General features: G+C 42.5%; 4 protein-coding genes across 6 annotated transcripts in view; 3 read left to right on the forward strand and 1 right to left on the reverse strand.

Annotated features, from left to right (window-relative positions):
• LOC115150626 (F-actin-capping protein subunit beta isoforms 1 and 2) overlaps window positions 1–11,292 on the reverse strand; it is a 30,501-nt gene extending 19,209 nt beyond the window's left edge. The window contains exons 1-2 of one of the 2 annotated variants that reach the window (XM_029694103.1): window positions 11,091–11,292; window positions 5,143–5,232 (exon numbers count right to left, since the gene is read on the reverse strand). In XM_029694103.1, coding sequence (XP_029549963.1) covers window positions 5,143–5,232; window positions 11,091–11,093 — 93 coding nt within the window. In that variant the 5' untranslated portion in view covers window positions 11,094–11,292. The remainder of the gene's footprint in view (window positions 1–5,142; window positions 5,233–11,090) is intronic. The other variant, XM_029694104.1, reaches the window with a different exon arrangement.
• A 10,297-nt stretch (window positions 11,293–21,589) lies between these two features.
• Window positions 21,590–25,258, forward strand: LOC115150627 (MICOS complex subunit Mic10). Its single transcript, XM_029694105.1, has 4 exons — window positions 21,590–21,771; window positions 24,684–24,731; window positions 24,860–24,969; window positions 25,091–25,258. The coding sequence occupies exons 1-4, from the start codon at window positions 21,711–21,713 to the stop codon at window positions 25,097–25,099; spliced, it is 228 nt and encodes a 75-aa protein (XP_029549965.1). The 5' UTR covers window positions 21,590–21,710; the 3' UTR covers window positions 25,100–25,258.
• Window positions 25,259–29,588: 4,330 nt separating this feature from the next.
• On the forward strand, window positions 29,589–38,193 carry LOC115150629 (neuroblastoma suppressor of tumorigenicity 1). 2 transcript variants are annotated; one of them, XM_029694107.1, is made up of 4 exons: window positions 29,589–30,063; window positions 33,001–33,181; window positions 33,545–33,656; window positions 35,159–35,720. In XM_029694107.1, exons 2-4 carry the CDS (start codon window positions 33,009–33,011, stop codon window positions 35,636–35,638), a joined length of 765 nt encoding a protein of 254 aa, XP_029549967.1. In that variant the 5' UTR covers window positions 29,589–30,063; window positions 33,001–33,008; the 3' UTR covers window positions 35,639–35,720. The 2 variants fall into 2 exon arrangements, with proteins under 2 accessions (XP_029549967.1, XP_029549968.1); XM_029694108.1 differs by lacking the exon at window positions 35,159–35,720 and adding an exon at window positions 37,358–38,193 and having other exon boundaries at window positions 29,619–30,063.
• An 8,870-nt stretch (window positions 38,194–47,063) lies between these two features.
• Window positions 47,064–55,545, forward strand: LOC115150630 (transmembrane protein 88B). The gene is made up of 3 exons (XM_029694109.1): window positions 47,064–47,298; window positions 51,782–52,076; window positions 54,922–55,545. Exons 2-3 carry the CDS (start codon window positions 51,783–51,785, stop codon window positions 55,147–55,149), a joined length of 522 nt encoding a protein of 173 aa, XP_029549969.1. The 5' UTR covers window positions 47,064–47,298; window position 51,782; the 3' UTR covers window positions 55,150–55,545.
• The last annotated feature ends 16,544 nt before the right edge of the window (window positions 55,546–72,089 follow it).

The following is a 72,089-nucleotide window of genomic DNA, read 5'->3' on the forward strand; positions in this document are numbered from 1 at the left end:
TATACTTGTGTATTGATTTTAAGAAAGGCATTTATTGTTAGGTACATTGGTGCAACGACAGTGCTTTTTTCGAGAATGCGCTCTTGTTAACCATCACCCATTTGGCGAAGTTGTAGTAGGCTGTGATTCGATGATAAATTAACAGGCACCGCATTGATTATATGCAACGCAGGACAAGCTAGTTAAACTAGTAATATCATCAACCATGTGTAGTTAACATAATCACTAGTTAAGATTGATTGTTTATAAGATAAGTTTAATGCTAGCTAGCAACTTACCTTGGCTCCTTGCAGCTACAAGGTCATTTTGATGCAGCACTCGCCTAACAGGTGGTCAGCCAGTCACGCAGTCTTCTCGTGGATTGCAATGTAAAGCGTCCATAACCGGCACCCAAAAATGCAATTACCGATTATGAAAACGTGAAAATCTGCCCTAATTAAAATTGTAAAAAAAAATCTGCCATGCCGATTAATCGGTTGACCTCCAGTGCAAAGACAGCACCGCTGTCTTGAAAGACTACAACTTGTCCTGACACTTCCTGATGAGGCATGCAGAGAAATATTGGAATATGGCTTCTGAGCAGAGGGCAAGTGCATCAAGAGAGTTGCTTTCTCAGTAGCAAAAGCAGCAAGGACTTTTCACAAAATTGCATTCAGTAAACAACGGAATTGCGAGAACTAGCTATGTACTGTCCCAAAATTGCTAAACATAGCAACCCATTCGCCGAGGGCGAATTCGTTAAAGAATGTTTAAATTGACTCTGCAGCAATACTTTGCCCTGACAAGAGCTGTTTGAAAATGTTCCCCTGTCGAGACGAAGAGTGACACGGAGTGTTGAAGACATCACAGAGAATATGGAACAGTTAAAAGACAAGGATTTCACTTATTTCTCCTTGGCCCTGAATGAGAGCAGTGATGCACGTGACACGACGCAGTTGTTGATATTCTTATGAGGCATAAGCTCAGACTTTCAAATTACAGAGGAGCTTGCTTCAGTGCAGTCAATGAAGAGCACAACCACAGGGAAAGATACAGGATATTAATAAGTGTGTGGCAAAGCTGGGACGGAGTTTTGAAAAGTTATCCAGTGTGACCACTGATGGGTGCCCAAACTTGACAGGAAAACATGTTGGCCTTTTGAAAAGGACGTAAGATCAAGTAGCTGAGTTGAACCCAGATCAGAAAATGATTTTCCTGCATTGCATTATTCTTCAGGAGGTGCTCTGTAAATGTGTTCTGAAAATGAGCCATGTTGTGGATACAGTCACTAAAGTTGTAAACTTCATAAGAGCAAAATCTTTAAACCACAAGCAGTTTGTCTCACTGTTGGAAGACAGTCGGGTCATGCAGATCTCCCCTACCACACAAACATGAGATGGCTGAGTTTTGGGAAGGTGCTTAAAAAAGGTCTGGGACCTGAAGTCGGCGATTGCTGAGTTTTTGCAAATGAAAGGAAAATGTGGATTTCCCTCAACTGCAAGATAAAGAATGGTTGGCTGATTTTGCCTTCACCGTGGACATCATGGCCCTCATGAATGAACTGAATTTCAAACTACAAGGGAAGGGCCTTTTTGCACATCAGATATACAGCCTTGTCAAAGCCTTCAAGGGAAAATTACTCTTCCTGACCCACCAAGTAGAAGCCAACAAACTCACACCTTCCATCCCCTACTAGTCTGTTCCCTATCAGACAACCAGTGGGAGAAGTATACAATCGCGGCTGCGTGCTTTAAACTGAGTTCTTGTCGTTGAGGCTTTCAAAGTGTTGGAAAATATCATGTTGCTGGTTTCCTCTCCTTTCACCTTCAATGTGGATAACGCTCCCACTGACCTGCAACTCGAGCTTCTCCATCTTCACTCTTTTCCCTCTGTGTAGTTCATTGCATGTTTAATAAAGAAAATACCTACCAAAAGTAGAACATGGATGTGGTTTATTTCTGTACATGTTAAGTAAAATAAGTAGCATATCTGGATGTGATTTACAGTAGATATATCGGTCAACACAGTCATACACATGATGTATAATCCTGTAATATGATTCTGGCCCCGCGAAGGCAAAAATATTTTCTAATGTGGCCCTCCATGGAACATAATTGCCCAGGCCTGGATTAAGGCCTAATGAATTTATGTAAATTAACTGATTCCCTTATATGAACTTTAACTCAGTAAAAATGCTTGTGTTAATATTTTTGTTCAGTATACATTTGTAATGTAGACAGATTATTTGTTTCTCTGTGGAGCACTCAGATTTGCATGGGTGAGGTCATGTCGGTGTGTATATGACTGAGTGGTTTTTATTGTTGTTTATTAAGGATGCCCATTAGCTGCTGCCAAGGCAACAGGCTACTCGTCATGGGGTCCAAACAAGAATAAGGAAATTATATCAAAAATTTTAAAATTTAAATAAATTGTTAATCTACAATACAAAATGTTTAATACCACAATAAAACAATATTACAACAATAAAGTGTTTGTGTGTGTGTTAGCGTCTCTTCACAGTCAGCGTTGTTCCATAAGGTGTTTGGTTTGTTTTTTTACTGCTTGCTTGAGTTACTTGATGCGGAATTGAGTTCCATGTAGTACTGCGAGTTTCGCAGTGTCTGTTGTGGACTGCGAAGAGACCCCTGGAGGCATGTCTTGTGGGGTATGCATGGGTGTCGGAGCAGTGAGCTAGTCGTTTGAACAGACAGCTCCGTGCTTTCAACATGCTAGCTCTCTGTGTACATTTAAGGGCCAGCCGTGCTTCTCTGTTCTGGGCCAACTGTAGTTAGCCGGTGTCCCTCTGTGACACTTGACCATAAGACTGGGCAGTAGTCCAGTTTTATTGCAACTAAGGCTGAGCGATTTTACGATTGGATCGTCTATCGACGATGTTTAACAGCCATTATTGATGGTGATGACATCAGCAAATGGCCTACTCCTTATTTGCCATACCCTAAGTTTTAAATACATACAGTACCAGTCAAATTGACACACCTACTCATTTCAGGGTATTTCTTTATATTTACTATTCTCTACATTCTCATATATATATATTCTTCAAAGTAGCCACCCTTTGCCTTGATGATAGCTTTGCATACTCTTGGCATTCTTATAAACTAATATTTATAAAATGTTCCAAGTGTTTATTAATGTCCTTGAATTGCATAACAGGCAATCAGGCATAAGCTCCCGCAGCAGCACTTTCATTAAACAAATGATGAATCAAACAACTTCATCTTGATTGCTTACAAATGGTGCATTTATATAGATGGAGTACACCAAACATTAGGAACACTGGCACCTACTACCATACCCCGTTCAAAGGCAATCTTTTGTCTTGCCCATTTACCTTATGAATGGCACACATACACAATCCATGACTCAATTGTCTCAAGCCTTAAAAATGGTTCTTTAACGTGTTGATGTGGTTGTTACTGACGAGGAGCGCATGGCCGAGCTCTTTAATCACCACTTCATTAAGTCAGGATTCCTATTTGACTCAGCCATGCCTCCTTGACCATCCAACATTTCCTCACCTCCCAGCCCTTCTAATGCGACAAAGTGACCGCCTACTCGGAAAAACTGAGTCGGAGGTGCTAAAGGAGCTCCTTAACCTGACCCCAAAAAAACATCTAGGTCAGATCCTTTCTTCTTTAAAGTTGCAGCCCCTATCGTTGCCGAGCCCCTCTCCTCTCTGGGGAGGTTCCAATTGCTTGGAAGGCAGCCACGGTTCGTCCTTTATTTCAAATGGGGGAGATTAATCTGATCCTAACTGTTATAGGCCAATTTTAATTTTGCCCCATTTATCAAAAAGTGTTGGAAAAACTTGTCAATCAGCTGACTGGCTTTCTTGAGGTCCATAGTATTCTCGCTGGTATGCAATCTGCTTTCCGCTCAGGTTATGGATGTGTCACCTCAACCTAAAGGTCCTAAATGATGAAACCATTGCCCTTGATTCTAAGCAATGTTGTGCGGCTATTTTTATTGACTTGGCCAAAGCTTTTAATACGGTAGATAATTCCATTATTGTGGGCTGGCTAAGGAGTATTGGTGTCGCAGAGGTCTTTGGCTTGGTTTGCTGACTACCTCTCTCAGAGTGCAGTGTATAAAGTCAGAACCTCTGCTGTCTCAGCCCATGACTATCACTAAGGGAGTACCCCAAGATTCAACCCTAGGCCCCATGCTCTTATCAATTTACATCAACAACATAGCTCAGGCAGTAGGAAGCTCTCTCATCCATTTATATGCAGCTGATACAGTCTTATACTCAGCTGGCACCTCCCCAGATTGTGTTAAACGCTCTAGAACAAAGCTTTCTTAATGTCCAACAAGCTTTCTCTGCCCTTAACCTTGTTCTGAACACCTTTAAAACAAAGGTCATGTGGTTTGGTAAGAAGAACGCCCCTCTCCCCACCGGTGTGACTACTACCTCTGAGGGTTTAGAGCTTGAGGTAGTCACCTCATACAAGTACTTTGGAGTATAGACTTGGTTTCCTCTATCATAATCGCTCCTCTCTCACCTCAGCTGCCAAACGTACCCTGATTCAGATGACCATCCTACCCATGCTAGATTACGGAGACGTAATTTATAGATCGGCAGGTAAGGGTGCTCTCGTGTGGCTAGATGTTCTTCACCAGATTTGCCACCAATGCTCCTTATAGGACACATCACTGCACTCTATACTCCTCTGTAAACTGGTTGACTGTGTACCCATCGCAAGACCCACTGGTTGATGCTTATTTATAAACCCTCTTAGGGCTCACCCCCCCTATCTGAGATACCTACTGCAGCCCTCATCCTCCACATACAACACCCATTCTGCCAGTCACTTTCTGTTAAAAGGTCCCCAAAGCACACACATCCCTGGGTCGCTCCCCTTTTCAGTTCGCTTCAGCTACAGACTTGATTATGTTGGAGGCGCTTCCATTAGACAGATCTCTGCTATATCATGGATCAAGAGTTGACAAAGCCAAATAAACAGGTTGTTTTTCCAGCAGCAGACTATGATCGATAATGTCAAAAGCTGCACTGAAGTCTAATAAAACAGCTCCCACAATTGTCTTATTATCAATTTTTTCCCGCCAATCATCAGGTCATTTGTAAGTGCCGTACATGTTGAGTGTCCCTCCCTATAAGGTTGTCCTCTGCTGGAGACTCACCAGGTCGATGAGGTCACTGAGATTCTTCTCGATCTGCTGGGGAGGAAGACGCCTCATCAGGTCCAGAGCACAGTCCAGCTGCTGGTCATTCTGAAACACACAAAATAAGAGTCAGCTTTTGATACACATTCCAACACACAAAATGTATAGTTCTGCAAAAGAAAGTCTAAAAGCAAGTTGCACTTGCCTTTTGTCCATTTTTTTATTTTACAAGAGAAAATGTATGTTTCACTGTTCATTTTACATGACCTTGATCCTTGCCAAGTTCAACCCTGCAGAAAGAGTCTCAGTTTAAGCTGGTCTTGGAACATAAGAAGCTAGCCGTTTTAACAGTTATTTTCATTAATCTTTTAAAAGGAGATTAAATTAACTTTAAAATGTTTTAGTCTAAATGCATCCATCACTGTCTGCATTTAATCAACCAAAATAGATTGAATTGACAACAGAGCCAAAAAAGTTCCCGGCCTCCCACACAGCCCCAGCAGAATGAGGCAGCCAGTGATGGATGCATGTTACATTCTTACGGTAGATACGACAGGGCCGAGCCAGGCCGTGACTAGGCTATGTAGAGAACATTCACACCCTGACAACAATAGCCATACACTCACTCACTGCATCCTAAGATTACAACTGGGCCCTGGCTAAAAACTCAAAGCTTTAGACAGGGTCAAACGTGAAAAACACTGTATAACCATGGTAGTTAGAAGACAGATTGGCTGGTTACTATATAAGGCAATGCTGTGGAGCCTCCAGTTATTGATACAGGCCCGTCATTTTATGGCATCTAGAAAGGTCAACATTATTTTAAGTCTATGTAAATTATTTGATTGCTTGAGAGCTCATAAATGAAGACAACAGTTCATCAACTGAAAATGTGACTAAACCTATACCAAAAGGATGTGAACGATTCACCCCACTGCCTCCCCTACTTCCTTTGCTATAAAACTGAGTACAAACCTTTGTGAGGAAAGATAAGTGTTATTAAAATAAAAAAAAGACTAATTTGTGGAGAATGAGTATCCATTACAATACTCTGCTCTTACTGGCACAATTACCATAGAACCGACAGTTATGGATGAAGCCTCATGAAAATAAAATAAGTCATAGCATTTTTTTTTAAGTTTAAAAGAATGCGCTTGGAAACTCTAACCCTGGCAATTTGACTGGTAATGGGTACACTCACAATTACTGCCTGGTATTGTGATGCAATCATTTCCACGGTAACGTAGAATGTTCATTAAAAATTATGTTAAAGGTAAAATATGAACAGCATAGTGGGTAAATTTCCACAACTATGAGTTGAAGCGTGAGGCTCAACTTCTCCGCCGTTTTGATCCCCTGGCTACCACGCTGTGAACAGCGTGAAGCAATCGCATGCACATTTTTATTTATTTATTTTACCTTTATAGGCAGCCAGGTAGGCAAGTTGAGAACAAGCTCTCATTTACAATTGCGACCTGGCCAAGATAAAGCAAAGCAGTTCGACACATACAACAGAGTTACACATGGAGTAAAACAAACATACAGTCAATAATACAGTAGAAAAATAAGTCTATATACAATGTGAGCAAATGAGGTGAGATAAGGGAGGTAAAGGCAACAAAAAGGCCATGGTGGCAAAGTAAATACAATATAGCAAGTAAAAAACTGGAATGGTAGATTTGTAGTGGAAGAAACTGCAAAGTAGAAATAATGGGGTGCAAAGGAGCAAAATAAGTGAATAAATAAAATACAGTAGGGGAAGAGGTAGTTGTTTGGGCTAAATTATAGATGGGCTATGTACAGGTGCAGTGATCTGTGAGCTGCTCTGACAGCTGGTGCTTAAAGCTAGTATGCCAAGATACCCAGATACTGTGTGCAACTGTGTGTTGCATCTCGCTCATCTCAATATCTGCGGTGCTGCCCATGGCAACGGCAATTCACTGAGTCTACCTTTAACTGTGGCTCATGCAATGTTTTTTTTCCAATGCAGTGGAGTTGAATCAACAAATCACAGCATGGATGGGTACACTTCCTGCTTTTACTTCCTACTTTGCTCCTATGGGTACACTCGCAAAGGCCGCCAGTCCACCAATTATGCCATCATTGACTTGAATGGGGACGTCCATTTTATTTATTCTATTTCTATGGCAGCACATGCAGTCAGGAGCGGAGGAGAGGAGAAAATGTGCCTCTTTTTTTATTGTTAAAGTTTTTAATGGTGACTGCTGTCATTTGGCTAGCCAAATACCATGATCCAAAATTCCATGGGCTCAGGCTTGCCTTTTTGAATACAGGCCCATTTGTGAAGTGTTATATTAAAGACAACTCTGTCAAACAAGCACATATAAATAAATGTGATAAACTGAACTTCAGAAAGAAGGATGAATGAATACAGATTGATTCATGGCGTCAGTCCTTCCACAAGCTCTCTGCATGTTCAATTACGGAGGAGATCTAGCAGCGGAACAGAGAGGATTGTTGTTAATGGGAGAAGGTAAGCTAGCGGACCACCTAGCAGAGACTTCCCTGAGGGTGATCCCTCTCTGAACTATGGTGAGCAGGATATCAGCATGCAGGGAAGGACAGGCCAGCCACAACATGAAACCCCTGAGAAATGTACAGGACTGAGATATCTGGAGTAGAGGTCGACCAATTAAATCGGCATGGCCAATTTATTAGGGCCGTTTTCAAGGTGTCACAAGAATCGGTAATCAGCATTTTTGGACACCGATTATATTGCACTCCACGAGGAGACTGTGTGGCAGGCTGACCACATGTTAAAAGGAACCACCAGCTTTCATATGTTTTCATGTTCTGAGCAAGGAACTTTAAACATTAGCTTTTTTACATGGCACATATTGTACTTTTACCTTCTCAAAAACTGTTTATGCATTATTTACACCAAATTGAACATGTTTCATTATTTATTTGAGACTAAATAGATTTTATTTATGCATTATATTAAGTTAAAACAAAACAAAAAAGTGTTCATTGAGCATTGTTGTAATTATCATATATATACACACATACATACAAATTGGCATCGTCTGTTTTGTTACTCCAATAATCGGTATCGGCGTTGAAAAATCATAAAAATCGGTCAACCTCTAATCTGGAGCAACTCAAGTCAAGTTTGTATTCATCCAATTTGAACTTAATGCAGTTCCGACAGTAGTCCTATTCTAATTAAATAAACAAAAGTAAAATAATTTTAGTAAGTACTGATAAATAGTGCAGCAACACACTCATCTTGAGAGATGCAAAGACTACAATTAAGCAAATTGAGATATAGCCTAGAGACCTAAAAGTCTAGAAACAACACAAACTGAACACCTGTCAAAACACATGGTGGTTCTCATAAACAACATCTGATTCACAAACAAAAAAAACACACCAATTCCAATATACAAATTCACAGGAATACCAGTAATCAACTCAATGTCTTTCAATTTATACGCATCAGCAACCACAGCTAATTAAGTCACGGAAACCCTTAACAAAGAGTTGGTCTGTTTTGGAATGGGTGGCCAGTAATAAACTGGTCCTAAACATCTCTAAAACTAAGAGCATTGTATTTGGTACAAATCATTCTTTAAGTGCTAGACCTCAGCTAAATCTGGTAATGAATGGTGTGGCTGTTGAACAAGTTTAGGAGACTAAATTACTTGGTGTTACCTTGGATTGCAAACTGTCATGGTCAAAACGTATAGATTCAATGGTTGTAAAGATAGGGAGAGGTATGACCGCTTTTTTGACACCACTCCACAGATCAAGTCCCGAAGGTTCTAGTTTTATCTTATCTTGAATATTGTCCAGTCAAGGGCAGCAAAGAAAGACCTAGTTAAGCTGCAGCTGGCCCAGAACAGAGCGGCACATCTTGCTCTTCATTGTAATCAGAGGGCTAATATTAATACTACACATGCCAGCCTCTCTTGGCTAAGAGTTGAGGAAAGACTGACTGCGTCACTTCTTGTTTTTATAAGAAAGAATGTGAGGGAAATTCCAAATTGTTTGCGTTGTCAACTTACACACAGCACACACACTTACCCCACCAGACATGCCACCAGGGGTCTTTTCAGTCCCCAGGTCCAGAACAAATTCAAGGAACCGTACAGTATTATACAGAGCCATGAGTGCATGGAACTCCTTTCCATCTTACATAGCACTAGCGCAGCAAACCTGGTTTCAAAAACCAAAATCTCCCGGCACAACGCCTCTCCCCCATTTGACCTACTTGTTGTGTGTATGTACTGACATGTATGTGTAACTGATAGATACATTTAAAAACATTAACATGTGTATGTGAATTGTAAAGTCTTGCCGAAAGTCTTTGTTATACATGTCGGACCCCAGTTAAACTAGCTGTCACCATTGGCGTCGGCTAATGGGGATCCTAATAAATCAAAAATCAAATGCCAAGTCATCAGATGAAACCAAGGTAGAGACTACAAGCCAGAGAAGAGCAGCTGGCTATAGGAGAATCACACAGCCAAAATCATTCCTTCCTTAAAACAAACTTCAGTCGGCTTTCTCCTGAACACAGCCAAGGTTTTCAGATCATGTACTGCATGCCCTCTCTCACACTTTTGGGTTGTTTCTAGGCAGATGAATCAGTCTTGTTCAGCCGACACCTGCACTCCATGACACTGTTTACCAACGCCCTAGTCTCGGTGTAAACACTGCCGGACCAAATGCCCCGGGGGCCGAGAAGAGCAGCGAGGATGGACCAACATGATGGATGAGGTCAGCGGGTGGCTGGGGAGACAAGCCATCTGCTCTCCATTATATTGTATCAGACCTTCATTCCAAGTGTGCGACATTCATAAAAGGAGTAGAGTGGAGTTTGAGGTGTGAATGTAGCTAGTTAGATTTGTTGGTGACAAGGCAGTCACACATTACTTCAAGTGTTAAAAGGAATTTAGGAATTTCAAAATAATAATAAACAAGTGTGTAATGGTAATGTTTTTTTGCATATCCCAACTCCCCTGCAGGAAGTGGGGTCATGGCTAGGGTCGCCATTGTACAGCGTCCCTGGAGTAATTTGAGCACGGGCACAGTGAAAGATTTGTTCAAATGTTTTCAACTTGTCAGCTCTGGTATTCAAACAATCAACCTTTCGTTTACTGGCTCAATGCTCTAACCTCGAGGCTACCTGCCCCATCATATAGGCCTATATCTGAAAATGATTACTACTGTTATTTTTCACTGTTTATTTCTTTACCTACCCATTGTTCACATAATACATTTTTTGCACTATTGGTTAGAGCCTGTAAGTAAGCATTTCACTGTAAGGTCTACGTATCCGCGCACGTGACAAATACACTTTGATTTGAATTGCCATGCACGCGACAATGGTGGTTGAATATATTTTGTCAGGTGCACCACAATGTGCCTAACATTGAAAGGATGTTAGTGAATTATTTCATAAAACAATTTCACAGTTACATTATTAAACGTGTTCTACAAAAAGTTACACTGACAGTAAAGCCAACAAAAGCTACTGAACACGTAATCCATATTGTTGAAGTCAATGAAAAGTTGAGAGTTGTGGTTTACACGTCGCCTCAAATCCACCGGAGGGAAGGGGCGGAGCAGGCCGATTTTAGCGACAGGCAACCCAGCGCTTGTACTATTTTAACCATGGGGTGTGTGTCTGCAAGAAGAGGGGGTAGCGAGAGCGAGACCCCTTTAATCCCCGAACTAGTTTCTCAATCCAAAACATCCTGTAACTTTATTCTGCGCGCGGAACATCAAGCTGGCTAGTTAGTTAATGTAAATCGGAGTAACATTCATAGCTAGGTCGTTTAGCTAACTGTGGGTAGATAATTTATATGAATGTATATGCCACTGTCGAAACGCAACACAGCACTTCCTATAAAAGGACAGATAGCATGCTAGCTGGCTAATATCCCTTAGCAGCCCCACCAAAAACGACCCAATCCTCCAGCTCGTCTCCGCGGCCTTACCATGTCTGCGGCGCTCAGTGACGATCTCGGAGAGGAAATATGCTTTACACGTACGTTTTATTGTGCTTGCACAACTTGTTCTTCTATACTGTTGTTGTTTTTATCCCCACCAGGTAAATTATGTTTCTTTTCGCCTCCCTCACGGAACCCAGCCCTGTCAGCGAATTCACTTCCTCAACCGGGTACAGGAAGGTGGGTCGTCACTACTTACCACAGCCACAAAGTCATAAACCCCACCCATTTCTATAATTTATATATTTTTTAATCTGATTTTAAACATAAACATAACCCTAACCTTAACCACACTGATAACCTTATGAATAACCATAATCTTAAATTAATTTTTACGATGTGGCTGTGGAAACACAGGAAGGGGGACGGTGAAAAAAGCGGAGATTGCATATCCGGGTCACTCCACTCCTTCTCTGAAACAGCCAATCGGAGAGGAGTAAGTAAGGTATTGCCAAGTATGGGAAGGAGAGGAGTGGTGAATGGTAAAAAGTAGATGATCAGAGGGACGAGAGAGGGCGATAGAGGGGGGTAATCAATGATGTATACAAACCCTGGATTACAGAGCTATGAATTGGCCATTGAGAGGTTTTTGAAGACACCGTTCGGCCATATTGGCACTCCCCTGTAGGAGCAGTCCATGGGCTCCCCAGTGGCGCAACGGTCTAAGGCACTGCATCTCAGTGTTAGTGGCGTCACTACAGACACTGGTTCTATTCCAGTCTGTATTACAACCGGCCGTGATTGGGAGTCCCATAGGCCGGTGCACAATTGGCCCAGTGTTGTCTGGGCTAGGCTGTCTTTGTAAATAAGAATTTGTTCTTAACTGACTTGCCTAGTTAAATAAATAGGGATGAATGGAATTCTACAGTATTTCAATTAAATGTTTCAAGGACAAAATGACATGTATTTAATTATTTTTGTTGTTGTAGTGGGGACAGTAACATTAGTACTCTAAAAAAAGACGAAGGAAAATGTTTTATACATTTGTTCATGTTTTATTTGTAGGTTTAGCTCACATAATATGATGTTAAAGTATACATTACCATGCCTGTAATACAATAAACGTGTCAAAACGAATCTAGACATTAATAAATACAATTCTTTAGCTTCCAAAATCTTTTTTACAATGGAGGAGTACCAAGATGTGTATATACACATCACTGGGTGATACAACATTTCCTCAAACTTGTCATAATAATACCGTTTTCCTTCAACCATTTACCAGCATTACTTGAAACATTGATACACATTTTATAGCAATTCAAACATGTTTTACTGAATAAAACAATAGATCTGCTCAATTCTAAAATCCACAAGCATTATAGAGGCCAAATTACTGTATTTTTTATTGTATTATTTGTACAATATCCTAATGTAGTCTGTATCAGAGCATACCAGGGCCAAGGGGTCTGACTCATATACAGTGGAGGAAAAAAGTATTTGATCCCCTGCTGATTTTGTACGTTTGCCCACTGACAAAGAAAGGGTCAGTCTATAATTTTAATGGTAGGTTTATTTGAACAGTGAGAGACAGAATAACAACAAAAGAATCCAGAAAAACGCATGTCAAAAATGTTATAAAGTGATTTGCATTTTAATGAGGGAAATAAGTATTTGACCCCTCTGCAAAACATGACTTAATACTTGGTGGCAAAACCTTTGTTGGCAATCACAGAGGTCAGACGTTTCCAGTGAAATATGCCTGCTGGACCGCGTGCTACGGGTGGGTATTGCTATTGTGACCAGTGAGCTGAGATAAGGTGGGGCATTACCTAGCATAGAATCCCACACATTGGCTAACCGGGCAATCTGCATTGTGTTCCACCCACCAACCGCCAAGCCCTCTTTTACGCTACTGCTACTCTCTGTTCATCATATATGCATAGTCACTTTAACCATATCTACATGTACATACTACCTCAATCAGCCTGACTAACCGGTGTCTGTATGTAGCCTCGCTACTTTTATATGGTTAGAGCCTGTAAGTAAGCCACTATTGGTTAGAGCCTGTAAGTAAGCATTTCACTGTAAGATCTACACCTGTTGTATTCGGCGCACATGACAAATAAACTTTCATTTGATTTGTATGTTTGGCAGCATGAGTGAAGGAGGCTTTGTTGCGAAATAGGAAGCCGATTCTGGATTTAATTTTGGATTGGAGATTTTTAATGTGAGTCTGGAAGGAGAGTTTACAGTCTAACCAGACACCTAGGTATTTGTAGTTGTCCACATATTCTAAGTCAGAACCGTCCAGAGTAGTGATGCTAGTCGGGCGGGCGGGTGCGGGCAGCAATCGGTTGAAGAGCATGCACTTAGTTTTACTAGCATTTAAATGCAGTTGGAGGCCACGGAAGGAGTGTTGTATGGCATTGAAGCTCGTTTGGAGGTTTGTTAGCACAGTGTCCAAAGAAGGACCAGATGTATACAGAATGGTGTCGTCTGCGTAGAGGTGGATCAGAGAATCAACAGCAGCAAGAGCGACATCATTGATATATACAGAGAAAAGAGTCGGCCCGAGAATTGAACCCTGTGTCACCCCCATAGAGACTGCCAGAGGTCCGGACAACAGGTCCTCCGATTTGACACACTGAACTCTATCTGAGAAGTAGTTGGTGAACCAGGCGAAGCAGTCATTTGAGAAGCCAAGGCTATTCAGTCTGCCGATAAGAATGCGGTGATTGACAGAGTCGAAAGCCTTGGCCAGGTCGATGAAGACGGCTGCACAGTACTGTCTTTTATCGATGGCGGTTATGATATCGTTTAGGACCTTGAGCGTGGCTGACCAGCTTGGAAACCAGATTCCATCGTGGAGAAGGTACGGTGGGATTCAAAATGGTCAGTGATCTGTTTGTTAACTTGGCTTTCAAAGATTTTAGAAAGGCAGGGCAGGATGGACATAGGTCAATAACAGTTTGGGTCTAGAGTGTCTCCCCCTTTGAAGAGGGGGATGGCCGCGGACGATACGAAAGAGTGGTTGAATAGGCTAGTAATAGGGGTTGCAACAATTTTGGCGGATCATTTTAGAAAGAGAGGGTCCACAGAGAGGGGGGGAGGGCTTGGGCAAGTTGCTGCAGGGGATGCTGGGGTAGGGGTAGCCAGGTAGAAAGCATGGCCAGCCGTAGAAAAATGCTTATTGAAATTGTCGATTATCATAGATTTATCGGTGGTGACAGTGTTTCCTAGCCTCAGTGCAGTGGGCAGCTGGGAGGAGGTGCTCTTATTCTCCATGGACTTTACAGTGTCCCAAAACCTTTTGGAATTAGTGCTACAGGATGCAAAATTCTGTTTGAAAATGCTAGCCGTATCTTTCCTAACTGACTGAGTATATTGGTTCCTGACTTCCCTGAAAAGTTGCGTATCGTGGGGGCTATTCGATGCTAATGCAGAACGCCACAGGATGTTTTTGTGTTGGTCAAGGGCAGTCAAGTCTGGGGTGAACCAAGGGCTATATCTGTTCTTAGTTCTTCTTTTTTGTAACGTTCGTCGCCTGGTGACGAGGAAGCGTACCAAAACGCAGCTGGGAGCGAACACATGTTTATTCTTTACACTGAATTAAACACGTACACAAAATCAAGAAAATGCCGATACGTTACTTGCTCAAAAACAAAGAGACAACACCCCACAAACAGCGTGGGGGAAAGAGGAACTTAAATGTGATCCCAATCAGAGACAACTAGCGACAGCTGTCTCTGATTGGGAATCGACAGAACCCAACATAGAAATCACCCACATAGATCTAACACAAGGCTATAACGCTAACATAGACAACAAACCAAGGAAAAATACCCAACATGACACACCCTGACCCAAAATACCCGAGTTCACCTGGTCAGGGCGTGACGTTTTTGAATGGGGCATGCTTATTTAAATGGTGAGGAAAGCACTTTTAAAGAGCTACCAAGCATCCTCTACTGACAGGATGAGGTCAATATCCTTCCAGGATACCCGGGCCAGGTCGATTAGAAAGGCCTGCTCGCTAAAGTGTTTTAGGGAGCGTTTGACAGTGATGAGGGGTGTTTTTTGACCGTGGACCCTTTTCGTACGCAGGCAATGAGGCAGTGATCGCTGAGATCCTGGTTGAAGACAGCAGAGGTGTATTTAGAGGGCAAGTTGGTCAGGATGATATCTAAGAGGGTGCCCATGGTTACAGATTTAGGGTTGTACCTGGTCGGTTGCTTGATAATTTGTGTGAGATTGAGGGCATCTAGTTTAGATTGTAGGACGGCTGGGGTGTTAAGCATGTCCCAGTTTAGGTCACCTAACAGTACGAACTCTGAAAATAGATGGGGGTTAATCAATTCACATATGGTGTCCAGGGCACAGCTGGGGTCTGAAGGGTGTCTATTACAAGCGGCAACGGCGGGAGACTTGTTTCTGGAAAGGTGGATTTTTAAAAGTAGAAGCTTGAATTGTTTGGGCACAGACCTGGATAGTATGACAGAACTCTGCAGGCTATCTCTGCAGTAGATTGCAACTCCACCCCCTTTGGCAGTTCTATCTTGTTGGAAAATGTTATAGTTAGGGATGGAAATTTCAGGATTTTTGGTGTAACCAGTTCTGACGCTGTTCCTGTCCTGTTGCATGTCCGTTCTTTATTAAATGTTCAACTCCCCGTACCTGCTTCTCATCTCCAGCGTCAGTCCCTACAGAAATAGATAATAAACAAAAGTGAAATAAACAATAAAAACTACATTACACTTACAAAAGTTCCAAAAGAATAAAGACATTTCAAATGTTATCTTATGTATATATACAGTGTTGTAATGATGTGCAAATAGTTAAAGTACAAAAGGGAAAATAAATAAACATAAATATAGGTTCTATTTACAATGGTGTTTGTTCTTCACTGGTTGCCCTTTTCTTGTGGAAACAGGTCACAAATCTTGCTGCTGTGATTGCACACCGTGGTATTTCACCCACTAGATATGGGAGTTTATCCAAATTTGATTTGTTTTTGAATTTTTTGTGTGTCTTTGTAATCTGAGGGAAATATGTGTCTCTAATATGGTCATACATTTGGCATGAGGTTCGGAAGTGCAGCTCAATTTACACTTTAAGTACAAAAGGGAAAATAAATAAACATAAATATACAGTAGGTTGTATTTCAATGGTGTTTGTTCTTCACTGGTTGCCCTTTTCTTGTGGAAACAGGTCACAAATCTTGCTGCTGTGATTGCACACCATGGTATTTCACCCACTAGATATGGGAGTTTATCCAAATGTGTTTTGTTTTTGAGTTCTTTGTGTGTCTGTGTAATCTGAGGGAAATATGTGTCTCTAATATGGTCATACATTTGGCATGAGGTTAGGAAGTGCTGCTCAATTTCCATCTCATTTTGTGGGCAGTGTGCACATAGATTGTCTTCTCTTGAGAGCCAGGTCTGCCTTCGGCGATCTTTCTCAATAGCAAGGCTATCCTCATTGAGTCTGTACATAGTCGAAGATTTCCTTAATTTTGGGTCAGTCATGGTGGTCCGGTATTCTGGCACTGTGTACTCTCTGTTTAGGGCCAAATAGCATTCTAGTTCTAATTCTTTCCAATGTGTTAAGTAATTATCTTTTTGTTTTCTCATGATCTGGTTGGGTCTAATTGTGTTGCTGTCCTGGGGCTCTGTTCACAAACACAAACAGACCCCACAGAGCCCCAGGACCAGCTTGCTTAGGATTTTGATAATTAGATGGAATCAGCCTATTTCTGCATTATTTGTTTTTTTACATTGTACACAGATTATATTTTTGCAGAATTCTGCATGCAGTCTCATTTGGTGTTTGTCCCATTTTGTGAATTCTTGGTTGGTGTGTGGACCCCAGACCTCACAACCATAAAGGGCAATGGGTTCTATAACTGATTCAAGTATTTTTAGCCAGATCCTAATTGGTGTGTCAAATTTTATGTTCCTTTTGGTGGCATAGAAGGCTCTTCTTGTCTCTCAGATCGTTCACAGCTTTGTGGAAGTTACCTGTGGCGCTGATGTTTAGGCCGAGGTATATATCGTTTTTTGTGTGCTCTGGGGCAACAGTGTCTAGATGGAATTTGTATCCGTGGTCCTGGGAACTGGACCTTTTTTGGAACACCATTATTTTTGTCTGACTGAAATTTACTGTCAGGGCCCAGGTCTGAAAGAATTTGTGCAGAAGATCTAGGTGCTGCTGTAGGCCCTCCTTGGTTGGGGACAGAAGCACCAGATCATCAGCAAACAGTAGACATTTGACTTCAGATTCTAGTAGGGTGAGGATGGGTGCTGCAGACTGTTCTAGTGCCCTCGCCAATTCTTTGATATATATGTTGAAGATGGTGGGGCTTAAGCTGCATCCCTGTCTCACCCCCCGGCCCTGTGGAAAGAAATGGGTGTTTTTTTATCAATATTAACACACACTTGTTGTTTGTGCACATGGATTTTATAATGTCGTATATTTTTCCCCAAATACAACTTTCCATTCATTTGTATTGCAGGCCCTCATGCCAAATTGTGTCAAAAGCTTTTCTGAAATCAACAAAGCATGAGAAGACTTTGCCTTTGCCTTTGTTTTGGTTTGTTTGTTTGTAAATTAGGGTGTGCAGGGTGAATGTGTGGTCTGTCGTACGGTAATTTGTTAAAAAGCCAATTTGACATTTGCTCAGTACATTGTTTTCGCTGAGGAAATGTCAGAGTCTGTTGTTAATGATAACGCAGAGGATTTTCCCAAGGTTGCTGTTGACACATATCCCCCCGGTAGTTATTGGGGTCAAACTTGTTTCCACTTTTGTGGATTGGTGTAACGCCCTGGCCATAGAGAGGGTTTTTTTGTTCTCTATTTTGGTTAGGCCAGGGTGTTACATGGGTGGGCGTTCTATGTTTATTTTTCTATGTTGGTTTGTTTCTTTGGTTTGGCCGTGTGTAGCTCTCAATCAGGAACAGCTGTAGATCGTTGTTGCTGATTGAGAGTCATACATAGGCAGCCTGTTTTTCCTTTGGGGTTTGTGGGTGATTATTTTCTGTCTAGGTTTGTGTTAATCCTGACAGGACTGTTTGGCTGTCGTTTCTGTTCGTGTTTTGTTTGTAGTGTTCATTCGTTTATTAAAATCCTTTATGATGAACACATCCTCCGCTGCACCTTGGTCTCATTGCGACGACGGTCGTTACAATTGGGGTGATCAGTCCTTGGTTTCAAATATTGGGGAATATGCCAGAGCTGAGGATTATGTTAGAGTTTAAGTATAGCCAATTGGAATTTGTGGTCTGTATATTTTATCAGTTCATTTCAGGATACCATCAACCCAACAGGCCTTTTTGGGTTGGAGGGTTTGTATTTTTGTCCTTTAGTTCATTCAATGTAATTGGAGAATCCAGTGGGTTCTGGTAGTCTTTAATAGTTGATTCTAAGATTTATTTGATCATGTATATGTTTTGCTCTTTGTTCCTTGTTATAGAGCCAAAATAATTGGAGAAATGGTTTATCCATACATCTCTGTTTTGGATAGATAACTCTTCATGTTGTTTAGAGTTTTACAATTTTCCCAGAAGTGGTTAGATTCTATGCATTCTTCTATTACATTGAGCTGATATCTGATGTGCTGTTCCTTCTTTTTCCATAGTGTATTTCTGTATTGTATTAGTGATTTGCCATAATGAAGGCGTAGGCTCAGGTTTTCTGGGTCTCTGTTTTTGGTTGGATAAGTTTCTCAATTTTTTCTTCATCAAACCATTTGTCATTGTTGTTAATTTACTTAGGTTGTCTGCTTGACATTTTTAGATTTGATAGGGAAGCTGAGAGGTCAATTATACTGTTTAGATTTCTACTGCCAAGTTTACACCTTAATAACATTAAGAAATTATATAGATGGAAGGAAAGTAGTGTGGAAATCTACCAAAAAACAATTAGGAAACAGCAAATTCAATCCCTTCTAGACAATATCCTGGACAAAATGTTTCACTGTAATAATTATTGACTGTGAACGCTCTAAGAGACTCTGGGTTGAGGTGAGTGATAAAGTAGTCTACAGTACTACTGTCGAGATGAGCTATATGTGTATCTATCATAGGAGTCCCCTCGAAGCCTACTATTGACTATGTACATACCCGGCGTCCGACAGAGCTGCAGTAGTTGTGACCTGTTTTTGTTGGTTATGTTGTCGTAGTTGTGTCTAGGGGGGCATGTGGGGGAGGGAATGAGTTCACTGTCGCTACCTCCTCGCGATTGGTTATTTATTCCCGCCATCTTTTGCATCAAAGTAAATTAACACCTTTCCATAGAGATAGAGAACTCAAATCAAATCAAATGTTATTTTTCTAATGCGCCGAATACAACAGGTGTAGGGTAGACCTTACTGTGAAATGCTGACTTACAAGCCCTTAACCAACAATGAAGTTTTAAGAAAACATTTACTAAATAAACTACAAATAAAATAAGTAACACAATAAAATAACAATAATGAGGCTATATACAGGGGGTATCGGTACCGAGTCAATGTGCAGGGATACAGGTTAGTCAGGGTCATTTGTACATGTAGATAGGACTCATCTTTGTAGCTGTGCCATTATAGTGTATGTGACAGCATTGGCAGCGCCATTGAAGCTATCTCAATTTTAAAGTAGTCAATTTTCTTCTTCATGATTGGCTGATCCCTTCTGATGACCCGGTTGGACATGACTCCAACATGATCACTAGGAGGGATCAGCCAATGAAGTCGGATGTCCCACCCAGTTGTCTACATTATGGTGGAAGCCCTCAATAGCGCTCGCCAACTTGTCATCCTAAAACTCGTAAAATGAATGGTGAAAGAATAGGATTTTGGAGTAAACGCAAAAAATAAGGTCTGAGGTTAACATATGCTTAGGAAATCTTATAAGTTATGTTCTATGGGATAGTAGCAGTTATGAATTATGAAGCCTTTATATACTTCATGTGCTTTTTAAAAAATATAAATTCTTCAAAATTCATAAAAAGTGACGTTAGCTGATGAAGATGATCTCATAGAACAAAACGTATAAGATCTCCTATGCCTGTGTTAATTACAGACCTTATTTTTGGCGTTTATCCCCCCAAAATCCAAAAACCCAATTCATTTTCTGCATAGGCTTTGTCCAACGAACCATGGTGGAGTTAGTGCCTATAAAAAGACGCCATTACTATTTATCTCTATGGCATTGCCCATGCTAATTTGGCCTTTTGGCCACTAGAGGCTTCTATCATTGTCTATGGCGCCATCAAAGGGTTTCATCATCACTATCTTTCCTTTGTGCTACCTCAAACTGTTTTGATTACCGCCTGAGAGAAACTTTTATTAGTTAATTTTACTCCTGGCTGAGAGTTTGTCTGGGCAGTGTCTTAACATCATCCTAATACCTACTCTGAGCTGGAAGCTTATTTTGTCTTAAAACAGGTTTTAACAGGATTCCAATAGGACCTTTTCTGAGATGCTTTGTGGATATGGGCCAAGTTGTTGTAATGCCTCTCACCTCATTGTTTGGTCATAAAAAAGCTTCCCTCAACAAAGTACTCTGAGATCTACTTTAGTGCAGGGCTCTCCAACCCTGCTCACCTCCTGTAGGTTTTTGCTCCAACCCTGTGAGCCATTCATGCCCAAACACATGCAATGTGATAAATGTCAATTATTTGGTAATGTGTCAAGTGTATGTAGACGGGAGTAGTATTATATGCCAGCTGAGTGTAAATGCTGCAATTGGGGTGTTGAACATGCACTTGAATTTCTGACGTGTCCGGTTAGGTGAAGGAGAGGGAGGTGGCAAGAATAAGGGCTGTCCAGAATGTCACCTATCCGGAGGTGTTGACAAGAGTGGAAGAAAGGAGTGAAGATGAACAAGTAATGGTAGTAGGAGTAGAGTCAAAAGATGATATTAATTGTCAACAGAGGGATCCTAACACTTTGCATGTTAAGAAGGTGGACGTTTATTACTTTGGTTGTCAACTGCATAGTGCAAACGGAATGGAAATCTGAGAAAATAGGCGTCATTTTGTGTGCGGCTGAGCATTTTTTTAAACATTTTGGGGATTTTTCTGCAGAGGCATTACAAGGAATCCCGTCGATGAATGCTCCATCCTCACAGGCACCTGAGTATGTGTAGGGAATACACAATGTTTGTGCTGCTACCATGTTGTGCTGCTGCCATGTTGTGTTGCTACCATGCTGGGTTGTCATGTATTGCAGCTATGCTATGTTGTTGTCTTAGGTCTCTCTTTATGTAGTGTTGTGTTGTCTCTCTCGTCATGATTTTTTTTCCAATATTTTTATTTTATTATTTTTATTTTTAATCCCGGCCTCCGTCCCCGCAGGAGGCCTTTTGCCTTTTCATAGGCCGCCATTGTAAATAAGAATTTGTTCTTAACTGACTTGCCTAGTTAAATAAAGGTTAAATAAAAAAAAATAAAGGCATGTGACTGAAAGAGAGGGATGGTTGTTATATACCCTGTACAGTAGGTGGCGGCAATACATCAATAGTTGTAATCTGCCATAAACTTTAAAGAAGGAGAAGAAGAAGAAGGACGACGACGACGACGACGAAGAAGAAGAAGAGGAAGAAGAGGAAGAAGCGTGACGTAGGGATCACATGACCCCAATCTCGCGGTTTTTGAAGATTTGTCGTTGGACGGGTAGCAGCTTAAGACATGGCCGAGGAACAGGGACGGAAGTGGGACCGATGCCTAGCTGATAGCGCTGTTAAGTTAGGTAAATATCTATATTTCAAAAATGCATCTATTGAGAAATGTATTCCGAACAGCGTACAACCTAAAACAGGGCAGTGTAAATCGGGGACTAGGTGCATGATCTTAGCAAGGCCACCTGTCATCGCATGGTGTGGATCGTATCGTTACTCGGTGAGGTCAATCGCCATTTCAAACCAAAAGCCCCATTAATATAGCTATATTTTTTGGCTGATTGATTTGTTGTAGAAATTATATTATAGGCTATTGTGTTGCAGAAGCGGACCCAAACATTTGCGTGCGCAGGTACTCTGTTTTTTATTATTCTGCGACAAGTCCTTGAAACACTCAGATCTCGTGCCCTTCACGCCCTAATTTAAGCCTTTGATACAATGTTTCAATGACAGTAACTGTTAATGCTATAACTGATACAATGTAATGCAGTAAAATGTTACCAGAATCCCTAACTGTTGCAATGCAGGTCACAGGCAACTGGGGTGTATTCATTACACCGATTCTGTTGAAAATCGTTTTGTCTATTGCAAAACGATTAGGAACAGATACATTTTACTCAAAACGGGAAAAGTTTTGCTACAAAAACGAGAGCTTATATTTGACAAATTCAGGTAGATCTCTCCCCATTTCGTTCCTTTTGCTCTGTTTGCTTCCGTTTCGTTTTTAAATGGTTTCTGTTGCAAGACGTAATGAATACACCCCTGATAGAGGGTCTTGGATGTGTGTCTGTCATTGCCCCTACCCACCATCTATTCTCATCATGAACTTCACTCCACTGATGCAAGATCCAAGCAACATCCATAGACCTCTTGGCAACATTCCACATGGCTTATGTTGTGCTGCTGACAGCATACCTATAGCTCATCAATGCACCTGTTAACAATTTCATCCCATCATTTACCCTGGCCTAGCCTTGTCTCATCCTCTTTCATGTCAGAGAGAGACCTACTCTATTAGGCACAGTATTGGCTATGGACAGACAGCGTTGTTGCATATTGCCTTGATTTAAAAAATCTAAGAAATACTGAGACTTGCATATGACATTGAGTCCTCTAGTCCTTACAGGTTAATATGATTAAACAAACTATACAGTAATGATGCACCTGAACTGTATGCGTATCAAGCCCATCTTCAATCAGAACATAACCAGTGTTATTGGAATACCGACATTACTATGAATACATAAATCAAGCTTTAATTATGTTCTATGTAGTTATGTCATTTACATTGACATTTTAGTCATTTAGCAGACACTCTTATCCAGAGTGACTTACAGTAGTGCTCGGTACATTTTATAATTTTCCATTCTGGTCCCCCATGGGAATCGAACCCCAAACCCTGGCAATGCAAGCTCCATGTTCTACCAACTGAGCCACATGGACCCCTGTCATGTCTATCATGTGCTGATATATGATGTGTAATGAGGATTAATAAACTTACAGTTAATGTAAATTGTTACTATACTTTACAGAAAGGTCAGTGCAGACACTATAGTTTCACTAGCCTTATCCCTGGCCTATGTTGTCTTAACGGTAATACTTTACTATTACAGTTGCTGGATCGTGTTGGGAATAAAACATTTTAATCATGCATGTGGAGTGTGAAGGTAGAGTCCAATATCCATAATAAAATAATAATGTCCAAGAACATGTCACACATTCTGATGTTGAACTGATGATATTAAGGCACCCTTTCCAATCACAATATCTGGGGAAATTGGAGTCCATTGAAGTAGTGCTTTTCCTCAGAGGGATTTTAATTCTCATCCTTTGTAACCAAGATATTTGGCCATGGTCTTGGAATGTCAGCTAGCTTTGGAGCAACTAGCCATGAGAACTTCCTAATTTCCAGGTTTTAGATTTTGATCACACTGTGTGGCTAGAGATACATAACTGTCAGATCTGGCTTCATATTTGGCCAACTCCACTGCATTTCGGCAACTATCACAGGAAGGGGGAGGAGCGGGAGGAGGAGAAATGGACAGATTAAGACAGAGTGGGCTTAAAGAGACAAAAGCTGAGTCTGTAAATCTTAACGGTTGGACTGGAAAGGGGGGGGGTGAAGAGGAGCATGATTTTATGTTTGTCAGCAGCAATAAAGATGTGGGATGTCGTTTTTGTGGTCTTGTTTGACATGTGTAAGTTGTGTAATCCTGACGGAGGGAGCAGCGTCTGAGTGCTCTGGCAACGGCACATAGTCATGCTGCATAGCTCTCTGAATCCAATTAAGATGTGGAGGGGCCCAAACTGTTGTTTTTATGTGTTTCTGCGATGGCTGGCCCGGAGCTGGGTGGGGCGCGGCCCACAGCGAGGTGAAGCTAAGAACACAAACACATTCCTCCTCCTCAAGCTCCCCCTCTGGTCCACACTTACTTGGTCTGTCTGTGTGGTGTCTGATCAGTTTGTCTGTCCACCTCCTAGTCACGGAGATCACATCAACCCACCTGGACCCTCAGCTTGACCTGCCTGGACCCTCACTCACTCTCCCTTACTTACACATCCCAGATCTCTAGATCACACTGCCAGTCCTCTATCTCTCCTCCCTCTTTGTGTCTGTCCTTCACAGCACTAGCTCCTCCCACCCCCATCTCCTCTCCCTTTCCGCTCCATTTCCATTTTTTTCTTTCCAATTAAGTTCATTTTCACATGCGTTTCCTCGTCTTCTCCCGCTTTCTCTCTCTAATGAACCATGTCTGGCTGACAGGTGCTGTTAACCAGCTCTGGGGTTAGGGGCCATGTTGCCCCCCTCACCTCGTTAGAGAAGTTTTAATTTGGAGCACACCAGGGAATTCCGTACCTGTGTGTATGTGTGCATCACCCCAATACTTAATCATAGGGTGTGCTGCTGAGTTGGTTTTTGTCTGTTCCTCTGTCGAAGTTTATGCATCTCTCTCTCACTCTCTTTCTCTCTCCCTTGCTGTAGCCACCGGCCTTGGTGTGGGGATTGTGTTTTCAGTTCTCTTCTTCAAACGTGAGTATTGCCTCAGACAGCAGAGAACAGTCATAGTAATCTGTGCTTTTTAATAACACTGACCATGTGTTGATCTTTGTGGGAGTTATGGTTTGTTTATTAAAGTGAATTGTTCGTCCCATCTTCAGGGCGCACATGGCCAGTGGTGTTTGGCTCGGGTGTGGGGCTAGGCATGGGCTACTCCAACTGCCAGCAGGACTTCAGGTCACCTTACCTGCTCCATGGCCACATGGTGAAGGTGAGCAAATCACACATGTCATGACCAAGGTCGATGCCATTAAGTTTGAAACACAGTATCCCATCTTTTGTCCTCAACAATAATTGCACATAATACAATTACTATTCTTTTTGTCTTTCAGGAACAGTAGAAGACTGATGAGAGTTGGCTGATGTAGAAGTTGCTGTCTCGTCCTCATTATTTTGGACGGAACTCTGTCTCCCTGCCACCCAATGTAATTACTGTGCGAGTCTCAGGGCAGTCAATATGTATATATTTAATAAAACAGTAATGAAGAATTTGACAGAAATATCCTAAGTTACTTTTGTCATCTGTGTCAAAGTATTTGAGTGCTCACAAATAACATCTGTATTTTGAAATTACTTTGGCAAGCTTTGTGTGGGAGGGAGGGAGCGGGGGGGGGGGGGAATTTAAGTATTTTGTGTGTTAATGAGTAGGAGAGTTAAACTCCTGCTGTTTTGGAATGGGAGCCAGCTTCAGTACCTGCAGCCCTCAAGGAAAGAGGGGAAGCAGGGGAAAAAAATGGCTAAAGAAAATGAAGCCATGGATAAAATATGGATGATGGAGGGGGGGTGGTCATGGATTTTGGATCTATGATGTGCAGCATAACAACTAATTAGCATTATCATTAATATCAAGGTGCAACTTCCATTGGGGATGGGGGGACATGTCCCCCCCTGTTTTACCATTGGAATGTGTTACAAAACGAGGCAACGATGTGCTTTAGGACCATATGGACGCCTCCGAGCGGTCGGGTAGGCTTTTTTCAGTGTATCTGGCTGAATTAAAAAATAAATACAAATTATGTTCCCCCCCAGACTTCTAAAACCAAAGTTGCGCCCCTGAATAGTATCTATTGTGCATTGCTACCATCTAGCACTACCACGAAAAGTTTCAGTGGAGAAACTGTAGGACATGTTACCAATGTTGCGCTGGCAAGAAGGGCGATATACACTGCTCAAAAAAATAAAGGGAACACTTAAACAACACAATGTAACTCCAAATCAATCACACTTCTGTGAAATCAAACTGTCCACTTAGGAAGCAACACTGATTGACAATACATTTCACATGCTGTTGTGCAAATGGAATAGACAACAGGTGGAAATTATAAGCAATTAGCAAGACACCCCCAATAAAGGAGTGGTTCTGCAGGTGGGGACCACAGACCACTTCTCAGTTCCTATGCTTCCTGGCTGATGTTTTGGTCACTTTTGAATGCTGGCGGTGCTTTCACTCTAGTGGTAGCATGAGACGGAGTCTACAACCCAGACAAGTGGCTCAGGTAGTGCAGCTCATCCAGGATGGCACATCAATGCGAGCTGTGGCAAGAAGGTTTGCTGTGTCTGTCAGCGTAGTGTCCAGAGCATGGAGGCGCTACCAGGAGACAGGCCAGTACATCAGGAGATGTGGAGGAGGCCGTAGGAGGGCAACAACCCAGCAGCAGGACCGCTACCTCCGCCTTTGTGCAAGGAGGAGCACGAGGAGCACTGCCAGAGCCCTGCAAAATGACCTCCAGCAGGCCACAAATGTGCATGTGTCTGCTCAAACGGTCAGAAACAGACTCCATAAGGGTGGTATGAGGGCCCGACGTCCACAGATGGGGGTTGTGCTTACAGCCCAACACCGTGCAGGACGTTTGGCATTTGCCAGAGAACACCAAGATTGGCAAATTTGCCACTGGCGCCCTGTGCTCTTCACAGATGAAAGCAGGTTTACACTGAGCACGTGACAGACGTGACAGTGTCTGGAGACGCCGTGGAGAACGTTCTGCTGCCTGAAACATCCTCCAGCATGACCGGTTTGGCGGTGGGTCAGTCATGGTGTGGGGTGGCATTTCTTTGGGGGGCCGCACAGCCCTCCATGTGCTCGCCAGAGGTAGCCTGACTGCCATTAGCTAACGAGATGAGATCCTCAGACCCCTTGTGAGACCATATACTGGTGCGGTTGGCCCTGGGTTCCTCCTAATGCAAGCCAATGCTAGACCTCATGTGGCTGGAGTGTGTCAGCAGTTCCTGCAAGAGGAAGGCATTGATGCTATGGACTGGCCCGCCCGTTCTCCAGACCTGAATCCAATTGAGCACATCTGGGACATCATGTCTCACTCCATCCACCAACGCCACGTTGCACCACAGACTGTCAAGGAGTTGGCGGAGGCTTTAGTCCAGGTCTGGGAGGAGATCCCTCAGGAGACCATCCGCCACCTCATCAGGAGCATGCCCAGGCATTGTAGGGAGTTCATACAGGCACGTGGAGGCCACACACACTACTGAGCCTCATTTTGACTTGTTTTAAGGACATTACATCAAAGTTGGATCAGCCTGTAGTGTGGTTTTCCACTTTAATTTTGAGTGTGACTCCAAATCCAGACCTCCATGGGTTGATAAATTGGATTTCCATTGATTATTTTTGTGTGATTTTGTTGTCAGCACATTCAACTATGTAAAGAAAAAAGTATTTAATAAGATTATTTCATTCATTCAGATCTAGGATGTGTTGTTTAAGTGTTCCCTTTATTTTTTGGAGCAGTATACATTGTTCCAGGTGAAAGTCTTATTTGCAACGCCATGCAGTCTGACCTCATATGGGAGTGTTTGGGAGGTTGGCAATGGCAGAGAACCTCTGTGTGTGTGTGTGTTCGTGCATGTGTGTGTTGGCAGTGATTGTGTAGGTGGTGCTGCATGGAGAAGGATCATGCTAGCTTGTGTGTCTTTTGTGAGCAATCTTCTATACCTGTGTGTTCATTGGCAGCACTGTGTGTATGTGTCTGTAAGTGCGTTTCGTGAGTGTGTGTTTGTCCAGCCCCCTGGAGCAGCAGAATTTGTGGAATGTTCTAGAATGTCAGTGCTAGACTGAAGCTCAGCTCTTATTACTAACAGGTGAGTACTGCACTGTGCATGTCTGAAAACACACGCACACACACACACACACATTGTTCCACACACACAGAGAGCGAGAAACACGTTCACACTTTAACTTCAAGGCACTTATTCAAACACACATTCATACACGTGTACAAACTCACATGCTCCCTCATGAGCTTAAACTATACACATTACATACAGCACACATCCAGATATACCCAGGCATACATATACAATCTCAAACACATACTGTATTTATACCACATAATCAATTTAAAAATCACATTCACGTGTATCTCTCTCCATAATAGATACAATACGTTCTTCAACAGTCGTGTGTGTGTATATAAACATTATTTCACACAGACACTCTTACACACACATGCATGTAAACACTCACACATGCATTCTGCAAAGCATTCGTCAAGAAGTAAGAAGTATATGTTGACATTTTTTATTTAACTAGGTAAGTCAGTTAAGAATAAAGTCTTATTTACAATGACGGCCTCTTGCGGGGATGGGGGGATTAAAGAAAATAGGACAAAACACACATCACAACGAGAGACAACACTAAATAAAGAGAGACCTAAGATGCCAACACAGCATGGCAGCAACACATGACAACACACCATGGTAGCAACACCACATGACAACATGGTAGCAACACAACATGGCACAAACATTATTATCTCAAAAAAAGGTTCCTCTATTTCACTCTTCCCCTGCCTATCAAAGTATTGTCTTCAAGTGAAGCGCAAAACACTGGTACGGGTGCTTGTGGATACAGTCCAAGCTGCACACCTGTGGAGGGAAGAGGGGGGTAGCGTTCTAGGACATAATAGTGTACCTGTCTGTGCCTGTCTGCCAGATTCTCCAGAAGACAGTCATAATCACTAATAACCTTGCCACTAATCAGAAAACACAGCTGGTTCAGATATCATACACATGTCAGCATCATAATTACAACCATTTTCCATCAGATGTGGTCTGTTCTGCTGCCAGAAGAGGGAGGTCAGAGAGGTGCCAGTCCAGCATGCAGAGTTTATTTGAGGATAACAGAGTACTGTCATGGTAGGATGAGGGACTGCAGTGGCCATTGAGCAAATTTCTGTTAGAAATGATTATGGAGAAGCAACATTCCTCCATTATGCAAAATAACCACTGGAAGTCTGGGACACTGACTGACTGCTGAAGTGGTGCACAGCTCATGAGGCACTAAGGAGCTACAGCGTCTGCTGGTTTTCATTACTTTCTGGCACTTACTTGCTCAATAGATTTATGGTTTCCAAGGTGTTCATCGGTGGCTTATTCAAAGATTGGGACAAAACCTGAACACTGGCCCTGCCTACTGTATATATCCACTTCCACTGAGCCATATTCCTTCATGTGGTTCTTATAGGTACTCCACTCACTTGAGAACAGCCACTGTGAACTGACACCAGTGATGCATGTGTCACTATTTGCAACATGTGACAATAAGCTTATAAAAATGTTACTTTCATGAAGTTTAGAAGTCAAATAACAAAAACACTTTTTCTGAGTGAAAACAATGAGATCTGATAGAAGGTGCATATGAGTAAAACCATTTTTCACAGAACATATGGTCATGATATGCCTATGTCATGCCTATGCAGTGTTGTATGACCTGAAAGGGAGAGAGCCTCAAATTGCTGAAACACTGATAAATTCAGACCTGCCAAACTCATTCACCCCCTTCCCGTTCCCGGTCGTCCAAAAACACAGCGGGACTCCTGTCCGGAGGCACAGCCGCACCTATACCCAAATCCAGCGACTAAAGCAAAGGCGAGAACTTGGAACGTACAGCTTCATGGAAAAGACATAGCCTCCCGTTTTTGGAGAGAAGAGGTGTAAACAGACTCATAAGGGAAGGGATAGAGCACGGAGGGGAGGGACCCAGTACGCTGATGGACTTAGAGACCGATAGGGTTTCTAATGCGCACTGTCTTCTCACCCCTCTCCATATCTGTCCGTCTCTCACTGGCGGAAGATGTAATTGTTTTCTAGGACTAGGAATTATATCAAGGGTGAATCCTTGCCTCAGCTGAAATCAGTTATATTTTCCATTTCCAATGATCAACTAGAGCTTATCCTCCATCGTCTCTCCGGTCTCCTGCGGGACGGGTGGCAAGAGAGGGTTGGGAGAGACGGGTGTTGAAGCTCTAGTGAAGGGTCTCAGCAGAATATTGCTGCATTTTGGTGGTTCCCAACGGTAAGTAAACGTTTTTTTAAACTAACAGTCTATCCAGGCGTAAAGTTCACATTTTTTATGCTTTTCTCAGGCTCGGAGAGTTGCCAAAGTTTTACAACACAAAATGTCACGTTGCAAACAGGGCCGTAGCTACATATGAGGACACCGAGGTCCGAACCTCGGAATTTTTTTAGACTAAAAATAAAATACAAAAATACACAAGGTGCAATTTCGAAACTTGGTTGTGCATCAGCAGTTTTCCTCTTGTTATATGTCACTGACAGTCATTCAATTAGCCCATGTCAGTTAAACATTTTTAGATTGGTAAATTAGTCTAGTTAGTCTAGCCAGCTATCTAAACTTGTAGTAGGCCTAATCACGTGCCCAGAGGCCCTGACCTCCAGGGGGGCCACATTGATTTTGTTAGTTACTCTCACTCATATCATATTAACATGGCATAAGTCATGGCAAAATGTGTAGAATTGCAGGAAATTGGCTTTAAAACTGCAAAACGTTCTCGCCACCCCTTTGCAAATTGTGTAGAATTGCAGGAAATTTGCTGTAAAACCTTAAAAACAACAAAAATCGGTAAAGCAAATGTACTTGTTTACCTTTTGTTAATAAAATACTTTTTCTGCTAACAGATCCCTCTGTAGTTATGAAATTATAGTTTTTAACCCTTGCTGAGTTAATAGGTTAATGGGTAGTGGCTAATTGTATAGCTAATAGACTACGTGTTTGTAGATCGACTGAGGTGAATGAAGCTACAGTGAGCAATATGCTAATTTCTGGGTTCATTTTTGCTTGTTTTTTTGCTGTTCTCCAAATACAATTTTAGAGTTTTTAAATTGTATAGAAATGCAGTAAATGAACTTCAACTTTCCTAAAATGTATTGGATGAGGAAAGGGGGAACCCTTCACTCCGGGCCTCACTAAAACTCAGACCCTGGCTAGGACCCTGGTTGCAAACTGCCTTCATTGAGAGCTGTAATTTGCCCTTCCTTTTGACAAGCACATTGTAATTGTTTCCTGTGGTTCTGTTCTGTGGAGCTGTCTGATGATTATCATTTGCTGGATTTAATTAGCCTATTTGTCAGTTATTTTGCTATACACTGTAGCCAAGTTCTTAGAAGTCTGGTTAAGCATAATACAATATGACCTGATTATAAACTAGGCCCTTAGAGTAAAAAAGTGTATTCCTTTAAGTGATTAGACCTATAAAGGAAAGTATTTCTATAATTACATTAGTGCCAAAAAAGAGCTGGAATGCATGAAATAGCCCATCTGTAGAATTAGCACTTATTAAAATTTTCCACAGCTTCTTGTGCGCGTTTCTTCTTGTCATGCCCTCTTTCCCCAATCGCCTCTCACTCTCTCTGTTTTACAGCCAAAGGGCATTTGGTCGTTGGACAGCGATAGCGAATCCTTCAGGAATGTTATTTGCCCGAAGGCACAGCAAAATGTCCTCAAAGGTGACACATAAAACGACATGGAAAGGTTTGCAGCCAAAATGTTGTGACCAAACAACTTTAGAAGAAACAAAATATAATATTTTGTAGGAGTTGGTAGATGACGAAACCGACCTACGCAGCTTTAAAATCAACTAGAGATGCGTTTTTGTGGACATAGTTTATTGGAGTAAGGAGGTATTAAGCAGACATCTCCCTCTCTCCCACCTCTACCCCTTGGTCTCTCTGTCTTCTACTCTCTGCTGGGCCACTTTGAACCAAATGGGCTAAAGTGCCTAGTGAAAGTCTACACACTCCTTGCACAGTTGTCACATTTTGCTGCCATAATAAATCTAAAAAAGGATTACAATACATGTTTCCTACTGATCTACACAATCTGCTACACATTTTAAATTGTCAAAGAAAATTATAGAACACTTTCTAAATTAATAATATATAAAACAACGAAAATGTCTTGATTGTGTGTGTCTTCACACCCCAGAGTTAATACTTGGTGGAATCACCTTTGGCAGCAATTACAACTGTACATCATTTTTTATACGATTTTACCAGTTCTGTACAACTCTTAAGGCAATATACACTGAGTGTACAAACCATTAGGAACACCTTCCTAATATTGATTTGCACCCCCTTTCCCCCTCAGAACAGCATAATTTCATTGGGGAATGGACTCTACAAGGTGTCGAAAGCATTCCACAGGGATGCTGGCCCCTGTTGACTCCAATGCTTCCCACAGTTGTGTCAAGTTGGCTGGATGTCCTTTGGGTGGTGGACCATTCTTGATACACATGGGAAACTGTTGAGTGTGAAAAACCCAGCAGCGTTATAGTTCTTGAGGCTTAAATATATTTCTTTAATCTGTCTTCTCCCCTTCATCTACGCTGATTTGAAGAGGATTTAACAAGTGACATCAATAAGGGATCATAGCTTTCACCTGGATTCACCTGGTTAGTCTATGTCATGGAAAGAGCAGGTGTTTTGTACACTCAGTATGTTTTGTACACAGTACAAATCCAGTGGTGGAAAAAGTACTCAATTGTCATACTGGAGTATAAATAAAGATACCTTAAAATAACATTACTTCAGTAAATGTGAAAGTTACCCAGTAAAATGTTGCTGTCCTGCCTGAGCATTCGAAATGTAACAAGTACTTTTGAGTGGCAGGCAAAATCTATGGGTGTAAAAAGTACATATTTTCTTTAGGAATGTAGTAGAGTAAAAGTTGTCAGAAATATAAATAGTAAAGTACCAATACCCCAATAAATGACTTATGTAGTACTTCAAAGTATTTTTACTTAGTTAAACTTAGTTCAATCTTAGTTCAATCTCAGTAAATTTGGTTGGGAATCATGGACAGCAATATTGACAGTCTGCTATTTCAATTCTTTTTTAAGACATAACAACAGATGAAGAAGGCTAGGCATATGTAACTGAACTAAAATAAATCATTTCAGGTGGTTATAGCAATAAATGTTTTATGCTCCTTAAGGTGCAGTCATGTGGCAAAGAATTGTGATTTGCTGTGCGCTGCTTGAGCTCTGTTCGGCGGCACCGCCCGCTCACATCAACCGTCTGGCGCTGTTCCCTGACAAGAGTGCTTGGTGCGAGGCCAAGAACATCACACAGATAGTCGGGCACACTGGCTGCCAGCCTCGCTCTATCCAAAACAGGTCAGTATGGAACACACACACACACACACACACACACACACACACACACACACACACACACACACACACACACACACACACACACACACACACACACCTCTCCCTCCATACCACACATGCAGAGACATTTCATACTATTTTCAAGAGGGTGACTGACTCACTTTAATAATGAAAAGCAGGAATGAAGTTTGACTTTGAATGGCCAAATGACCCAAATAGCACTATAATTTGAATGTACATGGGTCACCTCCAAACAGAATCAAAGCAGCCATAAAATATACACATACTGTATATAAGCTGAATGGTGACATCTTCCCTCCCTCACTCCCCCCTCTCTTTCCGCCCTCTCTCCTATCATCCCAGGGCGTGTCTGGGGCAGTGCTTCAGCTACAGCGTCCCAAACACCTTCCCCCAGTCCACCGAGTCCCTGGTGCACTGTGACTCCTGCATGCCTGCACAGACACAGTGGGAAGTGGTAAGTTCGCACACACGCACACACACACACAAACCCCAGATAATGTAACACTACTCTTTCAATATAAACACATGACCACAACTAGGGCTGTGGTGGTCATGTAATTTCGTCAGCCGGTGATTGTCAAACAAATAACTGTCGTGATTGACCGTTAACATAAACACATTTAGCATCTCTTGGCTTCCACACACCTACAAGCCACTTATGCAGACCTTTGGAACATCTGCATTTTAAAAAGTCTAATAAATCCATGTTATATAGCCTACACCATCACAATAAATCTGTTATTTATTTTAGACAGGTCTAAAGAAAAATGTAGTCTATTTCAGAAGAACAGAATAGCATACTCTGAGTTGTCCTTATGTTAGGTCCTGATCTGGCTATGCCATATGGCTGTGGGCTACACTAGTTCATTTAGCAGACAAGATTAGCTTAGAATTCCGTGGCATTATTTTATAGTATGAAGAATACAATTGAACAAAGCTGAATAAAATAGAAAGGATATTTTCTCCAAACAATTTGAGGGGTTGCGCAAATGCGGCTATTCTGTGTTGAGCGGTTAACAAAGAAACAGGTACTCCTATATGCTTAATTTAGAGTTATTAATGTAACTTGAGTTGTTCTACAAACTTTGGGCTATATTTTTATTTTTAATACATTGTAAGGCTGCATGATGCAACTCTAGTGATGATTTGAGAAAAGTTGTTTGAAAGGCATGAGCTCTGCTTTGTTTTTGCACAGGCTGTACACACTTTGTCAGTCTCTCATTCACAATTTGAGAAGCACTGATAATGCCTCGAATTTCCTGGCAGAATCCCCTTAGTATGGCCATAATGCACCCTAAAAAAATCCAGGCAGCCAATCTCCCTAAATACTGACCACTCAGAAGCACCTCTCATCTCACTCACACCGCTCTCCATCACATGATCGGGTCTTTCTCACAGGCTACAAGTGAAGACAGACAAATTGGGGACGCAATTGCGCGCGTCTTTATCCAATCCCGAGGTGCATGTTGAATATATTGGAACAACTGTCCACATTTACTTTTCGTCAGCCAACAAAATAAATAGTCCTAATGAACAGCAAAAGCACTAGCCTATGTCAATCTACTATCCCCCATTGTACAAAAGTTGACCTATTCTATTCTGTGCAATAAATAAATATTCCAAACACAGTCTGGGACAGTTGTGCAATGTAATAGATCCCAAATTAGTACAACCACTAGCATCCCAAAAACGTTCTCACGCAATGTTGCTCAGGCAACAGATCAGAACGTTTAGTTTCAAATGTTGACAAACTATTAGGCTTTTTCTTCACATAATAAGCGCAGCAATGTGCACACAGCAGTAGGCTTTAAGCGCAAATGTTTCATTAGTGGGAAAACACCATTATCAAAAGTGACCGCAAATGCTATTATGCATGTAATGCTTTTATTATAAAGGTGCATTTTATTTTAAATTTGTTGAAATTATTTTTTCACCCTTTTTCTCCCCAATTGGTAGTTACAGTCTTGTCCCATCGCTGCAACTCTCGTACGGACTCAGGAGAGGCGAAGGTTGAGAGACATGCATCCTCTAAAACATGACCCTGCCGAGCCGCATTGCTTCTTGACACACTGCCCGCTTACCCCGGAAGCCAGCCGCACCATTGTGTCGGAGGAAACACAGTACAACTGGCGACGCGTTAGCGTACATGCGCCCGGCCGCCACAAGGAGTCGCTAGAGCGTGATGGGACAAGGACATTCCAGCCTGCCAAACCCTCACCTAACCCGAACGACGAGGGGTCAATTGTGCATCGGCTCATGGGTCTCCCGGTCACGGCCGGCTGTGACACAGCCCGGATCGAACCCGGATATGTAGTGACGCCTCAAGCACTGCGGTGCCTTAGACTGCTGCGCCACTTGGGAGGCCCCATAAAGGTGCATTTTATGGTGAAAATTATATTTCCCAAACTTGAAACTCACGCGCTGCATGCCAGTTAAGCTCTACACCCGTCGTAAAGCAGAGTAATGTTCTTCATTTTAAGAAGTTATTTGGCCACTTTAGTTGTGATACAAACCGTATCAAAACATATAGGCCTATGTGCTAGGCTACATGAGGGGTGATACAAACCTTATCAAAACATATAGGCCTATGTGCTAGGCTACATGAGGTGTGCGACTATGATTAGAAAAAAGTCACAGTTAAAAAAGGCATTGTTTCTTATGCTGAGCATCATTCACAAGTGATAATATATCATTCACAGGTGATAGGCTAATATTGTCACCCATCAGACTATTCTTGATTTAATCTTGTCTTTACATATGCTAAATAATATATGTGTGAAATTCATTTAGATTTAGAATGGAAACAGGGGCAGAGGAAAAAATGCATGTCGTCTATGGCCATCACTCTGTTTTCTCGCGCTATTGCATAGCCTATAGAAATGTTGCGCAACATGAGCTCATGTGCTCTCATGAAGTGTTTGATTCGATTTTCGATTATATTTGAAATGATGTCAGAGTGATTAGAGGGACAATAGAGTGCTGAGTACCAGGCAGTTAGCAAGTTTGGTAGGCTACTAATGACCATCAGCAGCATCAGAGCTTGGAGAAGCCTAGTTACCGTGACTAAACGGTCACGTGGAATTTGACTGACGTCATGACTCATGACCGCCGGTGTTGTGGTAATACGGTCACCGCAACAGACCTAACCACAACCCAGTAGCCTACAGAAACACACAAACACATTCCCACAACCACAATTGATCCTGCATTTAATTCATCTGAGCTTTCCCTTGTTGTCTGTCTGGGCCTTTCTGTCTAGTAGCCAGGGATTCCAGAGCCCTGGAACAACAAATTCCCTGTGTTGAGGTGTATGTAGTTTGGAGAGCAGCCAGACAGGTAGGATAAGAGTGGGCTTGGGACCACAGGGGATGTGACTTCATGCCTCGAGAAAAAGCTTGATGTACATGTTATATACTGTATACAATATTGAAAAATAAATGGAAGCAGACTCATGTGCCTTATCAACCCTGTTGTTGATACATTAATTATTACTATGATTCTGACTCTTTTGATCCTCATAATCCTGCTGTCTAAGGTCTCTCTTTGATAATGGAATGCACTTTTTCTGGATTTAGACTTACAATTCTGCCACTTATTATTATGGTCTCCAACCATAATGGTGCATTGTCAAATTATTTCAGCGCTCGCCTATTGTTGGTTTGGCAGCTGTGTCAAGCATGAATTCCTAAAAGCACAACATGACTTAGAGATACATTGTTTGAAGATGGATACTGAGGCTTTGTCAGACTGTAAGAGAGTCCAGCAGTGCTTGTCCATTTTTTTAAACCTTTATTTAACCAGGCAAGTCAGTTAAGAACAAATTCTTATTTACAATGACAGCCTAGGAACAGTGGGTTATCAGCCTTGTTCAGAGGCAGAAAGACAGATTTTTACCTTGTCAGCTCAGGGAATCAATCTTGCAACCTTTCAGTTCCTGGCCCAGTGCTCTAACCACTAGGCTACCTGCCTTTTCCTGAGAGTGTGTGTGTGTAATGCATTGTACGTTGTGTGTGTGTGTAATGCATTGTACGTTGTGTGTGTAATGCATTGTACGTTGTGTGTGTGTGTGTAATGCATTGTACGTTGTGTGTGTGTGTAATGCATTGTACGTTGTGTGTGTGTGTGTGTAATGCATTGTACGTTGTGTGTGTGTAGGTGACTCTGGAATGCCCGGGCAGTGAGGACACTCCTCGTGTGGATAAACTGGTGGAGAGGATCCTCCACTGCAGCTGCCAGTCCTGCAGTAAGGAGGGAACCCAGGAGGGGGCAGTGATGCAGCTATACCTATCAGAGAGCGCCCAGGACCCTCCTTCCTTACCAGAGAGCCACCATGGCAGCTCACCCCCTCACTCCCACACAGACACACACTCTCAGCATGCTCACAAACACACAGAGCCACACCCGCACACGCACACATCTGATGGAGGGTAGGTCGCTCGATCGCCGCTGACACTCCTCTCTCGCCATTCCGGATTCTTCTCCCAAACCACTCCACAAGTTGTTTCTTATACACACAGTTACAGTATGATGCATTTTCCCTTCTTTTCGATTCAGCCACTGTTTCTTCATTCAACACCTTAAAAGCACTTTGAAAATACAACTTCACTTAACATGACAATGAAAACTGCTTATAAAAGCACACACAGAAGCTCACTCATGCTGTACTCTTCACAAGACAACCATAGTATAAATTAGCGCATTTAAACTCACCAGTTTACACAATGTTTGTCATCTAACTTCTCACTTAGGACAACGACTATCACAATCTTTTACACACTCAGGCATGCACTCTGACACAGCTATAGACCTTTGAAGCAGTAGACTTATTTCTGTTCATCTGGTGTTTTTTAATCATAGAGCTACAGTACAAACTGTACATTTTCTTGACTTAATTTCTCTCATCAATTTGCATTAGTATCTGACCTAAAGCTAAATGTTCCAATTTGTGCTTCTCATATGAGAATAAAGCTCTTTTTGTTCAATCTTATCAATGAAGCTCTATCTGTAGTGATTTATTTAAGGCTTTTGTCTATTATTGTCATCATGTGGTGGGAACATGATCTTTGACTAGTCAGCTGCCAATGTTCAAATATAATAGATTTGATTATGCTACTCTCTGGTGGTTTAAAGAGGTACTGCAGAGGGCAACTTGATAAAGATGCAGCAGCATGCGCTGTATTTTATTTAACTAGGCAAGTCAGTTACAATGACGGGCTACCCCGGCCAAACCCTAACAACGCTGGGCCAATTGCGCCCCCCCTACAGGATTCTCAATCACGGTCGGTTGTGATACAGCCTGGAAATCGAACCAGGGTCTGTAGTGACGCCTCTAGCATTGAAATCCAGTGCCTTAGACCACTCGGGAGCTGTACTGGTGTGTATATCATTTCAAACTAAAAAGTCTAATGATCACAAGAAAAAAATGCAGCATTTGGATACAGAACACCATCATCCCAGAAACCCTAGACCCGACTCCAATTTGCATACCGCCCCAACAGATCCACAGATGATGCAGTGTCTATTGCACTCCACACTGCCCTTTCCCACCTGGAGAAAAGGAACACCTATGTGACAATGCTATTCATTGACTACAGCTCAGCGTTCAACATCATAGTGCCCTCAAAGCTCATCAATAAGCTAAGGACCCTGGGACTGAACACCTCCCTCTGCAACTGTTTTTTCAATCCAAGATGGCGTAGCAGTCAGACGTCTTTGTCCTTAGTCTTGTCGTGTCCCATGTATATATATATTTACATATTTTCTTCGCATCTCTTTTTATATATTTTTTTTCTAAAAACTGAACCTCAAAACACTCTCCTGCAACCCGCCTCACCAATTAAGAAAATAAAAGTATTATTTACCTCAAATCTGAAATCCACAACAGAAGCTAGCCAGAGGTTAGCCAGAGGTTGGCCAGTTCACTGGCTAACATTGGAGTTCAGCTAGCCACGGTTGGCGGTCATAAGCTATCCCTTAGCTCGAAAAGCTATCGCCAGTTTTGTACAGCGCGACTCAGACCAGAGCATACCGGACCTATTTTCTCTCCATATGCCCGGATTTCTACTGCATGCTCTGGACATTTATACCTGGATCTTGCAGCTAGCTAGCGGCTACCCGAGTGACTATTGGCTAACGTCGGTCCCGGAGCTAACATCAATTATTCCGGAGCTAGCCAGCTGAAGAGTTCCATCAGCCACTCCTGGGCTACAATCACTTATCCGGATCCGTTTTACTGCCGATGCGGAGCCCCATCGGGCCTTCACGACTGGACTACCGACGTTATCTGCCCGAGGGAGTTATCCAACTGGCCCCTCCGTCGCGACGTAACCTGAACGCCCATCTGCGGCCCGCTAATCGTTAGCTGTCTTATCGGCTGCTATCTGAATAGGTCTATCGGACAATTTTCTTGGGCCACTATAACTATAACTATTTTGCCAATTGGACTGGTCCCCCCTACCACACGGAACCCCACTAATCTACAGACGGAAACGCACGAGGTGGCTAAAAACAGACCTCCCTCCATCTTCTGCCAGCTTGCTACCTATGGCCCGGCTAGCTGTCTGAATCTCACGGGACCCTTGTGATCACTCGGCTAAGCATGCCTCTCCTTAATGTCAATATGCCTTGTCCATTGCTGTTCTGGTTAGTGTTTATTGGCTTATTTCACTGTAGAGCCTCTAGCCCTGCTCATTATACCTTTCAACCTTTCAGTTCCACCACCCACACATGCTATGACATCTTCTGGTTTTAATGATGTTTCTAGAGACAATATCTCTCTCATCATCACTCAATGCCTAGGTTTACCTCCACTGTATTCACATCCTACCATACCTTTGTCTGTACATTATACCTTGAAGCTATTTTATCGCCCCCAGAAACCTGCTCCTTTTACTCTCTATTCTGGACGTCATAAACGACCGATTCTCATAGCTTATCCTACTCCTCCTCTGTTCCTCTGGTGATGTAGAGGTAAATCCAGGCCCTGCAATGCCTAGCTCCACCTCTATTCCCCAGGCACTCTCTTTTGATGACTTCTGTAACCGTAATAGCCTTGGTTTCATGCATGTTAACATTAGAAGCCTTCTCCCTAAGTTTGTTTTATTCACTGCTTTAGCACACTCTGCCAACCCGGATGTCCTAGCCGTGTCTGAATCCTGGAAGTCCACCAAAAACTCTGAAATCTTCATCCCTAACTACAACATTTTCAGACAAGATAGAACGGCCAAAGGGGGCGGTGTTGCAATCTACTGCAGAGATAGCCTGCAGAGTTCTGTCCTACTATCCAGGTCTGTACCCAAACAATTTGAACTTCTACTTTTAAAAATCCATCTCTCTAAAAACAGGTCTCTCACCGTTGCCGCCTGCTATAGACCACCCTTTGCCCTCAGCTGTGCTCTGGACACCATATGTGAACTGATTGCCCCCCATCTATCTTCAGAGCTCGTGCTGCTAGGTGACCTAAACTGGGACATGCTTAACACCCCAGCCATCCTACAATCTAAGCTTGATGCCCTCAGTCTCACACAAATTGTCAATGAACCTACCAGGTACCAACCCAAAGCCATAAACACGGGCACCCTCATAGATATCATCCTAACCAACTTGCCCTCTAAATACACCTCTGCTGTTTTCAACCAAGATCTCAGCAATCACTGCCTCATTGCTTGCATCCGTAATGGGTCAGCGGTCAAACGACCTCCACTCATCACTGTCAAACGCTCCCTGAAACATTTCAGCGAGCAAGCCTTTCTAATCGACCTGGCCCGGGTATCCTGGAAGGATATTGACCTCATCCCGTCAGTAGAGGATGCCTGGCAATTTTTTTTTAAATGCCGTCCTCACCATCTTAAATAAACATGCCCCATTCAAGAAATTTAGAACCAGGAACAGATATAGCCCTTGGTTCTCTCCAGACCTGACTGCCCTTAACCAACACAAAAACATCCTGTGGCATTCTGCATTAGCATCGAACAGCCCCCGTGATATGCAACTTTTCAGGGAAGTTAGAAACCAATATACACAGTCAGTTAGAAAAGCCAAGGCTAGCTTTTTCAAGCAGAAATTTGCTTCCTGCAATACAAACTCAAAAAGTTCTGGGACACTGTAAAGTCCATGGAGAATAAGAACACCTCCTCCCAGCTGCTCACTGCACTGAGGATAGGAAACTCTGTCACCTCTGATAAATCCACTATAATTGAGAATTTCAATAAGCATTTTTCTACGGCTGGCCATGCTTTCCACCTGGCTACCCCTACCGCGGTCAACAGCACAGCACCTCCCACAGGCCCAAGCCTTCCCCATTTCTCCTTCTCCCAAATCCAGTCAGCTGATGTTCTGAAAGAGCTGCAAAATCTGGACCCCTACAAATCAGCCGGGCTAGACAATCTGGACCCTTTCTTTCTAAAATGATCTGCCGAAATTGTTACAACCCCTATTACTAGCCTGTTCAACCTCTCTTTCGCGTCGTCTGAGATTCCAAAAGATTGGAAAGCAGCTGCTGTCATCCCCCTCTTCAAAGGAGGGGAGACTCTTGACCCAAACTGCTACAGACCTATATCTATCCTACCCTGCCTTTCTAAGGTCTTCGAAAGCCAAGTCAACAAACAGATTACCGACCATTTCGAATCCCACCGCACCTTCTCTGCTATGCAATCTGGTTTCAGAGCTGGCCATGGGTGCACCTCAGCCACGCTCAAGGTCCTAAACGGTATCGTAACCGCCATTGATAAGAAACAATACTGTGCTGCCGTATTCATTGACCTGGCCAAGGCTTTCGACTCTGTCAATCCCCACATCCTCATCGGCAGACTCAATAGCCTTGGTTTCTCAAATGATTGCCTCGCCTGGTTCACCAACTACTTCTCTGATAGAGTTCAATGTGTCAAATCGGATGGCCTGTTGTCCGGGCCTCTGGTAGTCTCTATGGGGGTGCCACAGGGTTCAATTCTTGGGTCGACTCTCTTCTCTGTATACATCATGTCACGTCCTGACCCTTGTAAGAGGTCATTTTCCATAGCAGAGTGGTCAGGGCGTGACAGGTGTTTGTTTTGGGTTTTCTGTTTATATGTGGGCTTTTTCTAGATTTCTATTTCTATGTTTTGTTTTCTATGTTTTGGCCAGGTATGGTTTCCAATCAGAGGCAGGTGTCTATCGTTGTCTTTGATTGGAAGCCATACGTAGGCAGCCTGTTTTTCCTTTGTTTTTTTGTGGGTAGTTTTTTTCCGTTTTGTCAGTGTACCTTACGGAACTGTTGTCAGTCGTTTTATTGTTTTGGTTCAAGTGTCTTCATTAAAAGTTTAAATATGAGCACTATACATGCTGCGCCTTGGTCCCCTTTATACGACCCATGTGACACATCAATGATGTCGCTCTTGCTGCTGGTGAGTCTCTGATCCACCTCTACGCAGACGACACCATTCTGTATACTTCTGGCCCTTCTTTGGACACTATGTTAACAACCCTCCAGACGAGCTTCAATGCCATACAACTCTCCTTCGTGGCCTCCAACTGCTCTTAAATACAAGTAAAACTAAATGCATACTCTTCAACCGATCGCTGACCGCAAATGCCCGCCCATCCAGCATCACTGCTCTGGACAGTTCTTACTTAGAATATGTGGACAACTACAAATACCTAGGTGTCTGGTTAGACTGTAAGCTCTCCTTCCAGACTCAGATCAAACATCTCCAATCCAAAGTTAAATCTAGAATTGGCTTCCTATTTCGCAACAAAGCATCCTTCACTCATGCTGCCAAACATACCCTCGTAAAACTGACCATCCTACCGATCCTCGACCTAGGCGATGTCGTTTACAAAATAGCCTCCAATACCCTACTCAATAAACTGGATGCAGTCTATCACAGTGCCATCCGTTTTGTCACCAAAGCCCCATATACTACCCACCACTGCGACCTGTACGCTCTCGTTGGCTGGCCCTCGCTTCATACTCGTCGCCAAACCCACTGGCTCCAGGTCATCTACAAGACCCTGCTAGGTAAAGTCCCCCCTTATCTCAGCTCACTGGTCACCATAGCAGCACCCACCTGTAGCACACACTCCAGCAGGTATATCTCTCTGGTCACCCCCAAAGCCAATTCCTCCTTTGGCCGTCTCTCCTTCCAGTTCTCTGCTGCGGAAACACTTATCTCCCTCACTAGCTTTAAGCATCAGCTGTCAGAGCAGCTCACAGATCACTGCACCTGTACATAGCCCATCTATAATTTAGCCCAAACAACTACCTCATCCCCCTACTGTATTTATTTATTTATTTTGCTCCTTTGCACCCCATTATTTATATTTCTACTTTGCACTTTCTTCCACTACAAATCTACCATTCCAGTGTTTTACTTGCTATATTGTATTTACTTTGCCACCATGGCCTTTTTTTTGCCTTTACCTCCCTTATCTCACCTCATTTGCTCACATTGTATATAGACTTATTTTTCTACTGTAATATTGACTGTATGTTTGTTTCACTCCATGTGTAACTCTGTGTTGTTGTATGTGTCGAACTGCTTTGCTTTATCTTGGCCAGGTCGCAATTGTAAATGAGAACTTGTTCTCAACTTGCCTACCTGGTTAAATAAAGGTGAAATAAAATAATTAAACTGGATCCTGGACTTCCTGACAGGCCACCCCCAGGTGATAAGGGTAGGTAACAACACATGCACCACGCTGATCCTCAACACAGGGGCCCCTCAGGGGTGCGTGCTCAGCCCCCTCCTGTACTCCCTGTTCACTCATGACTGCACGGCCAGGCACGACTCCAACACCATCATTACATTTGACGATGACACAACAGTGGTAGGCCTGATCACCGACAACAATGAGACAGCCTATAGGGAGGAGGTCAGAGACCTGGCCGTGTGGTGCAGGACAACAACCTCTCCCTCAATGTGATCAAGACAAAGGAGATGATTGTGGACTACAGGAAAAAGGACCGAGCATGCCCCCATTCTTATAGACGGGGTTGCAGTGGATCAGGTTGAGAGCTTCAAGTTCCTTGGTGTCCACATCACCAACAAACTATCATGGGCCAAGCACACCAAGACAGTCGTGAAGAGGGCACGACAAAACCTATTCCCCCTCAGGAGACTGAAAAGATTTGGCATGGGTCCTCAGATCCTCAAAAGGTTCTACAGCTGCACCATCGAGAGCATCCTGCTCTGCCTCCGACCGCAAGGCACTACAGAGGGTAGTGCAAATGGCCCAGTACATCACTGGGGCCAAGCTTCCTGCCATCCAGGACCTCTATACCAGGCAGTGTCAGAGGAAGGCCTGAGAAATTGTCAAAGACTCCAGCCACCCTAGTCATAGACTGTTCTCTCTGCTACCGCACGGCAAGCGGTACCGGAGCGCCAAGTCTAGGTCCAAGAGGCTTCTAAACAGCTTCTACCCCCAAGCCATAGGACTCCTGAACGTCTAGTAAAATGGCTACCCAGACTATTTGCATTGCCCCCTCCATTCTCCACACCACTGCCACTCTCTGTTGTCATCTATGCATAGTCACTTTAACAACTCTACCTACATGTACATACTACCTTAAGTAACCAGTGCCCCAGCACATTGACTCTGTACCGTCATCCCCCTGTATATATTGTTATTTTTTACTGCTGCTCTTCAATTACTTGTTACTTTTTATCTCTTATTCTTATCCGTATTTTTGGAAACTGCTCTGTTGGTTAGGGGCTTGTTTCACTGTAAGGTCTTCGGCGCATGTGACTAATAAAATTTGATTTGATTAAAATTTGATTTGATTTGATTTGAGAAGTGTTCGGATTTGAAAACAAGTTACAGAATTTTCCATCTCTTTACATTGGCAACCTTTCAATCCCCAGTCCTAATCTCACCTATTTAAATGTACTAACACCATAGTGTTTCCGATTTTCACTCAAGTGCAGAGGTTTAGGCTATGCATGTTATAATCCTAACTGTGGACTATAGATTTGTGTGTTTTGGCCATGTTTGCATCGTCACAACTCTCTGCCTACAGCAGTCACAATGGACACGTTGTTCTCTAATAGAAACCCTTGGCTAGTAAGTAACATACAGATCAAACACACAGAGAGGACTTTCCCCCCATTTTAACCAACACTAAACAGCAGGCATTAAAACTACAAAATGCACCCCCCCCCCCCCCCACACACACCAATAATGCATTCATGTACATCATCAATGATCTGTTTTCACAATTTCAAATGTAAAGTAATGTAATGTAAATTAATGTAAATTCCCACTCTCCTTTTTCTCCACCAGCTAAGTGCTTTATTATCTGAGTTTGAGTTCATATGGACAATATTCCTGTTTCTACCTTTATGAAGGTTAACTGTCATCTGATAATTTCATCACTGAGTGATTTTTACCTATAAAGCCACTAAAATATAAATCTTCCCAATGAGATGTCATGGCAACCCAGAGTGGCGTGTTGTCGATAGATCGGGTTGGGTAGAGTGACTAAAAGCCTGAGGAAGAAGGAGTTCAGAGAGAGAGAGCGAGTACAGCTTGAGCTCGTCCATTAGTGCAGCTCTCTAGTCTGTCTGTAGGTAGAGCTCAATAGAGTTTAATATACAGATAGTGAAGGGGATCAGTGGGGTGTCTGTGGTCAGGGACAGACAGAGGTTACATTGACCAGAGAGATCTATTCCTGGCTGATATTAAGTTACGGTAACTTATGGCTGCTTTGCATTATAAGAAAAAAGAATGATTAAACAGCTGTGACTGTGTGTTTTGACTTGAAACTGTTCAAACCTTTCAATTGACAAATAAGCATGATTAGGTGACCAACAAAAAAGACCAACCATGTTTGAAACCATAACCAAACAGACCAGCAGATGTCAGTATGACTGCACTGAGAAGTTGTCCTGAGTATCAGTGGGAGAGGACTACACAGGGTGGTTTCTCCAGTAAAAGGTCCTACACCAGAGAGAGAGAGAGAGAATACTCCAGGGAGAGTTTTCTATTCATCATTTGTCAACCATGTCATACCATCAGTTTAACCTAATCCCCAGCTGGGCCCGGCCCAGTCCTACAGACAGCAAGGGAAGTGGAGAGAATGTGGAGAGAGTGACAGTGTGTGTTTGTTTTTTTTGTTTGGGAGGTACTGCTGTATCGGCTACTGTGAGACATTAGAGGGGGTGAGTGGGGTATGATCTCCGTAATCTGTCACATAGGGATAGCCCAACCCAGACCTCTCTCATCAGAGAGGTGCATAGGACAGCCTCATGTCTGGCTGATATAACCTACAGGGATTATTAACCCTCCATGTCCCATCTGTAGATTAACAGTACCAGAGCCTGCACAGGTAACACTGCCAACAAGCAGCCTATGTCCAAGAGATGGGTGAGTGCTGCTTTGCCTGGCTTTGGTCTTCTGATGCTGCATCACCGAGGGATTTGTTCTTATATGATGCTGCTTTTACCAAGGCTTTTGGTAAACAAGGATAATTAACATAGGGATGCAGTAATGCATTACACAAGAGTAAGTTTATGATGCTCCAAGTAAACTTGGATAAAATGATTAAAAAAAAAAAGATTTAAAAACATTAGATGAGCTTCCAAAGTAAGGTCAAACGTTGGGAAAAGCAGATTCGGATAAAAGAGAAGAGGACAATATAAATGGGACATCATTAAAACAGGCGAATACTAATAGGGTTTATGGTATGGTCTGCTCATCACGTTATCTCATTTTCACTCCACCGCTTCCGTGTGAAGTCACTAATGTTGAAGAGGACAGTGTGCCGTGTCCAATTGTGCTGAGGTGGACTCTCTCTCTCTCTCTCTCTCTCTCTCTCTCTCTCTCTCTCTCTCTCTCACTCAAACACTAACATAGTACACACACTCACAGCATTCGCTCTGCGCACCGCTCTGATCTATACACACTCAAACGCAGCACGCAAGCATCGCTGTGCTACTGTCTTGGAAAAGGCAATAGGTGCGCATCCTATGAAGCGCTGTTTTGTTTGTTTTTACTGTTCTCAGCAAACGAGGTAATATCATCTTATTCTGACATACTCTGGAGTTTGGAAGCACCTGCTCCTGTTCTGGGGTCAACAATTTCAAAAGAGACTTCTGAGACAGTGATAGAGACACCAGAGCGAGGTAAATGTGCAAATATATTTGGAATACAAATCTGCTTGGATTGTTGTATTTTGTGAAATACTATATCTTAAGTATGATGACAGTGTTGGCTTTTAAATGTGTTATTTATAGTTGTGAGTCCCACTGGGGACAGACGTCAGTTCAACGTCTAGTTTTGATTTACATTTGGTTGAGCTGCCAACAAACGTAAATTCAATGTGAAATCAACCAACAATTCATTGGATTTAGGTTAAAAGTTGATGATTTATGTTGCAAATCCAATCCGTTTTCCACAATGATTCAACGTCATTACATCAAATTTTTGGGTTGAAATGATGTGGAAAACGGTTTTTTTCCAGGGGGGTGGTGCTGCTACTAAGAAACCCGGTCGGTGAAGGGGTGGGGAGGGGCGATGGATCGATCGCTGTTATCGATTCCACTGAGCGCAGGATGGGGTGGTGATAGGGATGGGGCGGGATGATGAAAATAATGATAATATACCGGACACAAGATAGTTAAATGTATCTGGGCGTGATGGTAAGGGTAATTGGGTCATTTTATGAGTCCTTATTGTGTTTTGTGGAACAACAACATACTGTACCTTGTTGATTCATCTCTCTCTCTCACTCCATTTTTTTTCAATTTTAAGTGGCTTTATTGGCATGGGAAACATGTTTACATTGCCAAAGCAAGTGAAATAGGTAATAAACAAAAGTGAAATAAGCAATAAAAAATAAACAGTAAACATTACACTCACAAAAGCTCCAAAATAATAAAGACATGTTAAATGTTATATTATGTATATATACAGTGTTGTAATGATGTGCACATAGTTCAAGTACAAAAGGGAAAATAAATAAATAAATATAGGTGTAACGGCTGTCGTAATGAGAAGGGGACCAAAGCGCAGCGTGGTAAGTGCTCATGATTTTATTCCACTATGAAACACTTGAACAAAATAACAAAACGAAAACAAGCCAAACAGTTCTGTCAGGTACAGAAAACTAAACAGAAAACAACTACCCACAAACACAGGTGGGAAAAGGCTGCCTAAGTATGGTTCCCAATCAGAGACAACGATAGACAGCTGCCTCTGATTGGAAACCATACCTGGCCAAAACATAGAAATATAATGACATAGAATGCCCACCCCACACCCTGACCTAACAAAATAGAGAAATAAACCGTCTCTCTCAGGTCAGGGCGTGACAATAGGTTGTATTTAGACTGGTGTTAGTTCTTCACTGGTTGCCCTTTTCTTGTGGCAACAGCTCACAATTCTTGCTGCTGTGATTGCACACTGTGGTATTTCACCCAATAGATATGGGAGTTTCTTAATATTCTGCCACTGTGTACTCTCTGTTTAGGGCCAAATAGCATTCTAGTTTGCTCAGTTTTTTTGTAAATTCTTTCCAATGTGTTAAGTAATTTTCTTTTTGTTTTCTCATGATTTGGTTGGGTCTAATTGTGTTGATGTCCTGGGACTCTATAGGATCTGTTGTGTTTGTGAACAGAGCCCCAGGACCAGCTTGCTTAAGGGACCCTTCTCCAGGTTCATCTCTCTGTAGGTGATGGCTTTGTTAAGGAAGGTTTGGGAATCTTTTCCTTTTAGATGGTTGAAGAATTTAAGCTTTTTCTGGATTTTGATAATTATCGGGTATCGGCCTAATTCTGCTCTGCATGCATTATTTGGTGTTTTACGTTGTACACAGAGGATATTTTTGCATAATTCTGCATGCAGAGTATCAATTTGGTGTTTGTCCCATTTTGTGACTTCTTGGTTGGTGAGTGGACCCCAGACCTCACAACCATAAAGGGCAATAGGTTCTATAACTGATTCAAGTATTTTTAGCCAGATCCTAATTGGTATGTTGAATTTGATGTTCCTTTTGATAGCTTAGAAGGCTCTTTTTGCCTTGTCTCTCAGATCGTTCACAGCTTTGTGGAAGTTACCTGTGGTGCTGATGTTTAGGCCAAGGTATGTATCGTTTTTTGTGTGCTCTAGGACAATGGTGTCTAGATGGAATTTGCATTGTGCAACTGGACCTTTTTTGGAACTCCGTTATTTTTGTCTGACTGAGATTTACTGTCAGGGCCCAGGTCTGACAGAATCTGTGCAGAAGATCTAGGTGCTGCTGTAAGCCCTCCTTGGTTGGGGACAGACGTGACACCAGATCATCAGCAAACAGTAGACTTTGACTTCAGATTCTAGTAGGGTGAGGCCGGGTGGTGCAGACTGTTCTAGTGCCCTCGCCAATTCGTTGATATATATGTTGAAGATGGTGGGGCTTAAGCTGCATCCCTGTCTCACCCCCCCAGCCCCGTGGAAAGAAATATGTGTTTTTTTGTCAATTTTACCACACACTTGTTGTTTGTGTACATGGATTTTATAATGTTGTATGTTTTCCCCCCAATACCACTTTCCATCACTTTGTATAGCAGACCCTCATGCCAAATTGAGTTGAAAGCTTTTTTGAAATCAACAAAGCATGAGAAGACTGCCTTTGTTTTAGTTTGTTTGTTTGTCAATTAGGGTGTGCAGGATGAATGCGTGGTCTGTCGTACAGTAATTTGGTAAAAAGACAATTTGACATTTGCTCAGTATATTGTTTTCGCTGAGGAAATGTACGAGTCTGCTGTTATTGATAATGCAGAGGATTTTCCCAAGGTTGCTGTTGACACATATCCCCCGGTAGTTATTGGGGTCAAATTTGTCTCCACTTTTGTGGATCGGGGTGATCAGTCCTTGGTTTCAAATATTTGGGAAGATGCCAGAGCTGAGGATGATGTTAAGGAGTTTAAGTATAGCCAATTGGAATTTGTGGTCTGTATATATTACCATTTCATTTAAGATACCATCAACCCCACAGGCCTTTTTGGAATGGACAGTTTGTATTTTGTCCTGTAGTTCATTCAATGTATTTGGAGAATCCTGTGGGTTCTGGTAGTCTTTAATAGTTGATTCTAAGATGTATTTGATCATGTATATGTTTTTGCTGTTTGTTTTTTGTTATAGAGCCAAAATAATTGGAGAAGTGGTTTATCCATACATCTCCATTTTGGATAGATAACTCTTCGTGTTCACAATAATGATGGTGTAGTCTTAGGTTTTCTGGGTCTCTATGTTTTTGGTTGGATAGGTTTCTCAATTTCTTTCTTAGGTTTTTGCATTCTTCATCAAACCATTTGTCATTGTTGTTCATTTACTTAGGTTGTCTGCTTGACATTTTTAGATTTGATAGGGAAGCTGAGAGGTCAAATATACTGTTTAGGTTTTCTACTGCCAAGTTTACACCTTCACTATTAAAGTGAAACCTTTTGTCCAGGAAATTGTCTAGAGGGTATTGAATTTGTTGTTGCCTAATTATTCAGTTCCTTTGGCTTTGATTCCTCATGATTGCGCAATGCTTGTTCAAGTAGAGTGTGATTTTGCTGTGATCTGATAGGGTTGTCAGTGGACTGACTGTGAACGCTCTAAGAGACTCTGGGTTGAGGTCAGTGATAAAGTAGTCTACAGCATTACTGCCAAGAGATGAGCTCTAGGTGTATCTACCGTAGGAGTCCCCTCGAAGCCTACCATTGACTATGTACATACCCAGCGTCCGACAGCGCTGCAGGGGTTGTGTTGGTTATGTTGTTGTAGTTGTGTTTGTCCCCCGTGTGCTGAGGGTGTCGGGTTCTTGTCCTGTTCTGGCATTTACGTCGCCACAGACTAGTACATGTCCCTGAGCCTGGAAATTGTTGATCTCCCCCTCTAGGATGGAGAAGCTGTCATTGTTAAAGTATGGGGATTCTATTGGGGGGATATAGGTAGCACACAACATTTTTCTCTGTTGAGATCATTTCCTTATTAATTTCTAGACAGATGTAAAATGTTCCTGTTTGAACTAATTTAATAGTGTGTGTTAGGTCCGCTCTGTACCAAATTAAAATACAGCCTAAGTCTCTACCCTGTTTCACACCAGGTAGTTTGAAATATGGGACTACCAGCTTTCTGTAACCTAGAGAGCAACCAGTGGGTCCGTCTCCTTTATACCATGTTTCTTGTAGGATGACAATGTCTGTATTTCCAATTTCTTTGATGAAGTCTGTGTTCCTGCTCTTTAGGCCAAAGGCAGATGACCTCAGACCTTGTATATTCTAGGATGAGATAGTAAAAGTTTTGTGTTCCATAGTGTCTAGTGTTGTTTTTGTGTGGTTTAGTCACAGCTCATGCAGCCTTACACCCAATCCATAGTTAATGTTTCCTCTCTCAGAAGTCTGTTTTACAGCTGTACGTCAAATATCATTACTGGTTTACCATTAGTCACAAAGCTGTGTGTTGGTCCGTGACATCCCGGTGGTAAAGACATTAACGTGTGGGGAAATATAGAACAATAGGCAGGGGATTGCAGGAAAAGTAGGATTACGCTACATCCATGAAGAATGACATTGGACTATGGTTAAATGTATCAATGTATTCTCTCTCTCCTCCTTTCTCCTTCCATCTCTCTCTCCCCATCAGGATGTGTGGGGTGGACGTGGACCTGGATGAGGGAAGCTCAGGTGACGAGGAGAAGGAGCAGGAGTTCTGGGTGGGGGAGGGGGTGAAGATGCTGCCCCCTCCCCTAGCCCACAGCGAGGGCAGCGCATGGGGCAGCCGCCGGGGCAGGTGTGGCTGTGTGGCGTGCGGGGCGGGGCTGCTGTTGTGGAACGTGGGCGTGGTCCTGGTGTGTGTCCTGGTCCTGGTGGCCGTGTTCACCCTGGTCCTGCTGCCCGCCTCGCTGCTGCTCTACGTTGGCTTCCTCTGCCACTCACGGGTGAGTAGTGGGCTGCTCATAGTGCCACTCAATGTCTCTAACACAACCTTTGACCATCAGAATACTGTGGTAGGATTTTATCTCCGAATTGAGGTCATAATGCTTAGCTTGCTAGATTTCTCTGATTAACTTCGTATGTTGCTGCAAGTATGCTACATTTTACTCCTTGCTTCAAGTCAGGGCACCAGTTGTATCTTAGGGATATTGTCTCATTTGTCTGACTACTGTAATACAATAATGATTTCAAAACGTTACAACTTGTAACTCAAAGTTTTATTTACAAGATTCTCAGTTCAAACCTCTGCCATGTTTTCAAAAGTTGTGCATCTGTTAAACTCCGCCCATTGACCTTTTAGAAACCAATCAGATTTGTTCTGCCCTAAACCAATCAGATTCTTTCTGCCCTTAGAACAAAGTTGACTACATTTTATGTCAGTCTGCGTTATGCTTGGCAACCCTTAATAAACCAGGAAATAACAGCTTATTTGCATATGGAACCAGCTAAAATAACATAATAATAAGAACCCCGCTAGTGGATAACTGTTTTGCTGTGCCCCAACATGAAAGTGTTTCAACATGAAATTATATGAACGATTCCCTTCTGCTCCACCCTAACCCAACACTGTAAAAGTATACCGAGCTTGCCCAAGTATTTAAAGAGTGGTAGGATTCAGTTCTTGTCGCTCATGGCACAGAGAACACCCTGGACCAGAGGAAAACATACACACTCAGGGTGGGACAGGACGTCGCAGTTCAAGTATCTGTCCAAGTGGGAGTATGTACTGTAGATTATGAAGAGTAGGAGGGCAAGCGCATAACCCTGAGGCACACCCTGTGTTTCTTCAGCAGTACATGGGACAGGCACTGGGAACACCCAGGGGCAGACAGACACACCACTACATTTCTGGGTAAGATAGGGGTTGGCAGGGAAGTCCTATCAGCCTCACCCTTCTTTAGACATCACCCGGAAGCTAACATCATTTCTTTGGCCTATAGGCAACATTAAAGTGAGAGTTGACTTTAAAATCAAAGTTAGTGCAGATCTCATAAAGTGCATGGTTTAATGTCAAGATGAGACCACATCTCATGCCATCTCTTATGTAGATCTGGCTATATTCCTCAATCACAAATTAATGGGAAAGTGAAGCATATTGCTGGATAGACAACAGATGGCCTGGATGCATCTTAGCATTAGAATACTTTTGAGGTCTTAAAGAATCTGACAAACTTTGATTTTGGAGTGAACTATAATTTTAGTTACACAGGACTGTGTCTAGAACACACTGGACTACAACATGATGATGATGTGCTGAGAAGCAAACTCTGTTTTTGGAGTAAACTGTCATGTTAATAAGACCACCTTTAAGAAGAGGAAGACTGTGTCTAAAACAGGATTATGATGTGCATTCTGAGTAAATGCTATCACTCTCATAATGATGCTAAAGTGTCCTCTAAGATATACAGCTGTTGCCCTTGTCGAAGAGTAGATGCCCGATGTACCTTTTCACAGTGACCTTGCTTGGTTGTCTCCATTATCGATGTTACAGTGAAATATGGCTCTATACTAGGTTTAACTTTTTACAGGCATTTGCTAACTTTTTAGATATTTGGAAGAATTTTGTGTACGATCACACTGATTTATCTTCCTTTGGAAAGTTGCCATTTAATGAAATCAATAGCAATCCTAAATATCTTAAAACACCTTGAAGACACTGGTATTTTCAAGGTGTTTTCATTTCCACATCTTCATTAGTGTTGGATGGGGAGGATGTACCATTATACAGAATGTGAGTGCTATTTTTAATGTGTAGCTTAATGGAATGTTGTGAACAGTACTATATAGAAGACAACAGGTACCAGTATAGACCCTTGCTGCCTGCCAGAGTTGGGGGTGTCAATCAACAGTTTGTCTTGGAGAGGTGATGGATGGGACAGTAAGAGAGGATATCCATGAGAAGATCTGATTGTTGAAATTAGTACCAGTTAGTCCCCAGCTGGGCCCAGGCCTATACAGACAAGACAGAAAAAGTGTGTTTGTGTGTATGCGTGTGTAGATGAGTGTGTACTTGTAGTTGGTGATGGGCTCGAGGTTGCAGAGCTCAGTTGAGGTGGCTGGGGAAATTCCTCTTGAAAATGTTGACAATTAGAGAATTCTATGCCAGATAGTTATTATAGAATGTAGCCCTATTGAAACAACACTGGGTGTGTTTGAGTGTTTGTGTACTCCTATGTAAGTGTTTTTGTGCATTTCTGTTTGTGTGCGTGCATATCTGTCTGCCTGTGCAGGTCCTTCTCTGTGTATCTGTATCCCTTATCTGTATCCCTCCCTCCTCTTCCCTCTTGCTTACAGTGTGTATATAGTATGTCACCCATTAGCATTGCTTACAGGTTTTTAATCAAGTCTAGCAAGCAGAGAGAGGGCTCCACTCTTATCTCTATCTTTCTCTCTCTCATCCCAGTCTGTCTCCATCTTCCTCCGTCTCTCTCTCTCCCTCTCTCTTTCTGTGGCACTCACAGGTGATTGACAGCCTAGGGGTTTTATTGGCAGCTGCCTCTTATCTGAACATTGAAGGGAAACTGGGAAAGAGTCTATCACGCCCCACTACCTTCCCTCATATGGTCCCTCTCGCTCGCTCAAGCGAACGTGCGCACGCACGCACAGACACACACACACACACACACACACGCACACCTCCCCCTCAGTTCTTTTCAGTTAAAGATAAAGCACCAACATTTGCTTCACTAACAAAAACAACTCAGAAACACGTACTGTATCAATATAATTGTCCATATCTTTGGAGTCTGTTTCTGAATGTTACATTAGTCTCCCTCTCCACCCCCGCAGGTCCTAGACTCCCACTCTCCTTTCTGCCGTTACCTCGACGACAACAGCTGCTCCGCCCTTATTATCCTGGGCTTCGTGATGATGTCACCGCTGGTGGTGGTGGCGGCAGCCATCTTCTGTGTGCTTCTCCGGAGGCTGCGACTCCTCCTGCTGTTTCAGCCAATCACACGTGCCTGGTACCGTGGACAGGGCTTGGACTGGGGAGGCGACATCCGTGCTTGGGTCTGATTGGACCAAAGCTCTAATAAACCAGTTGTCAAAAAGTTTAATAGGTCAACGGTCAAGAGAGAATCCAGTCCTGGAAAATCGCTGTGTCACCTAATGTATTTAGTGTCCTATTAAACTGTAGTGAATGTCATACATTCAAATGGATATAACGGGAACCAGTCCAATTATTTAAAAACAGAGCTTGACATGTGAACAAGGCAGTGGTTAGGGGAGTATTGCTAGTCAGAGAGGAGACAGTGGAGGTAATGGTGGGATATACTAGCAGCTGTTCTCTGTGAATTTGTATTGGTTATGTATATTTTTATGTTTATGTTATCAATTATCTGTTAAGATATAGTTGTGAACATGATGTAGCAGATAAACGAAACAGTATTGCATAAATTGTCACTCAAATTACTAGAATGGAAGGAAAATATGTTTACAAACTTACTTCTTTTGACAGATGTTGTTCATTCTATTGATTTCATTATATTCACCATCTCTGTTAAAGGGCAATTCTGCCACTTTTCAACCTCATATTCATTATCTTCAGCACCAAACCAGTGTCTAAATCAAATACAATTCTATTGGTTGCATACACATATTTACCAGATGTCATTGCGCGTGTATCAAAAAGCTCCAACAGTGCCGTAATAGCGTGAGTGTGTCTGAATAATGATGAGTGAGAAAGTTAGACGCACAAATATCATACACCTCAAAAATGCTAACCTCCCCTGTTATAGTAATTGTGAGAGGTTAGCATGTCTTGGGGGTATGATATTTGTGAGTCTGTCACTTTCTCACTCATCATTATTCAGACACACTCTCACAGACACACTGTCTCAGACACACACTTTAAGTATTAATGGTGATAAGAGGGAGGGTTCCAGTACAGTGGGTCTGCAGTGGCATGATTCACTCTGCCTGGAATAATGTTTGATAGTCATCTTCAGACTCCTCATTAAACTTCAAACTCTCCAACTTTAGATGTACTGACAAGTACATGCACTTATTCATTTTCCCCTGATGTGGCCTAATTAACTGGGGTTTAATGTGACCAATTTTTACACTGAGCATCTTAGACTGTTCTCTTTTTTTACACACAGGGCTATTACTGTAACACACACTGTTAAAATAAAGTGCTTTGTAACGCTAAAACGAGTGGCAACTGAGCTGCCACCACCTTAAAGGAGACGAAACCTTAACTTTGCTGGATTATTGAAACACGTGAGGGTATTGAGACAGATTGAAGGTGTACTGAAACATTCATCCTGAGGTGCTCTGAAACATGACATGGTGTGTTGTAACATCACTTTTTTTAACACCTTGCCAGAGACTTACATGGAAAAGGTTGAAAACACTATTATGGTGTTTCAAATCCTGTCTAGTGCAGAATTATAGTATATCCCTTTACCTATACTGTAAATGAGAGTCCCTCTTATTGTAGGCCTATATTCCCTGCTCTTATATATTGTGTTGACAAACTCCTCATTTGTAATTCCAAAAATGAATGTCAAAAGTGGGATGCAATAACATGTGGCGTGGTAGGCCAAAGCCTAAGCAGGCTAAATTGGCATAGGCTATTTAGTGTTGCATATAGCATGTGGGGCTAGCATCAAACAATAGGTAAAGCTAAAGCTAGTAGGCAAACAAGCCAGCAGTATGAACCAAAAAGCAGGCCTTAAAAAATGACAGCCAATCAAAATGAAGGATTTTGTCCCAGGTTCGGAACGAAAGACGAGAGGATGTTTTATTTGAAACTGACAGCATGTCGGGTGAAGATGAGTACAGTGGCAAAAATGAAAGGAAACAAGAGAAGTAAAATTGTGGTGGAAACTAGGAAATCCAAGCCTAGTCTAGACTGAGGGTTTTGGACCAATGTTACCTTGGAGACCCGTTTGACTTCTCAAGGAAAATCTGGGATTCGTTGGAGGATAATGTGGCGTTGGTCACAAGAAGTGGTCTTATTTAGATTTGTGTATCTGCAGAGGAGTTCATATGCTTTGTGCCTCAAAAAGATATACAGTAGGAGTGGAATGTTTTATGTATGGATCTTCGAAGCAGAGAGCCTATCAAGGGGGTTCTCTGGTATAGCGCATGAAGTGTGTGCAGATGAAATACCTGAGGAAGTAGGTGGAGTGGTTGGTGCACATTGACTGACCCATATCGTGGATGGAGTGAAGAAATTCACGTCATCCATACATTTTTTGTTGTTGTATTTTTTTGTATTTTTACCCATTTTTCTCCTCAATTTCGTGATATCCAATTGATTCTTACAGTCGTGTCCCGTCGCTGCAACTCCCCTACGGACTCGGGAGAGGCGAAGAACAAGAGCCATTCATCCTCCGAAACATGACCCTGCCAATCCTCACTGCTCGCTTAACCCAGAAGCCAGCCGCACCAATGTGTCGGAGGAAACACTGTCCACACTGTCACTAGCTGGACAGTGTTTCCTCCGACACATTGGTGCGGCTGGCTTCTGGGTTAAGCGAGCAGTGAGGATTGGCAGGGTCATGTTTTGGAGGATGAATGGCGAACAAGAAGAGAAATAAGAGAAGTAAAGTGGTCGTGAGAATCTAGGCATTTTACAGCCAACAGACTCTGGCGGCAATACACCTTATAGGTTGAACCTTAAAGAAGAAGGTCCACAATTCCAGCCCAGTTGTCATGTCAACACAACTGTCAGCGCTGTGGGAGCCGTGATAAAGGTTGACAGAAGGGACATTAGGCCTCCCGAGTGGCGCAGCGGTCTAAGGCACTACATAGCAGTGCTGGAGGTGTCACTACAGATCCTGGTTTGATCCTAGGCTGTGTCGCAGCCGGCCTCGACTGGGAAATCCATGAGGCGGCGCACAACTGGCCCAGCGACGTCCGGATTAGGGGAGAGTTTGTCCTTGTCCCATCGCTCTCTAGCGACTTCTGTGGCGGGCCGGGCGCATGCACGCTGACACGGTCGCTAGTTGGCCGGTGTTTCCTTTGACACACGGCTAGATTCCATGTTAAGGGAACAGTGTGTCAAGAAGCAGTGTGGCTTGGCAGGGTCGTGTTTCGGAGGACTCTTGGCTCTTGACATTCGCCTCTCCCGAGTCCGTATGGGAGTTGCAGCGATGGGACAAGATTGTAACTATCAATTGGATATCACGAAATTGGGGTAAAAAGTAAAACAATAAATAAGAGACATTTAACAGGAGCTGATTATTAAATATAGGCATCAGGGTTAGTAAATGTATGTTTTTAAGTGAACCGAGACCTCTCTCACCAGTTTCAACTGAAATTGTTCAACATGAACACCACTAGCTAGCCAGCTTAGATCGTTGCTAGCTTGGTTAGTTTGTTGCTTGATAAAACAGTGCTGGCAATTTCCTTTTGGCTAGCTAGCTAGCTAGCTAAATTGTACAGCCAGCATTTTGTCTAAATTGATCCTCATACAATAACCAAACAGTTGGATAAACAAATTATTTGTGAAATCACGATGTAATGTGGCAGATGACTATAGGCGAGTTAAGAATTCTCAACCCATATGGAGTGATAAGACAAAAGCGGCATCAATTTGATTGGGGCATATGAGGACAGAACATTCGCCGACAGGATTCCTTCTAGCGCCACTCCAGAGAAAACACCCTTGATATGTGCCCTGCTTTGCAGATCCACATATGACACATTCCAATCCAACATCTTTTTCAGTTGCAAAGCACACTCCTTCTGCTCCTCGGACACACAAAAAAACTAAACTAAATAAGCCCACCCCTTGTTATCCTCACTGACATAACCTTGTCCAACATATCTATGATATTCATAGAGACTTCAAACGGATCTCCCAGAAAAAGCCATCAGCCCAGAACCCTCACTCCAACTAAAAAAAGAGTCAGAGTAAGGCTTGGCTTTACTAGATTCTCACGACCACTTTACTTCTCTTATTTCTCTTCTTGTTCGCCACTGCAATCCATTCCTTCTCACTCTTATTTTTATTCGACTCGCCATCAATTTCAAACATAAAACTGATGCCCAATACTGGATGTGGGGAATAGAAAAGGGGGAAATCCCAAATGGAAAAGGGAAATAAACTAAAACTTTCAATCCACTTAAACATCCAAAAATTAAATACCAAACAAAAACCCTCAGTCCTTAAATATACACTTAGAGCCCTACTCCGATCCAGGTGACCTGAGATGACACAACTGCTGCTCCAGTCAGTACACCATGCAGCTCCTCACCCATTACATCCTTCATTCCCAAGAAGCGTTCAGCTGCAGATACGATGATATCGATCTTTCCTGAGTTCTTATCCACTCTTGCAGTGCAGTTTATCACTATAGCAATAAATGCCCCAAATAATTCACTTTCTTCACAACAAGGGTATCTAGATCATGCACCTTGCAAACACCACCCACAGATTTGTATTTTATTTTATTAGGATCCCCATTAGCCGACGCCAATGGTGACAGCTAGTCTTACTGGGGTCTGACACATAACGTAAAATACATTACAGACAAAAGACTACAATTTACATACATTTAAAAACATTAACATGTAGTGTGTGTGTTTGTTTGTGTGACACATACATGTCAATACATACACACAAAAAGTAGGTCCCATGGGGGAGAGGCATTGTGCAGTGAGGTGTTGCTTTATTTGTTTTTTTAAACAAGGTTTGCTGTTCACTTGTGTTATATGAGATGGAAGGGAGTTCCTTCCATCTCATATAGCACAAGTGAACAGCAAACCTGGTTTAAAAAAACAAAGAAAGCAACACCTCACGGCAAAATGCCTAAATTCTCACGACCACTTTACTTCTCTTATTTCTCTTCTTGTTCGCCACTGCAATTTATAGTACTGCATGTTTCCTTGAATTTGTTCTGGACCTGGGAACTGTGAAAAGACCCCTGGTGTCATGTCTGGTGGGGTAAGTGTGTGTGTCTGTGCTTTGTGTATGTTGACCATGCAAACAATTTAGAATTTCCAACGTATTTATATTTCCTATAAAAACAAGAAGAGATGAAGTAAATCTTTCCTCAACTCTTAGCCAAGAGAGACTGACATGCATAGTATTGACGTAAGCCCTCTGATTACAATGAAGAGCAAAACGTGCTGCTCTGTTCTGGGCCAGCTGCGGCTTAACTAGGTCCTTTGCAGCACTTGACCATATGACTGGGCAATAATCAAGATAAGATTAAACTAGTCTGCAGGACTTGCTTTGTGGAGTGTGGTGCCAAAAAAACAGAGCATCTCTTTATCACTGACAGACCTCTCCCCATCAGCACTGGACTGCAGTGTCTCCACAGCAACAGAACCACTAGAACATTCTTTAACTTTTCTTTCTGCCTCAGCTTTAGGAGATATGCTGAACAGCTCTATCCTAGCAATCTCTGCCTCCTTCACCCTTATAGGACATTCAGGGAACTCATGTGCATGATTCCCACCACAATTGCAACATTCCACATTATCATCTTCCGCTGCAAAATAAACACTCAAGTCATACTCTTTTGGAAACACTTGACATATGCCCATATGCCCTTTGCAGTAGGAACACTGCAGTAATCTGGGAACAAATGCCCTCACAGGGTAACTCACATATCCCATCTTGACATGTGTAGGGAGTGACTCACCAAAACAACAATAAACACAGATGTACTCTCTATCTTCTTTCCATTGAACATATGTGTCAATCGTCGAGCCCCAACGACTCTAGGAACTTTCACCTTGATTTTCTCAGACCCAACTTCCACAGAGAATGATTGGTGTCCTGCTCCGAAAACAGTCACATTTTTCTCCTTGATTCGGGTGAGGTGCAATGCACAGTCCTTTTGTCCTGCTGACACACAAAAAATCTACAAAATTACACTTCTGGTCACCCTCACAGATTACACAGATCCCAACACTTTCTTCACCATCCTGGGAACATCAAACAGATCTCCCAGGTACATCTTCTTGTCCTCAAACCGCACTCTTACAAACTGTGAAATATTTGTGCCATGAGAAGTAGGCTTACTTGACAGCATTTTAACTGTCATTTTAGCTCATGGTATCTGTCCTTTAGCAACTGTAGTCCATCCAGTGTTCTCATTACCTTCATTCTCACTCTCATCTTTGCTTTGCACCATCAGATTCAAACTTGGTATCCGCTTCTGCCATTCTCTGAGAAATCGACCTCACGAGACAGTCCTCATCTTACTCTATTCCACAATGGCCACTGTTCCAACTTGAGAGAGATTTAGCAGTAAATACATCTGCCAGGGGAGGGTGTCCACAAATGTGCCTGTTTTTATACTTGACCATATAGTTTCCTAGAGGGCACACCAGCCACGAATACCCTCTTTCCACCTCCATGCCCCAGACTAGGGGAATTATGAACAGTATGGTAGTACAATGTTTGAAGTTCACATTTTGCTTTTAATCAAAACATTTGTCTGCTGATATGGGGGCCCAAGTTCCTCACACGGTACGTGGCTGTGTAGCTGAGTTGGTCAAAATCCAAAGAAATTTGCCATCTTACTGACCCAGAAGTCAGGGGCTAAATTCCCATTCTGCTACTCCCACTTTCACCCCTTCTCTGTCTCCTCCTGTTTCTAATCGTATAAAGAAATCACAGACAAAAAGATGGACTTCCACAAAATAATATTCGCCCTAGGCCCTATTCAGACATGAAATAAGCTGATTTAACGTTTAATCGGGCCTCATGTGCTCAGTGTAACAAGGGTGGTTCAGTTTAGTCTGTCTGAGTGGATTATGGCTGTATTTTGACAAGCTGGAGACCAGGGTTCCCATCCACCTTTTCACATGAATACCAGTGCTGAAGTCCCAGTTTATACAGTTGAAGTCGGAAGTTTACATACACCTTAGCCTAATACGTTTAAACTCAGTTTTTCACAATTCCTGACATTTAATTCTAGTAAATATTCCCTGTCTTAGGTCAGTTAGGATCACCACTTTATTTTAAGAATGTGAAATGTCAGAATAATAGTAGAGAGAATGATTTATTTCAGTTTTTATTTCTTTCATCACATTTCCAGTGGGTCAGAAGTTAACACACACACAATTAGTATTTGGTAGCATTGCCTTTAAATTGTTTAACTTGGGTCAAATGTTTCTGGTAGCCTTCCACAAGCTTCCCACAATATGTTGGGTGAATTTTGGCCCATTCCTCGTGACAGTGCTGGTGTAACTGAGTCAGGTTTGTTGGCCTCCTTGCTCGCACATGCTTTTTCAGTTCTGCCCACAAATGTTCTATAGGATTGAGGTCAGGGCTTTGTGATGGCCACTTGTTGTCCTTAAGCCATTTTGCCACAACTTTGAAAGTATGCTTGGGGTCATTGTCCATTTGGAAGACCCATTTGCGACCAAGCTTTAACTTCCTGACTGATGTCTTGAGATGTTGCTTCAATATATCCACATACTTTTCCTTCCTCATGGATGCCATCTATTTTGTGAAGTGCACCGGTCCCTCCTGCAGCAAAGCACCCCCACAACATGATGCTGCCAACCAACGTGCTTCACGGTTGGGATGGTGTTCTTTGGCTTGCAAGCCTCCCCCTTTTTCCTCCAAACATAACGATGGTCATTATGGCCAAACAGTTCTATTTTTGTTTCATCAGACCAGAGGACATTTCTCCAAAAAGTACGATCTTTGTCCTCATGTGCATTTGCAAACCGTAGTCTGGCTTTTTATGGCAGTTTTGGAGCAGTGGCTTCTTCCTTGCTGAGCGGCCTTTCAGGTTATGTCGATATAGGACTTGTTTTACTGTGGATAGAGATACTTTTGTACCTGTCTCCTCCAGCATCTTCATAAGGTCCTTTGCTGATGTTCTGGGATTGATTTTCACTTTTCGCACCAAACTACGTTCATCTCTAGGAGACAGAACGCGTCTCCTTCCTGAGCGGTATGACGGCTGCGGGGTCCCATGGTGTTTATACTTGCGTGCTATTGTTTGTACAGATGAATGTGGTATCTTCAGGCATTTGGAAATTGCTCCCAAGGATGAACCAGACTTGTGGAGGTCTACAATTTTTTTCTGAGGTATTGGCTGATTTCTTTAGATTTTCCCATGATGTCAAGCAAAGATGCAGAGAGTTTGAAGGTCGGCCTTGAAATACATCCACAGGTACACCACAGGTACACCTCAAATGATGTCAATTAGCTTCTAAAGCCATGACATAATTTTCTGGAATTTTCCAGACTGTTTAAAGGCACAGTCAAGTTAATGTATGTAAACTTCTGACCCACTGTAATTGTGATACAGTGATTTATAAGTGAAATAATATGTCTGTAAAAAAATTACTTGTGTCATGCACAAAGTAGATGTCCTAACCGACTTGCAAAAACTGTAGTTCGTGAACAAGAAATTTGTGGAGTGGTTGAAAAACAAGTTTTAATGATTCCAACCTAAGTGTATGTAAACTTCTGACTTGTACATAACTGTACATAATTGTCAGTGGCAGGCTGCTCAATACAAATGTACTTCTTGTTAATATTTATGCTCCTAATTGGGACACTGTTGATTTTTTAAAGTCGGTTTTCTCTATACTCCTCAATATGTCCTCCCATATGTTGATCTTAGGTGGTGACTTTAACTTTTGGTTAGACCAACATTTGGATCGATTCTCCACTAAACCTCCTACTTTGTCAACCTCAGCTAGAGTTGTCCGAACCTTTATGTCTGAAGTCGCAGTTTCAGACCCTTAGAGAATGTTTAATTGATCTGGAAAAGCATACTCTTTTTTTTGGTTTACCACACGTGTAAGTGCATAGACTACTTCCTTGTAGATGACAGACTTCTCCATTCGATATATACATGTTCATATAATCCAAATGTTGTATCTGACCACGCACCTGTTACTATGGAAGTGGAAGTGTTACTATGGAAGTGGTCTTTCAAACTGTTGACAACCTGCAACCACCTTGGTGGCTAAATACTCAACTGCTCAGTAATGAACACTTTGTCAATTTTGTTTTGGGTCAAATCGACTTTTCATGAGTACAAATAGAACCCCAAACATCTCTGCGTCTACTCTCTGGGAAACTTTGAAAGCTTATATCAGAGGTGAAATTATTTCCTACACCGCACATGAGAACAAACTGAAAAAGGATAGGCTATCTATGTTAACACGCTGTATTGGCCAATTAGATGATATTTATGCCGTTTCACCATCTCCAGATATTTCTAAGGAACATTTAACTTTGCAAGCAGAATTTGACACATTATTAACAGACCAGGTTACTGAACTGCTTGTCAAGTCTAGGGCACTTACTACGAACAAGGAGATAAATCCAGTAAATTATTAGCTCACTAGTTACGTCAACTATCATCAGCACACCAAATTCCTAAAATTCGTACATCGTCTGGGATATCATTAGACTCTAGAGGGATCAATGATGAGTTCAAGAGATTTTACCAGTCTTTATATACTTCTGAAAGTAAAGCGGATATATTGGAATTGGATGATTTCTTCCACTCACTTGCTGTGCCTTCGGTCAGCCGGGATTTGGTAAAAAAATTAGAGCAGCCGATCACTGTTGAAGAATTGTAAAATGCTGTCATATCCCTTCAATCCGGGAGAAGCTCAGGGCCTGACGGCTACTCGGCAGAGTTTTAAAAAACTTCTCTCCAGAATAGCCCCTATTCTAATTGAAATGTACAATGAAGCATTTGTAAATGGTGCTCTCCCACAGACTCTCACTCAGGCAACCATTTGTTTTATTCTTTAAAAAAACTAAGACCCTCTTTACATTTTAGTCATTTAGCAGACACACTTATCCAGAGCAACTTACAGTAGTGAATACATACATTTCATGCATTTTTTTGTACTGGCCTCCCGTGGGAATCGAACCCACAACCCTGGCGTTGCACACACCATGCTGGCGTTGCAAACAAAATGCTCTACAAACTGAGCCACAGGGAAGGCCCTCTTAACTGTGTATCATACCATCCAATTAACCTGCTAAATATTTACATTTACATTTTAGTCATTTAGCAGACACTCTTATCCAGAGCAACTTACAGTAGTGAATGCATACATTTCATACATTTTTTTTTCTGTGCTGGCCCCCCGTGGGAATCAAACCCACAACCCTGGCATTGCAAACACCATGCGTTGCAAACACCATGCTCAACCAACTGAGCTACTGAGCTACTGAGCTATCAACTATAATATTCTAGCCAAACTTCTGGCAACGCGTCTGGAAACAGTCCTCGGATCAAACAGGATTTATTAAAAATAGACACTCATTCTTCAATCTTCAACGATTATTGAATATTATATATAATCCCTCTGTCACCAAATGCCTCTGAAGCCATTATATCCCTGGATGCGGAGAAAGCGTTTGACCGGGTGGAATGGAAATACCTTTTATACACTCTAAATATATTTGGCTTTGGCTCCAAATTCATTACTTGGATAAGACTTCAGTACTCATCCCCTCAAGCCTCTGTCAGGACTAATAACACTTAATCAGATGCCTTCCCTTTGCAACGATCGACATGCCAGGGTTGCCCTTTAAGTCCCTTACTGTTTGCCCTTGCCACAGAACCCCTTGCAATAACACTTCCCTCCAACGCCTTCATCAAAGGTATAGTCAGATATGGACACGAACACAAACTGTCTGTATATGTAGATGATTTATTATTTTACACATCCAACCTTTCTGTCTCTATTCCTGCTGCCCTTGCCACTTTCACATCCTTCGGTCACTTATCAGGGTATAAACTGAATCTCAGTAAAAGAGAATTGATGTCGCTTAATGTGGCCGAAAAAAAAACCTTTACATAACTTGCCATTTAAAATTGCTCACAGTAGTTTTATTTATCTCGGGGTGCACGTCACAATCAGATTTGAAAACCTTTTTCAGGCCAACTTTGCTCCTCTTTTAACCCGTATTAATGACGATTTGGAACGCTGGTCTTTGCTACACCTCTCCTTAGTCACAATAATTAATTATATTAAAATGAATACTCTCCCTAAATTCTTATATTTCTATCAGTGCCTACCGACTTTTCTTCCCAATACGTTTTTCAAAAAGATTGACGGCCTAATTCAATCTTTTATATGGGACAAAAAAGCCCCCTAGGATACGAAACAGCTTTTGCGGAGGCCCAAACCAGACGGCGGTCTTGCGCTACCGGATTTCAGATTCTATTATTGGGTCGCTAACCTTAGGATCATTCAGTACTGGTTGCAGAGCAGAGAGATATTCCCACTCCCAATTTGGCTGGAGATGGAGGCCGCCTCATCTATACCGGCATCATTATCTTCCCTCGCTCACTCCTTCGTTACAGGCCCTTACTCCTCCTTCACCAAAATATATGTGTCAAAACAATATTTAAGATCTGGAATCAATTTAGACGCCACTTTGGGTTTCAGACAAACTCTTCTTTCACTCCGGTAGCCTCAAACCCAGCTTTTCCCCCATCTATGGTTGATGGTGCTTTCTCAATATGGTCTAGTCTCGGTATTAAAAGATTCAGAGATCTCTATATTAACAATGCATTTAGTACCTTTGAACAATTATCAGCTAAATTTGGTCTCCCCAGACATAATTTCTTTAGGTTCTTACAATTCCGGAGTTACGTCCACAGCATAGATCCCCGATTTTCCACCCTTCCTGGTGAAACATAGTTCGACACATTTCTTATCCCACTTCCTACTCTGAAAGGCACCTTGTCAATAATCTATAGTCAAATTGCTCACTACAAACCACCTCATTAGACAATATTAAATCCTCATGGGTGGAGGAACTGAGTGAGGAAATATCTGATGAATTATGGGAAGGGGCACTCAAAAGTGTACATACCACTTCTATTTGCGCTCGGCACGATCTCATTCAATGCAAACTCATTCATAGGGCTCACTGGACCAAAGCAAGATTATCCTTAATTTACAAGGATGTGAACCCTAACGGTGTACGATGTAACCTGTCTCCTGCTAATCATGTACACATGTTTTGGTGTTGCCCATCTCTTGTTGGTTTCTAGAAAAACATCTTTAACACACTCTCAGAATTAAGCGGCACACAGATCAAACTAGATCATTTTATTGCATTATTTGGTGTTTCCTTAACCACATTACAACTGACCAAAATTATTAAGAATGTAATTGGCTTTGTCACTTTGTTAGCGAGACAATGAATTTGACTTAGATGGAAATCCTCTGCACCCCCTTCTCATGCTCTTTGGATTAAATCCATTTTGAATTGCATAAAGTTGGAAAAAACTTAACACACACTCAATGGGTCTATAGACAAATTCTATGCAATGTGGGCTCCCTTAATATCTTATGTTAAAGGACTACATTTCCCTGCAGTTCCAGAGTGATGTATATTTATATTTATATATCAGTGATGTAAGCCTGGTATGTGTATACACGGCATCTCGGATGTTAAGGAGGACTTTATTATCTGTGCTAGTTGACCTGTAACAACTGTATCAAAATATATATATTTCTTGTCTTATTTTTGTACATTTTTATATATCTTTCTGTCTCACTCTTTGTTTTGCTGTATTGTTGTATTTGATGTGTTGTTTTATATTACTACCAAATAACTTACAAGTGCAATTTTTTTGTAAATGCTGGTGTTGAAAATCCAATAAGCAAAGTAAAACAATTTTTTTCAAAAAAGGATTTCTGTGTACTTTGCTCCTTTCATCTTTCCCTCTATCCTGACTAGTCTCCAAGTCCCTGCCGCTGAAAAACATCCCCACAGTATGATGCTGCCACCACAATGCTTCACCATATGGATGGCAACAGGTGTCCCCCAGACATGACGCTTGGCATTCAGGCCAAAGAGTTCAATCTTGGTTTCATATGACCAGAGACCATCTTGTTTCTCATGGTCTGAGACTCTTTAGGTGTCTTTTGGCAAACTCCAAGCGGGCTGTCATGTGCCTTTTACTGAGGAGTGGCTTTCATCTGGCCACACTACTGTACCATAAAAGCCTGATTGGTGGAGTGCAGTGGTGGAAAAAGTATCTAACTGTCATACTTGAGTAAGAGTAAGATACTTTAATAGAAAATGACTCAAGTAAAAGTAAAAGTCACCCAGTAAAATTATACTTGAGTAAAAGTCTAAAAGTATTTGGTTTAAAATATACTTAAGTATCAAAAGTAAAAGTATAAATAATAAAAAATTCCTTATATTAAGCAAACCAGATGGCACCATTTTCTTGTTTTTTAAATTTACGGAAAGACAGGGACTCTCCAACATTCAGACATCATTTACAAACAAAGCATGTGTGTTTAGTGAATCCGCCAGATCAGAGGCAGTAGGGATGACCAGGGATGTTCGGTTGATAAGTGTGTGAATTTGACTATTTTTTGACTATTTTCCTGCTAAGCATTCAAAATATATCGAGTACTTTTGGGTGTCAAGGAAAATGTATGGAGTAAAAAGTACAATATTTTCTTAAAGAATGTAGTGAAGTAAAACTAAAAGTAGTTAAATATATAAATATTAAAGTAAAGTACTTATACACAAAAAAACTACTTAAGTAGTACTTTAAAGTATGTTTACTTAAGTACTTTACACCACAACAAACTCTGGAGCTCTGTCATAGTGACCATCTGTAACGAGGGTTGTCTAAAGGGGACCAAGGTGCAGCGTGTAGAGTGCTCATATTTACTTTATTAATGAAACACTTAACAAAAACAACAAAACGAACACCAACAGTTCCGTCAGGTAACACATACAAAACGGAAAACAACTACCCACAAAACCCCATAGACAAACCCCAACTAAAATATGATCTCCAATTAGAGACAACACGAACCAGCTGCCTCTAATTGGAGATCATCAAAACTCAACCTAGAACTAGGAAAATAAGAACAAAACATAGAAACAAAAAACATAGACTGCCCACCCATATCACACCCTGACCTAAATAAACAGAAAAACACAGCTCTCCTAGGTCAGAGTGTGACAGTACCCCCCCCCAAAGGTGCGGACTCCCGGCCGCAAACCTGAACCTATTGGGGAGGGTCCGGGTGGGCATCCATACTTGGCGGCGGCTCTGGTTCCGGGCGTAGAGCCCCCAACGCCCGCTGATCCCCCGGCTTCTGTGTGTCCGGAGGAACCAGACCGTGGATCATCGCCGGAGGCTTTGGACTGCCAACCGCCGCTGAAGACTCTGGGCTAAAGGCCGCCGCTGAAGACTCTGGGCTGCAGACCGCCGTTGAAGACTCTGGGCTGCAGACCGCCATTGCAATACCGCCGCTGGAGGCTCCAGGCTGAGGAGCGTCGCTGGAGGCTCCGGACTGAGGAGCGTCGCTGGAGGCTCCGGACTGAGGAGCGTCGCTGGAGGCTCCGGACTGAGGAGCGTCGCTGGAGGCTCTGGACTAAGGAGCGTCGCTGGAGGCTCCGGATTGAGGAGCGTCGCTGGAGGCTCTAGACTGAGGAGCGTCGTTGGAGGCTCCGGACTGAAGAGCGTCGCTGGAGGCTCCAGACTGAGGAGTGTCGCTGGAGGCTTCGGACGGAGAAGCGTCGCCGGAGGCTCCGGACTGGGAGGCGTCATAATAGGTTCCGGACTAGAGACCGTTGTTCCTGGCTCCATGCCATGGATCATCTCTACAGGTTCCGCGCCATGGATCATCTCTTCAGGCGTCGGACCATCGATTATCACTGGAGGCTTTGTACGTGGAGCTGGAACTGGTCTTACCGGACTGGGGAGACGTACTGAGGACCGAGTGCTCAAAGCAGGCACCGGCCGTACTGGGTTATGGATGCGAACTGGAGGGAGAGTGCGAAGAACAGGCACAGGATGTACTGGATGATAGAGGCGCACTGGAGGGAGAGCGCGAGGAGCAGGCACAGGACGTACTGTGCTATGGAAGCGCACTGGAGAAAGCGTGCGAGAGGCAGGCACATGCTCACCACAAAAAGCACGGGGAGTTGACTCAGGCCTCACCCCTGGCCCAGCCAAACTACCCGTTTGCCCCGCCCCAACAATTTTTTGGGGCTGCCTCTCTTTCTTCCCAGGTAAGCTCCGGTATCTCTCAATTACGTGGCCCCAGGTCCAATTTCTCTTCTCCATCCACTCACTATGTGACCAGGTGTCCATTTCAGCCCGGGCACGCCGCTTGATCCAATCATGGTGGGTAGTTCTGTAACGTGGGTCATATAAAGGGGACCAAGGCGCAGCGAGTAGAGTGCTCATATTTATACTTTTTTTTGGTATACTTTATTAATGAAACACTTAACAAAAACAACAAAACGAACACCAACAGTTCCGTCAGGAAACACATACAAAACGGAAAACAACTACCCACAAAACCCCATAAACAAACCCCAACTTAAATATGATCTCCAATTAGAGACAACACGAACCAGCTGCCTCTAATTGGAGATCATCAAAACTCAACCTAGAACTAGGAAAATAAGAACAAAACATAGAAACAAAAAACATAGACTGCCCACCCATATCACACCCTGACCTAAATAAACAGAAAACACAGCTCTCCTAGGTCAGAGCGTGACACCATCGGGTTCTTGGTCACCTCCCTGACAAGGCCCTTCTCCCCCGATGGCTCAGTTTGGCTGGGTGGCCAGCTCTCGGAAGAGTCTTGGTGGTTTCAAACTTCTTCCATTTAAGAATGATGGAGGCCACTGTGTTCAAGGAGACCTTCAATACTACAGAAATGTTTTGGTACCCTTCCCCAGATCTGTGCCACGACACAATCATGTCTCGGAGCTCTACGGACAATTCCTTTGACCTCATGGCTTGGTTTTTGCTCTGACATGTACTGTCAACTGTGGGACCTCATATAGACAGATGTGTGCCTTTCCAAATCATGTCCAATCAATTGAATATACCACAGGTGGACTCCAATCAAGTTGTAGAAACATCTGAAGGATGACCGATGCAAACAGGATGAACCTGAGCTCAAATTCTAGTCTCAAAGCAAAGGGTCTGAATACTTATGTAAATAAGGTTTTTCTGGTTTTTGTTTTTAATAAATTAGCAACAATTTCTAAAAACCTGTTATTGTGAGTAGATTAATGAGGATAAAAAATAAATACATTTTAGAACAAGGCTGTAATGTTAGAAAATGTGTAAAAAGTCACGGGGTCTGAATACTTTCCAAAAGCACTGTACCACATCTCCTCAGGCCTTATTGATTAGATATACACTGCCTCATTCAAAGGAGGTCAAAGACATCGTTCACTGACACTGTGCTCAGTCTTCCAAATAGCAGTCACAATCACATCTACCAGATGTTCTCATCTGTGCTCAGCAACTGAATTAATGGCTGATAGAATACAATACACACTCAAGATTGTGCTGCAATCACCACCAAGAACACACAGTGTTCCAAATTAACAACGATAGTGCTTCCTTATGCAGATGACACTCGGACTCCTCCTGGTTATTCTGAATTGCAGTCACGGTTTCATCGGATCCTGATCATCTCATTTACAGACGATCATATCTAACGACACTGAACAAAATTATAAACGCAACATGCAACAATTTCAAAGATTTTACTGAGTTACAGTTCATATAGGGAAATCAGTGAATTGAAATAAATTCATTAGGCCCTAATCTATGGATTTCACATGACTAGAAATACAGATATGCATCTGTTGGTCACAGATACCTTAAAAAAAGGTAGGGGCGTGGATCAGAAAACCAGTCAGTATCTGGTGTGACCACCATTTGCCTCATGCAGTGCGACACATCTCCTTTGCATAGAGTTGATCAGGCTGTTGCCTGTAGCCTGTGGAATGTTGTCCCACTCTTCAATGGCTGTGCGTTGTTGCTGGGTATTGGCGGGAACTGGAACATGCTGTCGTACATGTTGTTCTAGACAGAGCATCCCAAACTTGCTCATTGGGTGACATGTCTGGGGAGCAGGCCATGGAAGAACTGGGACATTTTCAGTTTCTAGGAATTGTGTACAGGTCCTTGCGGCATGCGGCCTCCAGTATTTATGCTGCAGTAGTTTGTGTCGGGGGGCTAGGGTCAGTCTGTTATATC

The sequence above is a fragment of the Salmo trutta genome, chromosome 16, assembly GCF_901001165.1.
Source record: "Salmo trutta chromosome 16, fSalTru1.1, whole genome shotgun sequence".
Lineage (NCBI taxonomy): Eukaryota > Metazoa > Chordata > Actinopteri > Salmoniformes > Salmonidae > Salmo > Salmo trutta.

Bases quoted from the DNA above. Each gene is read 5' to 3' on its own strand.
- LOC115150627 (XM_029694105.1), top strand. From the start codon at position 21,711: ATGGCCGAGGAACAGGGACGGAAGTGGGACCGATGCCTAGCTGATAGC. The intron at 21,772-24,683 runs GTAAATATCTAT...CCCTTGCTGTAG, and splicing joins TGATAGCGCTGTTAAGTTAG to CCACCGGCCTTGGTGTGGGG. The intron at 24,732-24,859 runs GTGAGTATTGCC...TCCCATCTTCAG, and splicing joins TTCAGTTCTCTTCTTCAAAC to GGCGCACATGGCCAGTGGTG.
- LOC115150629 (XM_029694107.1), top strand. From the start codon at position 33,009: ATGTGGCAAAGAATTGTGATTTGCTGTGCGCTGCTTGAGCTCTGTTCG. The intron at 33,182-33,544 runs GTCAGTATGGAA...CTATCATCCCAG, and splicing joins CCTCGCTCTATCCAAAACAG to GGCGTGTCTGGGGCAGTGCT. The intron at 33,657-35,158 runs GTAAGTTCGCAC...CCCAATTGGTAG, and splicing joins CACAGACACAGTGGGAAGTG to TTACAGTCTTGTCCCATCGC.
- LOC115150630 (XM_029694109.1), top strand. From the start codon at position 51,783: ATGTGTGGGGTGGACGTGGACCTGGATGAGGGAAGCTCAGGTGACGAG. The intron at 52,077-54,921 runs GTGAGTAGTGGG...CCACCCCCGCAG, and splicing joins GCTTCCTCTGCCACTCACGG to GTCCTAGACTCCCACTCTCC.